At 38.1% G+C, this 66,099-nt stretch overlaps 1 protein-coding gene across 4 annotated transcripts; it reads right to left on the bottom strand.

Moving 5' to 3' along the window:
* Nucleotides 1–14,945: 14,945 nt before the first annotated feature.
* Nucleotides 14,946–60,034, bottom strand: CCDC14 (coiled-coil domain containing 14). Of its 4 annotated transcripts, none has more exons than XM_081235942.1 (14): nucleotides 59,904–60,034; nucleotides 53,034–53,089; nucleotides 52,638–52,710; nucleotides 52,320–52,389; nucleotides 52,105–52,230; nucleotides 43,931–44,167; nucleotides 43,723–43,817; nucleotides 42,117–42,618; nucleotides 39,355–39,496; nucleotides 38,432–38,524; nucleotides 25,824–25,906; nucleotides 22,959–23,177; nucleotides 22,752–22,884; nucleotides 14,946–16,623 (listed from the first exon to the last, which is right to left on the bottom strand). In XM_081235942.1, the coding sequence occupies exons 1-14, from the start codon at nucleotides 59,931–59,933 to the stop codon at nucleotides 15,693–15,695; spliced, it is 2,790 nt and encodes a 929-aa protein (XP_081092068.1). In that variant the 5' UTR covers nucleotides 59,934–60,034; the 3' UTR covers nucleotides 14,946–15,692. The 4 variants fall into 4 exon arrangements, with proteins under 4 accessions (XP_081092068.1, XP_081092069.1, XP_081092070.1 ...); XM_081235943.1 differs by having other exon boundaries at nucleotides 52,105–52,227; XM_081235944.1 differs by lacking the exon at nucleotides 38,432–38,524.
* Between the last annotated feature and the right edge of the window lie 6,065 nt (nucleotides 60,035–66,099).

Genomic DNA, 66,099 nt, shown 5'->3' with positions numbered 1-66,099 from the left:
CCTTTGTCGGATATATGATTTGCAAATATTTTCTCCCATTCTGTGGGTTGCCTTTTCACATCATTGTGTCCTTTGATGCCAAAAGTTTTAAATTTTGATGAGACTCAATTTATCTATTTTTTCTTTTGTTGCCTGTGATATTGATGCCATACTTAAACTATTGTCAAATCCAAGATCATGAAGATTTTCTGCTATGTAAGAATTTTATAGTTTTAGCTATTGCATTTAGGTCTTTAATCGATTTTGAATTAATTTTTGCAAATGGGGTAAGATAAGGGTCCAACTTCATTCTTTTGCATGTGGGTATCTAGTTTTCCCAGTGCCATTTGTTGAAAAGACTGTTTTTTCCCCATTGAATGGTCTTGGCAGTCTTGTCAAAAATCAATTGGCCATATATGCAAGGGTTTATTTCTGGACTGTCTATTGTATTCCATTGTTCTATATGTCTGTCCTTATGCCATCCCACACTGTTTTGATTATTGGAGTTTTGTATTACGTTTTAAAATCATGAAGTGTGAGACCACCAACTTTGTTCATCTTTTTGAGATTGTTTTGGTTATTTGGGGGTCCCTTGAGATGTCATATGAATTTTAGGACTTCCCCCCCCATATTTGCAAAAAACCATCGAGATTTTGAGAGAGATTGCATTGAATCTGTAGATTGCTTTGGATAGTATTGTCATCTTAATAATATTAAGCCTTCCAGTCCACAAACACAAGATGTCTTCTCATTTATTTTCTTTCTTTTCTTCTTTCATTTCTTTTCGCAATGTTTTATAGTTTTTGGTGTAAAAGTCTTTCACCTCCTTGGTTAAATTTATTTCTAACTACTTTATTCTTTTTTGATGCTATTGAAAATGGAATTGTCTTCTTAATTTACTTTTCTGATTGCTCATTCCTAGTATATAGAAATGCAACTGATTTTTGCTTATTGATTTTGTATCCTGCCCTATTATGACAATTTTATTCCACTTCCAAAAATTTATCCTAAATGTGAAGTCCTGTCCTGAAAGGGAATTCTTGCTGGTCAGTTTTAAGAGTTAATGGGGGCTGGACTGTACCAGTCCTTATAAACTATGTTTAATGACTAGAGATCAAGAGGGTTTGCATAAAGTTATAGGAAATATATCACTTAACCTGAAAAATACCATGGCCCAAACACACAAACCTAGTGCATGATGGCTGGTTTGTCAAGATTAAATGAATCAGCTTCAGAGAGAAATTTTTCTGTTTGTCCCCTTTGATGTCCTGAAATAATGCAGGTTAGCCCCATTGCCCCACAGCAAGACACTAGTTGTAGAAAATATTCCTTTGCTTGATGGGGGTGGGGTTTCCATTTATTTTTACTGCCTTCCTAGGAAGTTTAATCTGCAAGTCCTGGCCTCCATCTGTCTGTGCACATCCTCTGAACTTCCTTCCTGTCTTTGGATCCCTTCTCTGGCCTGGTCCTCTTCATTGCTGGGCCCTTATTAGGAAAGCCAAAGGAGAAAGAAAGGGAAGAAAGAGAAGGTAAAATATAATTTACTAATCTCTGACAAGTGTCAAATATTAAATAGCTCACCTTAGTTTATGAATTCATTAAATCCACCTAGATCAGTGGATTAAGGTTAAATCCTTAGTGGATTAAGGTTAAAGACTTGCTGGTTCTGAAGTCTGGCAGCAAGTTGGACTCACCTGTGGAGCTTTTTAAAAATACTTATGCTGGGGTGCCACCCACAGAAATTGAATCAGTTGGTCTGGAGTGGGGCTTGGGGGATGATTTTTTTTTTAATTCCCCAGTAATTCTGATGTGAGTTCAGAGCTGAGAACTATTATAGTTTAGGTAGAATTCACAGCAGAAAGAACAATTTGTAAATTAACCAACAGTGCTTTTGTTTGGCTAATGATTTCTAAAAAGACTAGTGCCTTGACCGGAGGCATTAACATATGAAAAAAATACACTGAACTCCATAATGCGTTTGTGGATTTATTTCTCTAAGTATTTACTGTAAATTGATTTTCTGTACTTTAAATCCTATTTTGTCATGCATTATCATTACATAGTTGAAAAGCTTATCTTTGAGGGAAAATATTTGACTACAAAGCCATTAAAGAAAATAAAATTCCAAATTACAGAAAAAAATGTTTAATTTTTTAACCATTAAAGTCACACATAATTGCAAAAAAAAAAAAAAAAAGGGAAGGAAGAAAAGAACACTATAGAAGGTAGAAAGTAAAAAGTAACTGTAATCTCCCCCATAGCTGTACCTTGCAATCCCACAAGTCTCCTCTTTTGAGAATTTCTTGGGCATCTTTTAGGAAAGGGCTATTTTATTAGATCACTTATTATAATAATAATTCTAAAATTTAGTTCAAAATGTTATTTTAAAGTTCCTATAGTTATTGTAATGTTAGAAACAAGTTTAAGTTCTAAATCAATGATTTCAAGCTGCAGAATCCCCAGATTCCAAGGAGGTGATGGGGGGAATGGAGTGGGAATTGGGGCCAGGTCCCCAGACCCCCACACTTTCCTTGTCCAGAGCAGCTCTGCTTTTCTCTATTTCATGTACTGAGCTTTTGTGTAAAACTTTGCAGAACACTTAAATCCACTGTTTTATGTAGTCTGAAAGAATAGCAACGACAGTTTAAATGGACAAATAAGAACTCAAGTGATCACATTCTGTCATCTCACATTCTATCATTCTTCCTCATATTCTACTGCTAATAACCTATAGGGTCTCTATTTGCTCCTCCTCCCCCACAGACACACTGTAGGGGTTTATCTTAGAAATCATAGAGGGAAGTGCTGTAAAAACCCAGTATAGCAAAGAGCACATTTAAGGACAAAATGAGCACATGAATATCATGGCTGAGAAATCTATGTATTGCAAAGCAAACTTGGGGGTGTTTGTATGTAAGACTGTTGATTTATAAATTCCGTAAACTCAGTTTTCTGCATAATGAGAATCTATGGCCAGATGATATCATCTATTAAAAATCCTTTGGGGCTTCCCTGGTGGCGCAGCGGTTGAGAGTCCACCTGCCGATGCAGGGGACACGGGTTCGTGCCCCGGTCCGGGAGGATCCCACATGCCGCGGAGCGGCTGGGCCCGTGAGCCATGGCCGCTGAGCCTGCGCGTCCGGAGCCTGTGCTCCGCAACGGGAGCGGCCACAACGGTGAGAGGCCCAAGTACCGCAAAAAAAAAAAAAAAAAAAAAAAAAAATCCTTTATTTTTCAGAAGTAGAAATGGAGGTTAGAGAGTAAGTCATACATTTCCACCTCAAATTTGTTGTGTGAAGGGAGTATAGTTTAGTGCTAAGATCTTCTGAGTCAGCCACTTGGTTTGCATGGAAGCTTTGTCATTAACTAGTTGTGTGACCTTGGACAAGTAAATTCTTCTGGGCCTTAATTTCCTAATTGTTAAAAAATGAGATACAAATGAAATAAACCCTGTCTACTTCATGGTGTTGTTTTGAAACTTGGATGAGAAGATGCACTGCAAAACATATTAACTCTGGCCTCCAGTGGGCTAAAATTCTTTCCATTATTTGTGAATACACAAAGTGAATGAAGGAGTACATTTATTGTAAGTATTTATCTGTGGAAATAAACAACGACAAAAAGGTATTCATTGCAAAACCAAAACAATCAAACTACATCATAACAGCAAAATGGCATTTCTAAGAGGAAAAAAACAAACAGAAGAAAACCTTCCTTGGGAAATTTTTGCCCTGGATTATCCCAGCATGTTTTATAATGGTCTCCTACATGTCCATGTACCCACTAGAAAAACTGGCTAATTAAGAGCCCTCACATGAGGGCTGACATTAGGATGTTGGCTAAAACAGCAACATTCCAGATTCCTCTTCTTTGTGGGTCTTCCAGGGCTCATCTGTTTCCCTCCCCCAACCTCTTAGCAAGACCTTACCTAAATGATCCTCCTGTTAATATGAGAAGGAGCTTTCAATTCAATTACAAGTTCCAGTGACTGGACAGTCTGTCTAAAAAGTTCTTTCTTATGCCTTTATAATCTTCATGCTGCTAATAAAAATCCATTCAAATCATGTTGGTGACAAAAATTCTAAATACTATAAATAAATTTAACAAGGTAGACTCAAGATCTATATTGAAACAAACTGAGGGAAAAAACTATTAAAAGACACAAAATAGGATTTCAATAAATTGAAAGTCATATCATGTTCCTAGAAGGAAAGACAATAAAAAACTGTTAATTCTACAAATTTTAATATATAAATTTAATGTAGTTCCAATTAGAATTCCAACAAGGTTTTTCTTGGAATTAGATAAAATGATTCTAAAATTCAATAGAAAAAGAATGCCAAAGAATAGTTAACACAACTATAAAAATGTAAGAAAAGACAGAGTAGGTATGTACAGGGGCTTACTAAGATATCAGTTGTACTATAAAGTTTATGTATTCAAATCAATATGGCATTTGTAATGGTGTATAAAAGTGTATTTGTGGAACAGAATAAGTAATTGATAATTATATTACAGTGGCTATTGTTTGTGTGCCAAACTGGTAGTTCAAGGGAAAAAGATGAATTCTTTTTTTTTTTTTAAAGTGCCGGCATAACGGGCTACCCATCTGAAAGAAAATAAACATGGACTACTATATTATACTAGATTCAAAAGTAAACTACAAATGGATTAAAGATTTTAATGTAAAAGAAAAATATTTTTAAACTTGAAAACTGTCTACGAGATTATATGTAAAATCTATGGTTTGGGGAGACTTTCCTTACCAAGAACTAAGAAACTATAAAATAAAAGGCAAGCATATTTGACCATATACAAATAATGTTTTTTTTTTTTTTGGTTTGGCAAAAGGTACTAAGACAGTTAGTTGCAATCAATATGTCTGGAAAAATGTTTGTGCTACTATATTCTCACAAAGGATTACTTTCTATACAAAGCACCCTTAAAAATTGATAAGACAAAACCAACAATGGGAATGGAAAATTGTGCAAAGGATACAAACAATTCACTAGTGAGTAAAGCCAAAAGGCCCAACAAACACATGAATACGGTCAAATTCATTCATATGGTAGAAATCAGGGAAATAAAAATGAAAGTAACATAAAATTGCTTGACACCCATCACACTGGCAAACACAAAAACAGCCATAGCAAAGCTTCCACTGATCAAATGTGAGACAATTTAAGTATTAATAAGAGTCATAACAACAGTGGATTAAAACACATCAAATAAATTTAATCCATGAATTCATAATGATACTAAAAAACAATTCACCACTGAAGGATACTAGGGAACCAATTCATTATTTTGAAAACTGGTAAGTAACTGGAAAGAATTAAGCATTTTTCTTATTTATGTAAGTGAACTGTTGGGTAACCAAATAGCAGATGGGAGGAAGTTTTTCTTTATAGATGTATTCTGTGTCACAAATGAAAAAGGATAGAGTTGGACGGTCATCATTTTGCAGCCCTAATGGATCTGGACATTGACAATCAGTGGTTGCTAACATCACAAAGGGAGAGACAACCAGACATTATGTGAGTCCCAGTGGAGGAACAGACACCATCTATGAATTATTCTTGTCATAAAGGTCAAACCTGAATCTGACCAAGCCTCTAGATTCCACTACCAATTCACAGGAAATAACTAGGATAACATTCCACTACAACATAGGGATGCAACCCACAAAATTCAGACTGCAAGAAACTTCACGGCACTGACAACCGAGTTCTTTTACCAAATAAATTGTAAGGAACAAAAAGATGGAGGGAGAGACTATAAATTAAACGACACATAAAACACTTTAATTCATTGCAATTTGTGGGCCTTATTTGAATCCTTATTCAAATAAAATGTAAACACTGGCTGAATATTTAATGAATAGTTATTGTTAATTTTTTAGATATTGTAATAATAGTGTGATTTTATCTTTTAGACATACATTTATACTTATATTTATAAATGAAATAATATGGCATCTGGAATTTGCTTTAAAATAATATAAAACAGGGGGAAGTAGGGACAGAATCAGCCATGGCAGATGGCAGTTGAGGCTGCCAGATAGGAACATGATAATTCATTATATTATCTGCCTACTTTGTACATGTTTGAAATTCTCCACAATAAAAAGCAAACACACACACACACACCAAGCCATCGTTTCTATTGCTGACTGCGTGGTATGCATGAAGGCAATTCTCACACATGGCTGGCAGAAATGTAAAGTGTTACAACCTTTTCAGAAGGCAATTTGGCAAGATCTATTTTTTAAAATACATATATCCTTTGTCCCAGAAATTCTACTCCCGGGACCCTATTCCTCAAGAATAGAAGTAGAAATCCACAAAGCCACATTACAGGTATGTTTACTGTGAAACTGTTCATAGGGGAACCCAATCTACAGCCATCTACAGTCTACAGCAGATTTGGTAGACTGGTCCACTCTCCCTCTAGTTAACCCTTTTCTTATGTGTCTTTCTATTTTGCAGAGACTGAAAAACTAAAGACATGGTTCCCAGACTGCCTTGAAGCTAGTATTCTAGATTGTGATTTAATTTCACCAGTCAGATGTACTAGTGTAGCTCTGACAGACACAGTATGGGTCTGGAGTCAAAAGTTCTGGCGGTAGCTTCCTAACCCCCCAGGTTGCAGGTAGGGTGGCATGATTCTGGAACCTGCAGCGACAGCAACTTCCTGACTGTATGGATGTCGTAGTTCCCTGGGGGGGGCAGGTTCTTTGGGACCGTTGTGGGAGTCATCCCTGGAGGCCCAGCCTAGAGCCCGCTATTCGGGTCCCTCTAATGATTTACTAAGTCCCAAATTTCCTACATTAAATCATTTTCTACCTAAAATAACTAGTTTCTGTTATATACAACTGATCCAAATTATTGAATAAATTGTAGTACTACATCTCCATATCATAGAATATTAAAAGAATGAATTAGATCCATATAAATGACATACTAGTCATCTAGAGGGATTTTCATAGGTACTTCTAAGTGTGAGAAAATAAAAATACAGAAAATGAGTATCTTATGACCCATTTTTGCAAAACAATGATCAACTCCCTGAAATTTCTATAAATACAAGGATCCATGTAGGATTTTATGAGCATGGAGAAAATACTGGTTATGAATATAGGTTACAGGTGTGTGGCTAGGGAATACAAAAAGGGCTAATATGGGGATAGGAGGTGTAGAATGAATGTTGATGAAAAAAAGCAAGCATGATATGATCTTACATATGTACATTATTTGGTCAAAATAAAAGTTAAGTGACACATAGGTTTGAAGTAGACGCTTAATAGGAATCAAAGCAGAGAGAAAAACAAATTACAAGGAAGTATTTGAAGAAATAATGACTGAGAATTTTCCAGAATTAGAAAAAGATGTAAGATCACTGATTCAAAGAGCTCATAGAGCACTAACAGGAGACATTAGAAACAAAAACAAAACACTGTCATATTCATTAGAGTGAACTTCAAGATCATCAAAGCCAGAGAAAATTTTAAAGGCTTCCAGAGAGAAAAATTATATTACCTTGAAAGCAACAAGGCTCTGGTCCATGACAATCTTCCTCATAGCCACTGGGAGCCAGAAGGCAACGGTGTAATGTGCAAAGTGCTGAAGGAAAACAAGTTTGAACCTAGGATTTTATATCAAAACCACTATGTTTTAAGTCTGATATTCCCTCATCCTACTGTCAATTTTGCCTTGGCTTCTGAGGTGGCTTGAGTTTTTCCTTCCATTTCTTTCCTAAACTCTGCCAGCTTCTGCTTCCTTTCCTCCTGCTGTCTCATCGCCTTGTCCCTAAGTTTTTGCTTCTCTGTTCAATGTTCTTGATTTGAATAAATATTCGTTAAAATCAGTTTTAAAAGTTCATGGCCAGAGACTTCCCTGGTGGTCCAGCAGTTATGACTCTGTGCTCCCAATGCAGGGGGCCCGGGTTCGATTCTTGGTCAGGGAACTAGATCCCGCATGCTGCAACTAAAGATCCTAAGACCCACACAGCCAGAAAAAATTTTTTAAGTTAAAAAATTTAAAAAAAAAAAGGTTCATGCCCAAATATTTAGTCAAAACTTTACTCTATGGCAACATTATTATTATTTTTTGTTGGCGGTACGCGGGCCTCTCACTGTTGTGGCCTCTCCCTTTGCAGAGCACAGGCTCCGGATGCGCAGGCTCAGCGGCCATGGCTCACGGGCCCAGCCGCTCCGCGGCATGCAGGATCCTCCCGGACCGGGGCACGAATCCGTGTCCCCTCCATCGGCAGGCGGACTCTCAACCACTGCGCCACCAGGGAAGCCCTATGGCAACATTTCTTTGATGTTTTTATTTATTTATAAATTTATTTTTGGCTGCATTTGGTCTTTGTTGCTGCACACGGGATTTCTCTAGTTGCGGCGAGCAGGGACTACTCTTCCTCGTGGTGCGCGGGCTTCTCATTGTGGTGGCTTTTCTTGTTGTGGAGCACGGGCTCTAGGCACGTGGGCTTCAGCAGTTGTGGCAGGCGGGCTCAGTAGTTGTGCTCGCGGGCTCTAGAACACAGGTTCAGTAGTTGTGGTGCACAGGCTTAGTTGCTCTGTGGCATGTGGGATCTTCCTGGACCAGGGATGGAACCCATGTTCCCTGCATTGGCAGATGGATTCTTAACCACTGTGCAACCAGGGACGTCCTTGACAAGGTTTATAATTTACAGTTTTTTTCTATTTCTTTTCTGTTTTTTTCCTCAAAATATTCTAGTATAGATCCTCTGCTGGTCCTTCTTGATGACTGATTTTTTTTTTGAAGCAAATAAGGAAGGTTTTCCTGGGTCAGCTATTTGCAGAATGCTTGTGTATAAGAAGGGTTGGAATTTTCCTCAATCTTCAGTTTTGTGCAGTGATTTGTTTAGCGTTACTTCTCTACATGGCAATAGGCATCTATATTTTTACCCCAACACAAAGCTTATGGAACTTCTTTGCATTGTCATAAACTAAGGATTTACGACGTTTCCCTCTGGGTGAGCTGTTCATCATTAAGAAGTGTACTCTGCTAGCTCTTTCTGCTACCTGGAACCCAGAGCATCCTCTCTCTGTTTCCTATCATATGTACCCTGCTTGATAACTACTGCTTTTGGCAGTTCTTCTAGCTCATCTGTGGCTTGCTTTTAAAGCTGCCTCCTAGTTTTCCTCACAAATGGCATTTGTACATCTCTTGTTTTTGATTTCTACAAAAGAAGGGGGGAAAGGACAACTTTACACTTCCATCTTCACATTGAAATCCAATGGAAATTATAGTTTAAATGTGAGGGTGACATAAAAATATTCAAGTCCTCAGAAAGTCACCACACAAAGATACGCTTTAAAAGTGATATCATCTAGAAGAAAAATAAATATGGAGGGCACCTAAGAGATGAGTATTAGAGGAAAAGAGAAGGAACAGCAATCCAAAGCTAAAATTCTATATGACACCAACATGGTGTGAGTGTCCATCAGCGGCGCTATGTGTCCAGTTCCTTTGGTGTTGCAAACCATCTCCTTGGAAGTTGTAGCATTTTGAGCTGGAGAGAGTCTTTGAGATCATATTTCCTCATTTGGCAGGTCCTCGGGCTCTAGGTCCCTCAGAGGCACACTTTGTCTTGTGTTTAAATACTCATTGTGGCACACACTAGAGAGCTAATAAATTATAAATGGTTGAAGGTCACAAAGACTATGAAGACAGACTCACTTGGTCACCTGACTCCCAATCCAGGGCTCATTCTCTTCTAATGCACCATTATTAAAATGAACTTTCCCATAGACTTAAATATCATTGCCTTTTCAAGTGTCTTACATTCATCAATGATCTATCATGACCTTTTCTCAAACTTTGGCCAGAGATACAAAATGACAATTTAAATTCTCATACTCTTTCTGGGTAAGTTAGGGGACAAGAGGAGCTGCCTTATGTGTTAGTCATCCATCATTACAGAAATCTGACCAGATGTATTTTTAGACCAGTTGAGATGGTGGGGAGGGAAGAGGTGATGACAAGTGGTCTGAGTCTCTGGTGAAAAAAATGATCATTAGCTTTGTGGCAGGGGAAGGGTGGAGTGGTGGCATATAGGTCACTGCTCTAAATGGTGAAGACCTACTTACTCAAATATTTATTGCCTTGTTCTAGTTTGTGTACCATCTTCCACCAATCTATCTCCCTATCCTAAGAGAGCAAGTCTGATAGTATTGACCTAAAAAAAAGAAAAAGAAAAAAGATTAATTTTCTCTCCATCTATTGAGGCTCTGGATTTAAAATTTTATTTTTCCTTTACTCCTTTCTTCTTGCCAAACCACAAAGTACTACCCTCCAGAAGGATCTGTTCTGCTTGTTTTGGAGCTGCTGACTTTTAAAATACTTGATTCTGGTCTCCAACCCCATTCTGGGGCTAGAGCTCACAGCCAAGTGCAGAATAATCTGGAAAGGATGGTGGGGTGAAAATATGTACCTTGGCTGTGTGCTCCCTACTGGGCAGTGGACCTCATTCCTTGTTTTAGATTTGAACAAATGTGTCAGTCTCCAGCTCCAAAGGGGACCACATTTTCCTGCTGGATAGTCTGTGATACTTCTGCATGTCTCCTTGAGATCTCCGTGGAAAATGAGCCCTCTTACTCTCCAGCTGAACAGAAGATATTGCTGGGGTCCTGGAAATGTCCGAACTCACTGTGAATGCCAGTGTTGATGGGAGAAAACTCGTAACTTTCTCCATCCACTTTAAAAGCAAGTTTAGATAATGACTTTTGATGGAAATGGCCAAGTGGGAAAATTGTTTTACTAGCATTATGCCACATGTTAAACAGAGAATTTAAGAACATTGTGTGTCTTTCATAAAGCAAAAATGAAACCATAAGTGTCTAGCATAGTACACGCACATATACATGTAGACCAACTATATATAATTAGTGATCGTTAACAACTATTTACCACTGACAGTTTGCAAAACATTTTTACTTATCTAATCCTCATGATAAATTACAGAAGGAATTCCTTTATTATTAGACCATGCTAGTAGAGAAAGAATGGCATACAGCTAGACTCTGGTGACAGATTTGGGGACCCAGGGGTTCAAGTGGTCATGAGAGTCACCTGATATCAAGGAGACAGCATAGTGAAGAAAGTAGACTGAGAATCACAATATCTGGTTCAAGGTGTTAGCTGTGGGGCCTTGAGCAAACGTCTTTAATATTTTTGTTTTCAATTTCCACATTTCTAAATTATCCTTGCACTGGTGACAGTTTAAGTTTCTGCCCTATCTCCCCTCCTGAAGATCTAAGAATCGGTGGCTTCTCCACAGCACAAGCAGTAGTGTGCAACTGTTTGCTAAACAAGTGAATTTTGCTTCAGAAGTTAATAATAGGTATAAAGAATAAAAGTTACAAGGAGACTAATGCTAGGAGCTTAGATGTATGTAATAAAGCTCTAACAAGCTGTTGCATGAACTTGCCCACACCAGGAGGAAATTAACTGAAGCCTCGATGACCATTTGTCAGGGATTTAGTTAAGTCCAGCAGTAGTTATTAACTGCTTACTATATAATAGGTACCTAGTGTCACGGGGTGTCAAAGATGAATAAAACCTGGTCCCTGCTCTTACGTACACAGGGTAGGAGAGGCTGAAATGTAAACTGATGCATCAGTAGAGGGATATGCAAGGTGCAGAAGTGGTACTGTGGGTTTGAAGAATGAGTAAGAATTTGTCAGGAGCCTGAGGAAAAGGGTGGTCCAGGCAAAAGGTATATTTGGGATATTACCAGTAGTTGGTATCACTGTAAAACAGATTCCCTCTTCGGGTATGAGAGTGAGAGAAGACTTTTATAGATAGAAGTGCTTTCAAAAACCAATTTTAAGCCCTTCAGAAGTCCCTAAGATCTTACCATCTCTGAAAATAATTCTCTGGGAGGTCATACTTGGGCCAACTGCTTTAAATAAAATACGCCCAGTTCTCTACACATGATATACTAGAACACCAATATATAAGTTATATAGTCATAGAACACATTTGTTTAAGCAACTTTAGGCAGAAGGAAAGCAAGAATTAACAGATTTGAAAAATGATTAAGGGAGTGTTAGCTCGTAAATCAAATTCAACTTTAGTGTAATGCTTAAATTCTAGTCTCCTAAAAACAATTTTTGAGAAGGGGACTCTTACTCTAATAATTAAAACTTTAACCAATTCTGTCATTCTTTGTGACCTTACCCCATTTTTTTCTTCACAGCACTTATCCTTTGCTTGTGTCACACTGTAACAGAAGCTCCTTGAGGGTAGAGAATACCTGTCTTGCTCACTGTTGTTTTCTCAGAACCCAGAATAGTACCTGGCATATATTAGAGCTTTCATTTATTCATTGAATGAATGAATGAATCTTTAGCTGAAGGGATTGCCCCACAATATGAGCACTAGATACACTTAAGTTGTGATTTGGCTGCATGCCCTTTCTACCTAACTAGGCTTTGCAATTCTGCCCTACTTTCCATGTGGTTGAAGGCCTTTATTTTTAAGGCATTTGACATAAATGCCAGCATTAGTAAAAAGTAGAGATTTCTGGACAATTCACTAAACTCCAAGGGTGGCAAGAATAAGAGAAAAATTTGCACCAAGTACTTCTTTGGCTTCTTTAGCCCTGATCCTAGGATCCCTATGCTTGGTCAAATAGAATCAGATTCTAATTTTCATCTTCAGTGGTATTCACAAATACTAAATCCATTATGAACAACCTGTACATTATCTCCACAGATCCAAGAAACCACCGTAGAATAGTGACAAGATGCTGGAGAATAGTTCCTTCCTATTCTACAGCCAGTACCTATCAGGAGACACTGAATTCATCCTTTCAGAGGTTAGGGGACAGTCCATATGCTTTTCACATTCTGGGATATCAGAAAAGGTTTTGTGAGAGCGCCGGGATTTGGGACTAGAATGACCCTACTGAGACGATGATGAGGCAGTAACAATGACTCCTAGTGTGAAGATCAGAACTACTGAGAATGGGCACTCTTCCTCTCCTTTTTAGCCCACTCTCCATTATCACTACCGTTATCAAGACTTACACTGGAATTTGTTAACTTTGAACTTAACCAAGAACTTGATTTTTCATTTTAGACAGTGCTTGCTCAGTGTGACTTGAACTGATCAAATTAAAAACCTTGGTGTCATCTTTGATTTCTCCTTCTCTTTCATTTCCTATTAAGTCACCAAGCCTATTGAAAACTTTTCCATTTGTCTCTTTCACTCTTACTGCTAAAGGCTTATCAATTTATGTCTGGACTACTGCAATGGCTTTCTAAGTAGTCTCTAGCCTCTCTCTCCTCTAATCCTTCTTATTTACCTTTACTCTATGCAGTTTTAAGAACATCCAGTTTCATCTGGTGATCCTCAATTAAAAAAAAACACCCCCAGGATACCCTTACACCCAATGATTTCATAATGTATAATGGTCACTCCTCAGCCTGGAGCTCAAGACGTTCTACAGTCTGACCCCAGCTCTTCTAAATTGTGTTACCATCATCTATTACTACCATTATCATAAAGGAATGTCAACCCTCTATATTAGTCAGGTTGCTGTACCTAACTCTCTGAATATACCACTCAACCTCCACATTCTGATGATGCTGACTTTATAGGGGGTTAACATTTTGAGGATATTTACAGAATTATTCAAATCCTATACATTCTTTAAGATCCAAATGAAGTTTCTTCTCTTCTAGGTCTTTCTCTACCATTTTGGGACTTCTTTCTACTCTAAACTTCTATGAAACTCACTGTCTATTCCATCTATTTTGCTAGGGTCATATTCCATCCTAAAATTTAACCAAATTCTTTCATGTTTCTATGCCATGTGTATGTCTTTAATCAAATAAACAGTAAGCTCCTGGTAAAGGTCCCCCAAGGATTTTTCTAGTCTCATTTGGTCTTCAAAGTATTAACCCATAGTTAACTGAACCCATAAACATTAAAAATGTTTCTTTGCATGTTAGGATGCCCATCCTATATTAAGGGGAAAAGAGGACAATCTCCTTGGATATCATATAATAATCTTAAGAATTTACTTCTGCATATGAATAACAACTGAATATTTAGGAATACACAGATGACAATTTTCTCCCTTGCTTTATTATTCTGTATTTCTGAACTGTACTTCTGAACTTATGTGTTCAAAGGTTGTGAACTGTTACCTCCACATAAAACAAGGAATTAATTTATGAATACTGGAAGTAAGAAATTAAAAATATTATTGGACAATTCTGTGAAAATAGCTTAGAATTCATTTAATATTTAGACCTAAGAAATCTCTTTCTATAAAATCTGAACATGTCAAAGAGACTATATCTGGGCCCTTTAGAATCTGTAGCCCCAACACTTAAAAACCAGCAGGAAGAGGTTCTGGGACCAGCAGAACACTCTTTAATGCTAAAGGCTGCCCAAGCACTAAATACAATGACAACAGGGAGGTGACTTGTATGACGTATCAGGGATAGCAAACTATGCAGTTTTCTAAGAGTTAAAATGTGCTGTTTACATGGAAGGAAATGATACCAAGTAGTTAGGGAGTGCAGTTTAGAGAAGCACAGACCAACCTAGTTCATATTATTTATAGAATAGAGAATGTTCTCAGCTAAAGTGCTGAAAAAAAGAAAAAATTGGTCCAGAAAGGCAGAATTACAACCAGTGCAAGATTTATAAAATCCATCATGTTCAGGGACTTCCCTGGTGATCCAGTGGGTAAGACTTTGTGCTCCCAATGCAGGGGGCCCAGGCTTGATCCTTGGTCAGGGAACTAGGTCCCGCATGCATGCCACAACTAAGAGTCTGCATGCCGCAACTAAAAAGAGTCCGCATGCTGCAACTAAAGGGTCTGCATGCTGCAACTAAAAGATCCCGCATGCCACAATAAAGATCCCATGTGCCTTGACTAAGACCCGGCGCAGCCAAAATAAATAAATAAATAAATAAATATTGTTTTTAAAAATCCATTATGTTCAAATATAATGACAAAAAACAAACACTTCTTTATCTAAAAAAACAAATTTCCAAAACTAAAACTTCTTTGTTAGCATTTCTTTATCAGTCTTTTACTTTTTAATGGCCTTAAATGCATTTGTGACAAAAATAAAGTGCCAAAGTTTTAAGAAACCATATGCTAACTTAGGATGTTATCTATATTTTCTTGGACCAATCAATGACTTTTTAAAATAGAGATATTGGCACTTTTTCTCTTAAAATAAATGTTTATATGTCTCACCAATAACACCAGCCTGTAGCACAGAGCATCCCACATAAAAACACAATGCCATTAAAAACCAAACAGGAATCCTGAAAGAGAAAAGAAACTCTAGTTTTAATATAGTAAATTGTACCCAGAGACACCCTTCCCATTATCCTTTAGAATAACCAGAGAGTCCTTCCAACCTGCACCCTTAGCCCAGCAGAGTAAGAATAAACTCTTAATTGATAAATACTAAATTAAATATTATTTACAATACTTACAATATTTTCCTAGTTACACACAACTTTCTTCTCTTAGCAAATGTCAATTTCTTAAGATGATTTGTTTTTAAAAGTTCCAGTGTCAATATATTCCAATAATAAATTTACTATTCATACAATTTATTATTTCACACATAATATAAAACCTTAAAGAAATTTAAAATATATATTCAATGTAGCCAAGTTCTATTCTTAAAAACAACTTTTCTTCTGAGTTTACTTCTCCAGAAGACCAGTCCTCAAGGACTTCTGGAGTCTAGCAATGTTGGCATCCAGTGCTGCAAGGCCATTTCGGAAGTCTTGTTCATCACGAGAAGTGAACGTAGAAAAAGAAGAAGTGCTCCAGTCAGAGGTTAAATCAGAATTTAAAAAGCTACCATCAGAGACTGCAGTACTTTTCACTTGAATGCTGCTGTTCTGACAAGTGGAGGGGCCATGATACGCAGCCAATTCCTCTGGCTCCTCAGCGGCAGGAGAGATCTTGCAAATGGTTTCCTTTATTTTCTTGAGGAGTTGCTTGTCCTCCATATCAGCTGTTCTGGAAAGGTTCTCAGGTGCAACTCCTCCCTCTTTGGAAGCGGAACAAACTCCAGGTGTACACAATTTATTTTCTTTTTCAGCAACAAGTCCACTGACCATCTGCAGTGGAGCAACACTGATCTGTGGCTGGGAGGATAATCTCTTAGATAGTGGTGATTTCTTTTTAGAAGTGCTTCTAGCAAACGGAATGTAAATTGTCTTATCCAAATTACACTCATCTTCTATTAAAGTTGTAATTTCACTCTCCTCATCAGAATCCTGTTTTGAAAAGGCAGAAATGATTCCAGGGGCTGATGCTTCCACCATGTTCCTAGCATTAGTATGTTGAGGGCCTTTAGAGGGCAGAACATTTTCATAGGGTCTATCTGGCACTGTGTTTTCCTCATTGTTAATTGTAGAAAGTGGCTCTGAACGTGTAATAATAGTGTGAACTGGTTCTAACTTATTTAGATAGCTCATTATGGAAGTGTGAGCAGGGATTGGGTCATGTTGAGGTTGTTTTTCATAAATGTTCAGAAGTGATTTCGTAAGATTATTCCCAGGCTTGCAGCGAGCAGTGTCCATACTAAGATCTGAGAGAAGCTTTGCCATACTGGTCTGTAAAGTTCTGTTAAGAAGAATTTAGTACACTAATTATTTCTTTGTACCCATTTCTTTCATTTATTTAAATATACCTCATCTTTAAAAGAAAGTATTTGAGGCAAGCACCTGGTTCTTAATACAGGAAAAAGCAACTAAAAGCACAAAATCACAGAATATGCTCTGGAAAGAGTAAATTAAAATAAGATGATAAAAGATCTTGGTCTGCATCAAATCGATTATTATTATATCTAAAAATAGAGGCTCAGAAAAATTTCTCTCTTAAGGTACAGAGATGCTTTATTTTTGAGCAACATTGCAAAATGGTAAATATATTACTCATTTGTTAGTGGATTCTGTTAGTAATTAAATTACTTTCCATTCAAAATATATATGCAAAGGACGCTGGAATAATGCTGGGTAAAGAAAAAGGGATAGAGATAATTATCTAGTATAATTAGGTAGCAACAGCTAGGCTCCAGGAAAACTGTGATATAAGGAAAACCACACAGGGTTTGAAGTCAGACAGAAATGGAATCATATCTTCACACTATCGCTAGCTGTGATCTTGGGCAAGTCACTCAACCTTCCTGAATCTCAAGTTCTTCAATTGCAAAATGAAGGTAACTACTTCAGAATTAGAGTGAACATTAAATAAGATAAAATAATAAAACATAAGGGTAAAGTGCCTAGCACAGTTTCAGGCTAAGTGGGTTTTTATTTCGTGGCAGCTTTTATTAGTAGTCCTATTAAAACCATTTTATACCAAGGCTTTAGTCTATTTGAATTGAATCATAATACACTCTTAAATACAGATAAGAAAAAGAAACACACCAATTTTAAAAAAAGAACATCAACAGGTAATTTTAAAAGACTACAATTAGCCAATAAGCATGTTTTAAAAGTTCAACTCTTATCAGAGAAATTCAGAATTTTTAAATGTGATATTTTTTGGCCTATCAAGCTAACATAGGAAAATAAGAATATCCATTGTTAGAGAAGCTTGGAGAAGCAGGTATTACTAGTGGGAGTGTACACTCTCTGAGCAGACCAGCAATATATCAGAAGCCTTAAAGATTTGTATATCCCACACCTTTTGACCCACCAAGTTGCACTTCTAGAACTTTATCCTACTGATATTCACTAAGAGGCTGTACCCAGAGATATATTTACAAAGATGTAATTTATAATAGAAAATAAATGGGGTTAATATCCTCAAATACTGGACTGATTTAGGTAAACTATGGTCTTACTGCATCACAGCCATCTATAGCCATGTTGTAAAGAATATTTATTGATAAGAAAATGTTCATTATACCAGGTTAAATTTAAAAGATCAGACCATAAGCAACACAATAACAATATTATTTTTGTAAAAACAGTTACACACATCCAAATAAAATACTAAAAGGAACCTTTATACCAAACCGTTAGCAGTGATTATATCTTTGGATATAGAATGAGTGATTCTTTTCCTACAAAAGGAAAAAAATAGTTTTTTTCCAACCTGACTTTCACTGTCATCTTAAATATGCTATGTTTTGAGTTCCGATTACCATTCAAATGGCAATGGCTCCAGCCACTTTTTCCTCATACCTCTTTCAAGAAGCTAATGAGCTACTATTAAAATTAAAAAATATGCTATAGAAATGTATATTTAAAGAAATGCTGTAATGAACAATGATCCACTAGTTAATTCAACAAGACTGCACACTGTGCTTTTTATTTATTTTTAGTAAAGAAATCCTTATGTTGAAGTTCCTTTCCAGACTTAAAAATGTTATCTCTGCTGTGCACAAAATCTGCAATACAGAAAGGAAGGAAGGGACAATGTAATAAGAGTTTAATCTCTGGAAACTAATAGCAATCACTAAGCTTCTCATGTGTAAACAAAATGTGACTCACCATTGTCTTTGAAATTAAATCTCTGTAAGTAAAGTAAAAACATGCCAAAATTTAAAAGGAAGCAATACAAGCACCTAGATAGCTACAAAGTAGTTATATTTGTGTTTCTATTATATGAGACTCAGCTAAACACACTGATTTTTTTTTTTTTTTTTGCTGTACACGGGCCTCTCGCTGTTGTGGCCTCTCCCGTTGCGGACGGAGCATAGGCTCCGACGCGCAGACTCAGCGGCCATGGCTCACAGGCCCAGCCGCTCCGTGGCATGTGGGATCTTCCCGGACCTGGGCACGAACCCACGTCCCCTGCATCGGCAAGCGGACTCTCAACCACTGCGCCACCAGGGAAGCCCAACACACTGATTTTTAATGCTTGGAAAACTGGCACATTTTCATAATAAGAAATGTAAAGTTCTTTCTTGGCTATTTATAAAAATATACTAATTTAAATAACTATCAGCACTTGTAAGAGTGCTCTCAGAAGCTATTAGAAGAATACTTACTACTTATTTACTGAAAAATACATTAATTTTCCTCACATTTTAATGGTTTTATAACATGTATTCTAGTAAAATCTTTAAAAAGTGATAAAGATGTATTTCAAAACTATTGAAGGGGGCTTCCCTGGTGGCGCAGTGGTTGAGAGTCCGCCTGCCGATGCAGGGGACACGGGTTCGTGCCCCGGTCCAGGAAGATCCCACATGCCGCGGAGTGGCTGGGCCCGTGAGCCATGGCTGTGGAGCCTGCGTGTCCAGAGCCTGAGCTCCGCAACAGGAGAGGCCACAACAGTCAGAGGCCTGCGTACCGCAAAAAACAACAACAACAACAACAAAAACTATTGAAGGTTGAAGAAAGAAATGGTTTAGGAAATCTGTTTAGAACTTGTATGTGAAACTTCTAGTTCTATTATCCCTCCCCAGTAGTCTGAGAAAGGCATTACAAAATTTTGTGAAATCTCTGAGACTATTTAACACACACACAAAAATATATATCTATCTGAGGTGTATGGCTATAGGGAAAAGACATGGGATAGATGAACATGAAGATTTATCTGTATTGTCAGATGTCATTGCTTTACTCTCTAATGTCAAAAGTAAAATTTAAATGGTCACAGTTAGCCCAGCTATAGTACTGGAGATGTTCCTAATTAATTGAATTACATAGGGTACCACCAAACATATCATAAATCACCAGTGTGGGTGAATTTTGACAACTGAGCTCCAAGAGCATTTTTTTGTTGTTTTGCTCTTTAATTTAAAAGGCAAAACAAAAATTGCCATCAGTGGGTATATATACTTAGCATTTTGAAGCTAGTACTGAATCTTCAGAAAATGCAGTGGTAGAACTATAAGACACTGTGCTAAGCCTGCCTACTATGTTTCTATAATCATTTAGAGTCTAGTTAGTCTGACTAACAGGTGAAAATAGTAGTCATGAGGCAGGATTTATGCTCAGCATAAAAAGAAAAGATCCTTAACAACAATGGAAAAAAACTGACAGGAAAGTTCTTGAGAGTCTTAAGAAAAGGAGAACAAAATGTCTATATCTAACATTTTAGATACAGTCTTTTCTAAAAGCAGATAATATATAAGAATTAATGACCTTTCTCAGTTTCTAGGTTAGGGTAAATGTTAAGAAAAGGCTCCAGTTGGCAAACGAATCCATTTTAGTTCCTAATAAACACTGGAAAAGGCACACTGTGTGTTATTTGGGAAAAAGGCAGAAGAATCTCTTAATAATGGGTCATCTCTCAGAAAGAAGCTGTCCTTTGCAAAACAGGAAGCAAGGCTAAAGAGGGAATCTGAAGTCTTGGCTGAAGTCCAGCTCACATCCCAACTAGGTGTGAAAGTCAGGTATGTGCCTTCATTTCTTTGGGCTTCCATTTATGCTAATTTCTAGAATAACTGTACTATTACTTACTCTGAAAACCATTCTTACATTTTTGCATCAATTTTCTTCACAAATGTACCACACGTTTATCCTTAAAAAAAGATGTTATTTCCCTTCATACATCATCAAAGAACTAGAATAGCTTTTTGCTTAACGATGTGGATATTTAGCAACTAAAATGATTAAATATTTTTGTGTGTGTTTCACATTCATATATTTGGACCACAGAATACAATAAATGTTTGTTGAATAAATGAATAAGCAAATGAACCCATCCATTTATCCATCCATCTCCCTGGGGAAAAAATGTTAAGGTTTACGTAGACTAGATTAGGCACAGAGTCATCACCAGGAATAAACTGTTTTAGTTAAGACCATGCCATGTATGAAGGTGAAAGAAAACCTGGCTAGGAATTATGAGATGTGAGTTCTAGTCCCAGCTCCGTTATTAACTCTCTATTAATATTTAACTTACATGGCCCCAGTTTCCCCAGCCATAAAAATGCAGATATTTAAATCTTCCCTCCATAGATGAGGGCAAATGAAATAAGAGAGGACTTTGAAAAAAATCCAAGGGCTTTATAAATAAAAGATAACATCAGCTTCTAATGTCACGCCCATAAAGGAGCTGGGTTTAGTAGTATGAAAAAGAAATTGAGGGAAGAAAACTCCCAGGAAGCTAGATCTTCTGCTTGGGGCCGACAACCATGCCCCTTAGAATGAGGAGATGCTGCCAGTGACACCTAAGCAACCACTCATGGAACTTGACCATGTTACCTTGCTGTCCTCTTTTTCTTTTCCAAACTGACTATATACCATATATACTTTAATACATATGTTAAAAAAATGTATTAAAAAGTTATTTTTTAACTTAAAAGTAGTTTACTGATATATAATTTATAAACTATAAAATATGGCATTTTAAAGTGTACAACGTGGTGGGTTTTTTGTATATTCATGGAGTTGTACAACCATAACCTCTACCTAGTTTCAGAACCCTCATAAGAAACTCTGTGCCCATTAGCAGTCACTGCCCATTCTTCCCCTCTTCTCCCAGCCCTTGGCAACTACTAATCTACCTTTTGTTTCCATGGGTTTGCCTATTCTGGACATTTCTTAGAAATAAAATCATATAATATGTGGCTTATTGTGATTGGCTTCTTTTACCATAAATATTTTAAAATAACAGAATTTTTATCCCAAATTACTCCTCAGAAAAAAGAAGACGCTTTTCTTTGGAGACCATATAAAGACTTTCATAAGAAGGGACACATTCTCCTAATTACTTCACTTTGAACAAGAGTGGTATAAACCAATTTTTAGAAACTCTGACTAGAACCTAATTAATTATACTACATGGATACAAGAAGTGTATTTTGTTTTTTTCACCGTTCAATAAAAGTTTGAGTGAAATTATTCTGTGAAAGATGAGTGAGAAAAAACCCCGATATTTCTGTATTAACAATAGCTTTTATAAAGTCACTTCAAATACGTTTACAAAACAAAATATTATATATATTATTATTTATATATATATTTCATCTATTTCCCTAAAAGTTTATAGTTCAAAATTTGGAAAAAAAGTTTGTAATTCAAAATGGGTCTTCTCATTTGAAGTATGAAGAAGATTGTTTTATATTCAGGATTGTTTTATGTTTAGAACTATGAATTTCCAGGATCATTCAAAGGCATGGTCAGATATGATGACATTCAGGCCTAAAATAACTGACTTCTCTAGGATTTTAAAAATTTGTTGAAAATCTAATTCTTGTGAACTATCTCAAGAGAAAACTGAACTTTATAAGTGCATATCATTTAAAAATTGAGTGAGGTGGTTTTATTTATGTAAGACATGTTAAGGAATAAAGGGATCTTAGAAGTTGCTGCCAACTCCCTCATTTTACTGATGAAATGAATGAGGCTCAAAGAAGCTAAATGACTTACCCAAGATCTTATGAATGAGGGCTTACTGTGCTAAGTGCTTTTCATGAATGATTTTAGTCCTCCTATCAACCCTAATCATGTCCCCACTTTACAGGTAAGGTTTAGAAAGGTTAACTATCTTGCTCAGAGTCATACAGCTAATACACAGAGCTAGGATTCCACTCAGGTTTCTCTGGCTTCAGAGAGCTCTTAACCATTTTGCCAAATAAGTCTTTAGCTCCTCATCAGAGGTCTTTTCACATGGTTTAAAAAAGCAGTTAGCCATGTTTGGAATTTATCTTAACTGGAACAGAAGAAAACATCATTAGAAATTAGCAAAAACATTGAGAAAAGGGTAGGGGTCAGAAAGCAGGTCCAAAATTATTTTGAAGTTTATAAATACATCTAAGAGGTATGTTATTCAAATGATGTCAATATTACCTGGTTAATTCTCTCAGTCGAGTCACCTCAGCATCACGCTGACGTAATGTTATTCCCAAAATCTGATTTTCCTTTTCTGCAGCTTCTAACTTAAACCGGGAGCTTTTCACATTGACTAAAGCTTCCTCCAATTCTAAAACAACAAAAAAGTTTTAGTTTCCCTATTACTTTTTAAAAAGTGACCATAACTGTAGTTCAAACACATACCAATTTTCATTCTTCTTGTCTCAATGTCAAATTGCTGTTTATTTTCAAGTAAAGTTTGATCTTTCTCTTTAAATATACCAGCAAATTTTTTGTTTTCATCTTTCTGACTTTCTATCACTTTTAAAAGCTCTTCATTTTTACTCTGTAGTAATTCTTGGCTCTTTATTGACTCCTGTAATTGATTTTGCAGTGACTTGTTCAATGATTGAAGAGAAAACACTGTAAGACAAAACAGATCAAATAATTATTACCCCAATTTAAAAACTACAAACCTGGAAAAGCTCTGCTTTTTTTAAAAGAAAAGGCTTGGAATTTATTGATTTTGCTTAACAATTATACGCTTGAGCAGTTCTATGTAAATACTAAAGGTATTTAAAAAAACTGATTGGCAGAAGTCATATCTTCTCCAATTGATATTTCAGGCATAATTTTTTTTACCTTTTTTTAACAAAAAAATAATATATATACAAAGCAAAAAAAATTCACTTACCTTTTTTAACAAAAAAGTAATATATATACAAAGTAAAAAAATTCAAACACCATGAAATACCAATGATACCAAATGATTCTCAATGAAAAGTCTCCCTTCCCACCCCACTTCCACTCTCCCCCAAGAAGCAAGCAATATTAACTTTGATATCCTTCTGGAAAATACTTTTGCATATAACATGTATTTAAGTATAAATGGATCATAATACACCCATAGTTTCTAACCTTCCCTTTCCCCCCTCCATAAGATTGTTATGTATCAGCACACAGATCTATCACATTCTTTCTAATGGCTATAAAATGGAACCTTTCATTTAACAGTTGCAGCCTTGAGTGAAGTGGAATCTGGGCATACAGTGGTGAACAACAGAGACATGGTTCCTGCTCTCACGGAGCTGATAGCAAACAAGTAATTATGAATAGTAATACCTGCTCTCAAGGCAACAAGAAGGGAAATGGTAGAGAATAAAAAGAGATAGGCTGCTTAGAATGGCAACCACTGATCTCCTCACTTTCCATCTTGGCCTCCTCTCTCCCACCAATCCCCATGGTTTATTCATAATGGAACCAGAGTGATCTTTTCCAAAATTACTCTGAAATTGAATGCGTTTATGAAGTGCGTGTTCTGTTGGGTGCTCATATTTTTAAAATTTCTTTGTAAGAGATATTTTTTTTTTTTTTTTTGCGTTATGCGGGCCTCTCACTGCTGTGGCCTCTCCCCCAGCAGAGCGCAGGCTCCGGACGCACAGGCTCAGCGGCCATGGCTCACGGGCCCAGCCGCTCCGCGGCATGTGGGATCCTCCCAGACCGGGGCACGAACCCGTGTCCCCTGCATCTGCAGGCGGACTCTCAACCACTGCGCCACCAGGGAAGCCCAAGAGATATTTTTATATATTAGGAAAATCAAGCCTTTGTCATCTCATACAAAAAAAATTTCCCCATTTTGTTGATGCTTTTTGAATGTATTTATAATTTTGTTGTACGTAAAATGAAAAAGATTTGAGACATGCTTTATCAATCTTTCCTTTGTAGCATGTGAGTTTTTGTTGGGCTTAGGAAAAGTTCCTAAGAATACAAAAAAAGTTCTTATCTTCTCCTCTAGTACTATTAGTTCTTTTTTTTTTTCTTTTCTTTTACTTTAAGCTCTATGATCCATAAGGACAACTTGGCAATATCTGTCAAAACTGCAACAGTATATACCCTTTGACTCAGAAATTCTATGGCTATAATCTACAAAAACAGTCACACATGTGCACAAAGACATATGTACAAGGATTTTCGTTGCAGGATTATTTGTTCTGGGAAAATGGGGAAAGTACCTAGATATCTATCGGCAGAGGACTTTAAATACATTATGACAGAACTACATAAACAGAATATCTACACAGTTCTTAAACAGAAAGAAACATATTTATGTATTTTGATAAGAGAAAAATGTCCACTACATATTAAGTGAATAAATACAAGCTGCAGGAGTATATACAGTGTAATCTCATTTTCACAAAAGAAGTACATATGTAGTTCTATTAGTGCCCATCTGTTAGTAGATACGCAGTATTTATGAAATAAATCAATTATATATGAACAGGAGATATGTGAAAGGAAATACAGTCTTTTTTTAAAAAAATAGAGGTATTGGGACTTCCCTGGTGGAGCACTGGGTAAGAATCCGCCTGCCAATGCAGGGGACACGGGTTCAAGCCCTGGTCTGGGAAGGTCCCACATGCCGCGGAGCAACTAAGCCCGCGAGCCACAACTACTGAGCCCTCATGCCACAACTACTGAAGCTTGCACTCCTAGAGCCCGTGCTCTGAAACAAGAGAAGCCACCACAATGAGAAGCCTGCGCACCACAACGAAGAGTAGCCTCTGCTTGCCACAACTAGAGAAAGCCTGTGAGCAGCAACGAAGACCCAATGCAGCCAAATATAAATTAATTAATTAATTTGAAAAAATAGGGGTATTATCGGGAAGTCATAGCACGAATCTTTTATTTTTGTGTTTCTGCACTATTTTAAATTTTGATGAGTATTATTCTTACTTTTTTAATGTTGATTCTTAACAGAAAGTCCACTTAATACAAAGTAATTAAGAAAGTTCAGGGCTTCCCTGGTGGCGCAGTGGTTGAGAGTCCGCCTGCCGATGCAGGGGACACAGGTTCGTGCCCTGGTCTGGGAAGATCCCACATGCCGCAGAGCGGCTAGGCCCGTGAGCCATGGCCGCTGAGCCTGCGTGTCCGGAGCCTGTGCTCCACAACGGGAGAGGCCACAACAGTGAGAGGCCCGTGTACCGCAAAAAAAAAAAAAAGTTCAATTCTTTATCAACATCTCCAGAGCCACAAAGAATTTACCATCAGTTCTTAAGTTCTTTTACCTACATTCAAGGTTGCATTCCAGAGAACCAGATGACTTTTGAGTTTCTTCTCGTTCTCTAAGTTGCTGGTTCAAAATTCTCAATTGCCTAAACGAAATAATGAAGAAACATGAATGCAAGAATCCCAAGCTCATTTAACAGTATACATTTGACAGCCTATTAAAATAGACAACACAAATAGTTGCTAGAACAGCAGAACTCCATCTTATCCCCCAAACATAAGACAAAAACCAAATAAACAAAGCAACAAAACCACACTACTGCTATTATTAGGAGGCCTGAGATAATTTTTAAAAGATTGTCTGGGATAGCATAAAACCACCCCTCACTAGAAAAAGGTTGATTTATTTTTCCCCTTCCCTTTTTTGTTCTCTTTTCAGTGATTTCATTGTTTGTTTCTATTTCTTTCATTTCTATCTCCTCTTGCTATTTTCTTCTTCTGTCGTCCTTCCCAGGAAGTATTTCCATTACGGTAGTAATTATCTACATTTTTTTTTTCAGGAAGAAGGGCAGTAAAATGTGACAAACGATAAGAATGGGCAATTCACACAAGAAATAGAAATGGCCAATAAGCATGTGAAAAATGCTCAGCCTCACTAATACGAAGAAATGCAAATTTAAAACAAGAGATATTTTATGGCCACAGGATTGACAAAAATGAAAGGAAATAACACTTTTTGTTGGTGATGGTATAGGGAAAGGAATTATCTCAATTGGTGGGAGTCTACTGGTGTAACCATTTTGGATGTCAATTTGGCATTATCCAACAAATGTAAAATGTTCACAATCTGTGACAAAATAATTCCAGCTCTAAGTTATTTAGCCTCAGAAGTAGTTCTATATGTGCAAAATCATCTATAATCTTGTAGATATATATAAGGATGTTCTCAATAGCAATATTTAATAGAAGTTGGAAACAAAATACTACATAAATTATGTTATATCCATACTACGAAATACTAATACACAGGTATTTAAAAAAAGAGACTGGCTTCCCTGGTGGCGCAGTGGTTAAGAATCCACCTGCCAATGTAGGGGACATGAGTTTGAGCCCTGGTCCGGGAAGATCCCACATGCTGCGGAGCAACTAAGCCCGTGCACCACAACTACTGAGCCTGTGCTCTAGAGCCTGCAAGCCACAACTACTGAGCCCGCATGCCACAACTACGGAAGCCCGCACACCTAGAGCCTGTACTCCGCAACAAGAGAAGCCACGGCAATGAGAAGCCTGCATACCGCAACGAAGAGTAGCCCCCGCTTGCCGCAACTAGAGAAAGCCTACACACAGCAACGAAGACCCAACGCAGCCAAAAATAAAAATAAATAAATTTATTAAAAATAAATAAATAAAGAGACTGTCATGGAAAGATTTCCAAGAGACATTATATAGTGAAAAAGACAAGCTACAGAACAATAGTATAATAAGATCTCATTTTTGTTTTAATAAAATTCAGCTTTTCTAAAAGGTTTCTCCTTTACAACAAAGAGGGCAGATTTAGAAAAGGCAGCATAGACTGGTAACCCATAACTCCAACTGGAATGCTGCTTCTGATATTTTCCAGAAAAACAGCAGGTCCTTGTACACACCAAGTGTGTGACAGAAGCTTTGCTTGACAATTCTGTATGTCCCTGGTCAGATTCTTCTCTCTTCTCTTTTACAAGTTCATGGGCCTGAGCTGAGAAGCATAATAAAACTACTCCCATATTTAGGAAAACATTCCCTCCAACCTAACTGTACCACTAGCTACTCTCTTCCCTCTCATTCCCAGTTTTTGGGGCCAGACCTTTAAAAAAATGATTGTTCTATAAAAATGATACATGATAATAAATAAAAGTCTTTTAAAAATGGATGTTACACATGCTATTTAAAAGTATTATGTATTATATTTAAGTTTACTTTCCATAATGGAAAAGAATATGAAAAAGAGTGTATATACATAACTGAATCACTTTGCTGTGCAGCAGAAACTGACAAAACATTGTAAATCAACTATACCTCAGTAAAATAAAATTTTAAAAATTATTCCTAAACAGGCTAAAATAAAGGAAATAGGATATGAAAAACACTGATTTTGGAATTTTTACTGTCAAGATTACTAACAGTCTATTCTGAGCCCATAATTCCAGTTGTTTTAGTTCTATGTATAGATTCAATGTTCATCTCTAATCTACTCCTTTACCTGAACTTACCTCTTGGTTGACTAGACTCTGCCATTCAAGAATCTTTGTTTCTAAAGGAGGCCAAGGGTGCTATATTTCCTAAGTTTTCCCACACTTTAGAATATGACTATTACCTTTACACTAAAAGGATCACTGGACCACATATTTTCTTTTCCCTTAGAACTTTGTAAATGATGTTCTATAATCTTCTGACAATTAATATTGCTGTGAAAAGGTTGAGGCCAATTTGATATTTTTCTCCTTATGAGTTGCTTTGTCTTTTGAGTGTCTGTAAAAGCTAAATTTTTTTGTCCTCAAGGTGTAGTAACTTCACCAGCATGTCTTGGTATTGATCGTTTTGCAGTTTTCCTGAGAACTTCTATAACCTATTGATCTGCTGACACAGATCTTTAGTAAGTTTCCCTTTATCTATCTTTTAATATTGTCTTTAATCTATTCGTTCTCTTCTCTTTTGCAGGAACACTATGCCAATTTTGCATCTCTTTTGTTTCTCTTCCATGTATATCATGTTCTTAATAATAATTTTTAGATCAATCTTTTTCTATTTTTTTTTGTATGATTTCTTGAAGTGTATCCACCACACATTCAGTCATTTAACAAGTACTTATTAGAGTGACTGCTAGGCACAATTCTCGGCACTAGAAATACAGCAGCAAACAAAAAAGACAAAAATTCAGCCTTCTCAAATTTATTGAGACAAAAAAGAGCATAGAGATTATCAGGGGCTGGGGGGAAGGGAGAAGGGGAGTTACTTTTAGTGGGCACAGGATTTATGCTGGGGATGAAAAAGTTTTAGGTACAAACAGTGGTCATGGGTACACAGTATTGTGAATGCATTTAATGCAACGTACACTTACAAGTAGTGAAAAAATAAATATTATGTCATATATTTTACCACAATAAAAATAAATTAATAAAAAATATTTAAGGGGTTTGTAAAGAGAAATAAGATAAGGCTTACAGGAGACAGTGAACTATGAATTTAGTAGCAACTGAAAGAGAAATATTTGGGGGGGAAAGCAAAACACAAAAACCAACAAAACAACAACAAAATTCAGCCTTCATATTGCTTAGCTTCTTTTTTTTTTCTTTATTTTTTTGGCTGCATTAGGTCTTAGTTGCAGCACATGGGGTCTTCATTGAGGCATGCAGATCTTTCGTTGCGGTATGTGGGGTCTTTGTTGTGGCGTGTGGGCTTCTCTCTAGTTGTGGCACGCAGGTTTTCTCTCTAGTTGGGGCGTGGAGGTTTTCTCTCTAGTTGTGGTGTGCAGGTTCCAGGGAGTGTGGACTCTGTAGACTGCGGCATGCGGGCTCTCTTGTTGAGATGTGCGAGCTCAGTAGCTGTGGCACAGGGGCTTAGCTGCCCCGCAGTGTGTGGGATCTTAGTTCCCCTACTGGATCGAACCCGCGTCCCCTGCACTGGAAGGCGGATTCGTTACCACTGAGCCACCAGGAAAGTCCCCTGTTTAGGTTCTAATGGAATGCAATATCCCTGACTTGATGTTTGTTTGGTGTTAATTTATTTGTTTCTAACAGGGCTTTCATTTCTGTAATTTTTAGCTTTTTTATTTTTCCAAGGTCATCTAATCCACTTTTCTTCTTCTCTGTCTTTTCTTCTTTAAGCACTCTCTCTTTTCAATCTCTGTCTTCCTGCTTCTAAGAGAGACTCTATTATATTTAATTTCCTTGAAACTATAGAATACTGTTTCAAGTTTTCCTGGGTTTTCCTTGGGTGATCTGTCTTGTCATGTTTATTCTTGACCTACCTTTGTCCCTTTTGTCAATTTGTTTATTTTGAATGTTATACAAACGTCTCTCCCCTTCCATAAATTCTTTCTTCCCATAGCTTTTGTGGTATCACTCTCTCCCAGTTTTCCTGATGCTTCTCTACTTGTTCCTTCTTGGGTTTCTTTCACAGGCTCCTCTTCCTGTGTTCTTTCCTTAAAGAGCTGTTGTTCCCCAGCAATTGCCCTTTGGCTTTGTTCACACTCTATACCTTCTTGAGGAATTTACCACTTACACGCTGATAACAAATCACTTGCTTTTAATTATTATTGTCTCCAGTGTCTACACAGTGCCAGACCTGTAGTAAATGCTCAATAAAAATGTGGTCAGTGAATAACTCCCAAGTCTGTTTCTATCCTGGATCATACCACACATGTCTCCAGATGGTCTAAATGATACATCCAGCATATCTAATTCTTAATTCACTGGCTCTCCCATTACATTTTCTAACTCAAAAATAAAGTGACAGATTGGTTCAAGACGGCGGAGTAGAACGATGTGCTCTCACTCCCTCTTGCGAGAGCACTGGATTCACAAATAACTGCTGAACAATCATCGACAGGAAGACACTGGAACTCACCGAAAAAGATACCCCACATCCAAAGACAAAGGAGAAGCCACAATAACACGGTAGGAGGGGTGCAATCACAATAAAATCAAATCCCATAACTGCTGGGTGGGTGACTTACAAACTGGAGAACACTTATACCACAGAAGTCCACCCACTGGAGTGAAGGTTCTGAGCCCCATGTCAGGATTCCCAACATCGGGATCCAGCAATGGGAGGAGGAACTCCTAGAGAATCAGACTTTGAAGGCTAGTGGAATTTCATTGCAGGACTTTGATAGGACTGGGGGAAACAGAGACTCCACTATTGGAGGGCATACAGAAAGTAGTGTGTGCATCAGGACCCAGGAGAAGGAGCAGTGACCCCAGAGGAGACTGAACCAGACCTACCTGCTACTGTTGGAGGGTCTCCTGAAGAGGCGGTGGGTGGCTGTGTCTCACCGTGAGGACAAGGACACTGGCAGCAAAAGTTCTGGGAAGCACTCCTTGGCATGAGCCCTCCCAGAGTCCACCATTAGCCCCACCAAAGAGCCCGGGTAGGAGCCAGTGTTGGGTCGCCTCAGGCCAAAAAACCAACAGAGAGGGGACCCAACCCCACCCATCAGCAGACAAGCGGATTAAAGTTTTACTGAGCTCTGCCTACCAGAGCAACAGCGAACTACCCACCACCAGTCCCTCCCATCAGGAAACTTGCACAAGCCTTTCAGATAGCCTCATCCACCAGAGGGCAGACAGCAGAAGCAAGAAGAACTACAGTCCTGCAGCCTGTGGAACAAAAACCACATTCATAGAAAGATAGACAAGATGAAAAGACAGAGGGTTATGTACCAGATGAAGGAACAAGATAAAACCCCAGAAAAACAACTAAATGAAGTGGAGATAGGCAACCTTCCAGAAAAAGAATTCAGAATAATGATAGTGAAGATGATCAGGACCTCGGAAAAAGAATGGAGGCAAAGATAGAGAAGATACAAAAAATGTTTAACAAAGACCTAGAAGAATTAAAGAACAAACAAACAGAGATGAGCAATACAATAACTGAAATGAAAACTACACTAGAAGGAATCAATAGCAGAATAACTGAGGCAAAAGAACGGATAAGTGACCTGGAAGACAGAATGGTGGAATTCACTGCCACAGAAGAGAATAAAGAAAAAAGAATGAAAATGAAGACGACCTAAGAGACCTCTGGCACATTAAACACAACAACATTCACATTATACGGGTCCCAAAAGGAGAAGAGAGAGAGAAAGGACCCGAGAAAATATTTGAAGGGATTATAGTTGAAAACTTCCCTAACATAGGAACGGAAATAGCCACCCAAGTCCAGGAAGCACAGAGAGTGCCATACAGGATAAACCCAAGGAGAAACAGGCCAAGACACATAGTAATCAAACTGACAAAAATTAAAGACAAAGAAAAATTACTGAAAACAACAAGGGAAAACCGACAAATAACATACAATGGAACTCTCATAAGGTTAACAGCTGATTTCTCAGCAGAAACTCTACAAGACAGAAGGGAGTGGCACGACATATTTAAAGTGATGAAAGAGAAGAACCTACAACCAAGATTACTGTACCGGGCAAGGATCTCATTCAGATTCGATGGAGAAATAAAAAGCTTTACAGACAAGCAAAAGCTAAGAGAATTCAGCACCACCAAACCAGCTCTACAATAAATGTTAAAGGAACTTCTCTCAGTTCACACAAGAGAAGAAAAGGACCTACAAAAACAAACCCAAAACAATTAAGAAAATGGTAACAGGAACATAAATATTGATAGTTACCTTAAACCTGAATGGATAAAATGCTACAACCAAAAGACGCAGACTCACTGAATGGATATAAAAACAAGACCCATCTATATAATGTCTACATGAGACCCACTTCAGATCAAGGGACACATACAGACTGAAAGTGACAGGATGGAAAAAATATTCCATGCAAATGGAAATCAAAAGAAAGCTGGAGTAGCAATACTCATATCAGATAAAATAGACTTTAAAATAAAGAATGTTACAAGAGACAAGGAAGGACACTACACTATGATCAAGGGATCAATCCAAGAAGAAGATATAACAATTATAAATATATATGCACCCAACATAGGAGCACCTCAATACATAAGGCAACTGCTAACAGCTATAAAAAAGGAAATCAACAGTAACACAATAATAATAGGGGACTTTAACACCTCACTTACACCAATGGACAGATCATCAAAACAGAAAATTAATAAGGAAACACAAGCTTTAAATGACACGAAAGACCAGATAGATTTAATTGATATTTATAGGACATTCCATCCAAAAACAGCATATTACACTTTCTTCTCAAGTGCGCACGGAACATTCTCCAGGATAAATCAAATCTTGGGTCACAAATCAAGCCACAGTAAATTTAAGAAAAGTGAAATCATATCAAGCCTCTTTTCTGACCACAACGCTATGAGATTAGAAATGAATTACAGGGAAAAAACGTAAAAAACACAAACACATGGAGGCTAAACAATACATCACTAAATAACCAAGAGATCACTGAAGAAATCAGAGGAAATCAAAAAATACCTAGAGACAACTGACAATGAAAACATGACGAGCCAAAACCTATGCGATGTAGCAAAAGCAGTTCCAAGAGGGAGGTTTATAGCAATACAATACTACAAGAAACAACAAACATCTCAAATAAACAATCTAACCTTACACCTAAAGAAACTAGAGAAAGAAGAACAAAGCCCATAGTTAGTAGAAGGAAAGACATCATAAAGATCAGAGCAGAAATAAATGAAATAGAAACAAAGAATACAATAGCAAAGATCAATAAAACTAAAAGCTGGTTCTTTGAGAAGATAAACAAAATTGATAAACCACTAGCCAGATTCATCAAGAAAACAAGGGAGAGGACTCAAATCAATAAAATTAGGAATGAAAAAGGAGAAGTTACAACAGACACTGCAGAAATACAAAGCATGCTAAGAGACTACTACAAGCAACTCTATGCCAATAAAAAGGACAACCTGGAAGAAATGGACAAATTCTTAGAAAGGTATAACCTTCCAAGACTGAACCAGAAAGAAATAGAAAATATGAACAGACCAATCACAAGTAATGAAATTGAAACTGTGATTAAAAATCTTCCAACAAACAAAAGTCCAGGACCAGATGGCTTCACAGGTGAATTCTATCAAACATTTAGAGGAAAGCTAACACCCATCCTTCACAAACTCTTCCAAAAAACTGCAGAGGAAGGAACACCCCCAAACTCATTCTATGAGGCCACCATCACCCTGATACCAAAACCAGACACAGATACTACAAAAAAAGAAAATACAGACCAATATCACTGATGAATATAGATGCAAAAATCCTCAACAAACTACTAGCAAATAGAATCCAACAGCACATTAAAAGGATCATACACCATGATCAAGTGGAATTTATTCCAGGGATGCAAGGATTCTTCAATATACACAAATCAATCAATGTGATACACCATATTAACAAATTGAAGAATAAAAACCATATGATCATCTCAACAGATGCAGAAAAAGCTTTTGACAAAATTCGACACCCATTTATGATAAAAACTCTCCAGAAAGTCGGCATAGAGGGAACCTACCTCAACATAATAAAGGCCATACAGGACAAACCCACAGCAGACATCATTCTCAATGGTGAAAAACTGAAACCATTTCCTCTAAGATCAGGAACAAGACAAGGATGTCCACTCTCATCACTATCATTCAACATAGCTTTGGAAGTCCTAGTCATGGCAATTAGAGAAGAAAAAGAAATAAAGGAATACAAACTGGAAAAGAAGAAGTCAAACTGTCACTGTTTGCAGATGACATGATACTATACATAGAGAATCCTAAAGATGCCACCAGAAAACTACTATAGCTGATCAATGAATTTGGTAAAGTTGCAGGATACAAAACTGATGCACAGAAATCTCTTGCATTCCTATAAACTAACAACGAAAGATCAGAAAGAGAAATTAAGGAAACAATCCCATTCACCATTGCAACAAAAAGAATAAAATACCTAGGAATAAACCTACCTAAGGTGGTAAAAGACCTATACTCAGAAAACTGTGAGACACTGATGAAAGAAATCAAAGATGACACAGATGAAGATATATACTATGTTCTTGGATTGGAAGAATCAATATTGTGAAAATGACTATACTACCCAAGGCAATCTACAGATTCAATGCAATCCCTATCAAATTACCTGTGGCATTTTTTACAGAACTAGAACAAAAAATCTTAAAATTTGTATGTAGACACAGAAGACCCCAAATAGCAAAAGCAGTCTTGAGGAAAAAAAAGGGAGCTGGAGCACTCAGACTCCCTGACTTCAGACTACACTACAAAGCTACAATAATCAAGATAATATAGTACTGGCACCAAAACAGAAATATAGAACAATGGAATAGGATAGAAAGCCCAGAGATAAACCCACGCCCCTATGGTCAACTAATCTATGAGAAAGGAGGCAAGGATATACAATGGAGAAAAGACAGTCTCTTCAATAAGTGGTGCTGGGAAAACTGGACAGCTACACGTAAAAGAATGAAATTAGAACACTCCCTAACACCATACACAAAAATAAACTCAAAATGGATTAGACACCTAAATGTAATACCGGATACTATAAAATTCTCAGAGAAAAACATAGGAAGAACACTCTTTGACATAAATCACAGCAAGATCTTTTTTGATCCACCTCCTAGAGTAATGGAAATAAAAACAAAAATAAACAAATGGGACCTAATGAAACTTAAAAGCTTTTGAAAAGCAAAGGAAACTACAAACAAGATGAAAAGACAACCCTCAGAATGGGAGAAAATATTTGCAAACGAATCAATGGACAAAGTATTAATCTCCAAAATATATAAACAGCTCATGCAGCTCAATATTAAAGAAACAAACAACCCAATCCAAAAATGGGCAGAAGACCTTAATAGACATTTCTCCAAAGAAGACATACAGATGGCCAAGAAGCACATGAAAAGCTGCTCAACATCACCAATTATTAGAGAAATGCGAATCAAAACTACAATGAGGTATCACTTCAGACCCGTTAGAATGGGCATCATCAGAAAATCTACAAACAAATGCTGGAGAGGGTGTGGAGAAAAGGGAACCCTCTTGCACTGTTGGCGGGAATGTAAATTGATACAGCCACTACGGAGAATGGTATGGAGTTTCCTTAAAAAACTAAAAATAGGGCTTTCCTGGTGGCGCAGTGGTTGAGAGTCTGCCTGCTGATGCAGGGGACACGGGTTCGTGCCCCGGTCTGGGAAGATCCCACATGCTGCGGAGCAGCTAGGCCTGTAAGCCATGGCCGCTGAGCCTGCGCATCCAGAGCCTGTGCTCCGCAATGGGAGAGGCCACAACAGTGAGAGGCCCGTGTACCGCAAAAACAAACAAACAAACAAACAAAGTAAAAACAGAATTACCATATGAGCCAGCAATCCCACTACTGGTCATATACCCAGAGAAAACCAGAAATCAAACAGAGACATACACCCCAATGTTCCTTGCAGCACTATTTACAATAGCCAGGACATGGAAGCAACCTAAATGCCTACTGACAGACAAATGGATACAGAAGATGTGGTACATATATACAATGGAATATTACTCAGCCATAAAAAGGAACGAAATTGGGTCATGTGTAGAGACATGGATGGATCTAGAGATAGTCATACAGAGTGAAGTAAGTCAGAAAGAGAAAAACAAATATCGTATATTAACACATATATGTGGAACCTAGAAAAATGGTACAGATGAACTGGTTTGCAAGGCAGAAAAAGAGACACAGATGTAGAGCACAAACGTATGGACACCAAGGGGGGAAAGTGGCAGGGGGTGGTGGTGGTGGTGTGATGAATTGGGAGATTGGAATTGACATATATACACTAATATGTATAAAGTAGATAACTAATAAGAACCTGCTGTATAAAAAAATAAATAAAATAAAATTCAAAAATTCAAAAACTAAATAAAAAGCTAAAAAATAAACTGAAATAAAAGCAAACAATCTATTCTTCCTCCAGTAACTTCCACCTGGAAGAATTATGTTACCATACGTCAAATTATCAGGCCAAAAGACTGAAGGCCACACTCCAGCTCCTCCCATTGATATCCACTTCAGCTTTTGTTCTGTGTGGGTACACAACAGTCTCATATTTGAGTCTAATATCAGGAAATGGTCATGAATTCTAAGTTGCCCTTTGAATATTAAAGTCCCTCTCTAGCTGAACTGGAACCCCCACAGCCCTCATCCAGGAAAGTTGGGAACATGCCAGGCCTTTTGGTGGTCACAGTGAATAGGGCACTACAGACATTTTATGGGTAGGGATCAGGAAGGCTAAATGTTGAGCACTGTGTCAGGAGTCTCACATAAAAACTGCCCGGACCCAAATGCCAAAGAAATAATGCACCTAGCTATTTTTTTTTAAGCCACAAGATGGCAATAAACACCAAGAAAGTCATGAAAGATTAGTTTTCTGGCCATAAAGGAACAGGAAGGTTCAAAATGCCCAAAAAAGAAAGAAAAAAAATTTTTTGATTGAAAAAGTTGAAAAACACTTTTGAATAAGCTTATGCATTCCAACTTTCATTTGTAATGGAGATTATGGATGTTTCTTTCCAAAAAAAGATTACCAAAGAGGCAAAAAAATTCCTATACTTGTGCTGGAAATCTCATTCTGCTAAAAAGAGTATCTGACAAATTCCTCATTTTTCAATAATTTCAATTTTAGAAGGTCAGGTAAACAATGGCAGTAGCATGCTATTTAATCTTTGTCCTCTAAGGAAACAGCCAAAAAGCTTTGATGCCAAGTCTGAAGAATTAGGTGAGACATTAAACTAATACCTTTTAAAAAAGTTAACAACAAGCAGTGACCAATAAAGTATTAAGTCTCATTTTCTTAAGTGGCTTATAAATTAGCTCCTAAAGCAATTTTAAAATGTTCTAAGGAATATAAATAAATAACAACTACTGATATTTCCCATGGTCACAATGTTAAAATAGATAATATCTGGAGACAAAGTTTTAGTATGCTTGTTTAAGAAACTAATTATTTGATAGTCATACCTTAAAAAACATGTGTTTATTTAAAATGGATTACAGTATGTTCTTTTGTTTCACGAAATACACATAAATACTGAAGCATAATTAAGTTAGTCTCTACTTCCTAGCAGAAGCAATGCAGAAGCGTAGAAATTAAGATCAATGCACTCTAAAATCAAACTGCCCAGGTTTGAGTCTTGTCTCTGTTACATCTTAGGTATGTGACCTTGGGTTAAATTACATAACCTCTCTGTGCCTTGGTTTCCTCATCTGAATAAGAATAACATAATAGGGCTTCCCTGGTGGTGCAGTGGTTGAGAGTCAGCCCGCCGATGTAGGGGACACGGGTTCGTGCCCCGGTCCAGGAGGATCCCACATGCCGTGGAGCGGCTGGGCCCGTGAGCCATGGCCGCTGAGCCTGCGCGTCCGGAGCCTGTGCTCCACAACGGGAGAGGCCACAACAGTGAGAGGCCCGCGTACCGCAAAAAAAAAAAAAAAAGAATAACATAATACCTACCTCATAGAGCTGCTGTAAGAATTTAAAGAGATGACATATAAAGGATAATAGATGGCACATATTATATTATGTCTTATGGCCTGGCACATAAGAAACATTCAATAAATGTTAGTAGTAGTATTGGCTATTACCATTATTATTACTTATACTTGGTCTTGCTTTTGAAAAACTAATGCTATTATAGGGATCCCTTAGGTCAGGACTAAAGACAGTATTATTAGAATTTAAACCAGCAACCCCACCATATACCACAGTATCTACAGACTAATGACCTTTAGAGAAATAATCCTAAACGAGTAAATCTCACTAGGTGTCATGCCTTTGCAGGATCCAGATCCATGAATTTAAGCTATCCTCCAACTAGGAATCCTATTTTGTTGCTTTCCAATTTTTTAAAATTATGCAGGTCCTTGCAGTTCCCATCTGGTACAATGTCTATAGCTCAGACAACTGTAACGCCCTCTCGGGGCACACTCACACACTGCAGTGCTGCAGAAGCACCTGAAAGTGTCCTCCCATCCTCTGCAAAGTGTACTGATAGACACTGGAGCAGGGGCCTTGGTGATCACCACTGAAATGTTCAAAGTTAAGATATTATTGATAACGTGTAAGTGATTTCTGTATTTCAAGATTAGATACCTGGTTTATATCTTTTCTAAACAAATTAAGGCCATAATATCAACATAAGTTAAGATAGCCAAAAGAAAAATTACCTAAGAATTTAAATGAGTTTTTTCCTATGTCTGAATGTAGTGGGGCGACTGGTGCGCACCCATATTAGGTTCTCCTTTCCTTTGGAGTATATGGAAGTATAAGAAAATTTCATGTCCCAGATGTTTATATTAGGCAGGGCCATATTCCTCATTTTAGCCTATAAAATACAAGTAGAAGTGAGACTATCATACTTCTGGGCCAGGGCATGTAAGAGTTGGTTTGCCATATCCATATTCTCTTTTTCCTGAAAAACATATACGGAGACAGTAGATCCTAAGACGGAGGGAACCTACATCCTACGTCACAGTATAGCCTCAGGTGACCCATGCTGGTCTTGGCGTGAGGGAGAAATAAACTTCTGCTGTGTTACGCCATTGAGATTTTGGAGTTTGTTACTATATGGCCTAGGCTGGCCTGATAAATACCCTGAGGTAGTTCATTTTCCTCCCCATTCACTACCAACCAAGTGATAACAGATGTAAAAAAATATGTACTAGTAGGCAGAAGTAACGGAAGAGTTAGAGAATGCCAGCAATATTTGGAAAATAGGGAAGAAAAAGTAGAAACATAGTAAGACAGTATATATCTATTTTCCTTATGAAGCCCTAGACATCTCATTAGGCACTTTTGTTCTGGCCACGGGACATCTTTGCATGGAGACAAAAAAATTCAAAGAGCAATTTTTACCTGCGTAAATGAGCATTTTCACTTCTTAGTGGTTGCATGGCCAGTGCTATTTCAACCTGAATATTTGTGTTTCCATTTACTGTTGGAAGCAGAGATACATACAACTCCAGTTCTGTAATCAACCTCTGAATATCTGAATCTTCTATAAAAGGCAGAAGAAATAAGTAAAGACAATATTATAAATTATTTTTGGATAAGATTATTCATATGTATTACTAAAAAAGAAAATATTTCAGAAATATACATACATGCTATAAACAAACTCAACTCAGTTATTTATGAATTTATTATACAAATCCCATTTTCCTCTTTCCTGCCACCTGCATTTCCTTACTGAAAAGAATTCTAAAGACATCAAGTTCAGTAAACTAAAGATTAATCTTAAGTCACAGAATTATTATATCAGTGATTTTTTTCAGTTAAAATGTCTAGTAGGAAGATGGTTTATATATATCTCCTAGTTCGCATTTACCAAAAGACTATATTAGACTCCTTTAATTGCTAAAGGGTTTCCTATAATTAATTACAGTATTAACATTTATAATACAACCTTTGATCCTGCATAAACAAATAACTCACTTTAGGTGATTCAAGTTGGCAACACACTGAGGAAAGGTCTACTAAGATAAGATTTTATTATTTAATTTTATAAAGTAGGTTAACACAATCAGCTACACTTCATTTGATGTAGCATCAAAAGCAGTTATCATTTTTGTTATTAATTGTGGGGAGTGGATGGTTTGGGAGATGGCAAACAGCCACAGGTAGAAGGTAGATTTTAGATCTTTTGTCCTTTTATTTTTTTATTTTTTATTTTTTTTTGCGGTACGCGGGCCTCTCACTGCTGTGGCCTCTCTCGCTGCGGAGCACAGGCTCCGGACGCGCAGGCCCAGCGGCCGTGGCTCAGGGGCCCAGCCGCTCCGCGGCATGTGGGATCGTCCCGGACTGGGGCACGAACCCGCGTCCCCTGCATCAGCAGGTGGACTCTCAACCACTGCGCCACCAGGGAAGCCCCTGTCCTTTTATTTTTGTCCCCTCATTTCTATCCAAATTTTCTGTGAACTGAAAACATTTGATAAATATAATATTAACTGTCTGATATCCAAAAGAGGTAAGGTGTATTCTAGTTACAAAAATTTACTCAACTCCATGAGTATTTTAACACCCTGATGGAATGTTTACATGCACACAGTAAACAACTGTGCCCAATTACAGAGCAGACTTCTACCAATCCTCCATAGAGGGGTTTTACTTGTAAGCATTGGAGGCCGAGACCTGGGCTCCACCATTTTCTAGCAATGTGCCTTAGTCAAATTACTTAACTCCTGAAGCCTAGGTTTCTTCATAGTTAAATGGAGATAACAACAGTACCTCATGGGGTTGCTGAGAGGATTAAATGAAATACTGTTCTGCAAGCCTCAGTTTCCTCATCTGTAAAATGGGGACAATAACAGTACCTCACAGGGTTGCTGTGAGGATTAAATGAGATAATGCATATAAAACACTTAGCACAGTGCTGGGCACATGGTAAGCGCTCAGTAAATGATATTGTTACTATTATTATTGTTACCAATGATTAAGTATTTGGTTAAGAAAATAGTAATTAACTTAAAGTCTAAAAACACAAGAGATTTTAATATATTAAACCACTGGATCAACAGTGCTACAATCCTTTAGATAAATTTTAACATTTGGTACTTTTTTTGTCAGCCTGCAAATATTAGGTATTCAATCAGTGCTTCCACAATTAATTACTGTGTTTTCTAGATGACAAATCTGTAACTCACTCCAAATGAAAGCCATTATTTAGAATATATACCCATAATGAAAACATATGAATATGACCCAGCTCAAATGTATCTTAACTCCACCCAAGACATTTTTCTTGATTTAATTTAAAAATCCCAAGAGTGAATTTAAAAGGGCATAAAAAGTTTTAGGTTCCTTCTCAAAGTGAGATTTGTTAAACATTATAACAGTTGGTTATTAAAGAAATGATGAGAGGAAATTTTCTGCACCTTTTTAAAATAGGAAAAAATTATCATTCTATTCTAGGGAGTTAATCATGTTTAGGGTCCTCTAACCCCTTAAAGTTTATCTCTATAACTGGTTGAATCTTTTCAAGGTCCTTTGAATCAAGCAGAATGAATACACACTTTCAAGTAAAAGACTGTTTGATATTCCCTAGCACATTTCAAATCCACAGGAAACAAGAGGGAGCAAAACCTAAAAAATAAGAATAAAACAGACAAAATTCATTTCCTCATTAGCACAAGACATATTTCTATGGAAAATATCACAAACTCCATGTCAGTTATTCTGAATTTAAATGACATGCCACAGGGACTTCCCTGGTGGTGCAGTGGTTAAGAATCTGCCTGCCAATGCAGGGGACATGGTTTGATCCCTGGTTCAGGAAGATTCCACATGCCGTGGAGCAACTAAGCCCATGTGCCACAACTACCGAGCCTGCACTCTACGGCCTGTGCCACAACTACTGAGAATGCGCACCACAACTACTGAAGCCCGTGTGCCTAGAGCCCATGCTCCACAACGAGAAGCCACCGCAGTGAGAAGCCCACGTGCTGCAACAAAGAGTAGCCCCTGCTCGCAGCAACTAGAGGAAGCCCGTGCACAGCAACGAAAGACCCAATGCAGCCATAAAAAATAATAAATAAAAAAAATTAATTAATTAATGCTAAAATTATAAAAAAAAAATAAATGACGTACCACAGAAAATTATAAAGAAAGTCTTTATCTACCTTGTTCTGCTACCAGGGCCTTGAGCTCTCCCAACAAATACTTGATAGTTCTAACTTTTTCAGCACTCTGGTTCACATTTTTCGCATTCTGCACATCCTTTATTCTTGTATCTTGCACAGGTATGTTTAAATCCTTTCTTTCACTTCTGACCTCTCCAGTTTGTTCTTTAACATATTTTTCTTCATTAATAGCCAAGAAATCTGGCTGTAATAGGGTGGGGCTGCAGCAAGTCTGACTGTCTGGATGAGAACTCAACAGTTTCATGTATGTTTGGAAACACTTTAGTAGGTCCGGTTCCTTAGGAACTCTTTGTTGTGGCAGAATTCCATTAGCAAGACCCAGCTGCTGAAATGTTGGAGTAGCTGGTTTGTCAGTTTGGGGCAGGCTCCATGGAACTCCAAGACTAGTACTGAAGGAATTCCTCAGAACATCATCAGTACAATTCACAGGAATTGTTCTACTTTGTGATGCAAACTGGTTGTCACCGTCAGTCTGAACTTCCTAAAGAAAGAAAAAAACAAGTTAAGCCTTCAAAAATGTGAGCACTGACTTGTAGGCATTAACTATAATAAACTCAAACGAAAAATGTTAGAAGATGACATTTGCAGGATGGAGTTATAGATTACCAGTAAATAAACTGAATTTCCCCTCAGCACAATATTCTAGCTTTTTAAAGCCTCTGCAATATGGGAACATTATAAAGCCATGACTAAAATAGATCATTTACAAATATCACACATGGTTTAAAGGCATCAAAAATTGGTCTACTTTGGGGCTTCCCTGGTGGCGCAGTGGTTGAGAGTCCACCTGCCGATGCAGGGGACACGGGTTCGTGCCCTGGTCTGGGAAGATCCCACGTGCCGCGGAGCGGCTGGGCCCATGAGCCATGGCCGCTGAGCCTGCGTGTCCGGAGCCTGTGCTCCGCAACAGGAGAGGCCACAACAGTGAGAGGCCCGCATACCGAAAAAAAAAAAAAAAAAAAAAATTGGTCTACTTTGGGACTAAACAAAATTCCACTTTGGGAAATTACAATGTAAGAAAATAAGGTGAAAAAGCTTTTGCACAAATATATTTAGAGAAATGTTATAGTGGTAAAAACTTCCTTAAATGTCTAACCATAGGTGAGTAGTTACACAGACCATGGTATATCCACTACATAGAGTATTAACAACTTATTAAAAATTTAAAAAAGGTAAATTACAATAAAATGTTAAGTGAAAAAAAGCAGTATATAAAACGCTATAAAATTTAATTATGATGATATTTTTAAAAGAAAACTAACTTAACAAATTAAAACCAGAAAACAAAACCTACACAGAGAATTAAATAACTGGAACATGCTCTATCAACGTGTTAACAGCAATTATGCCTGGGTGGTAGGTATGGGTGATTTCTTTTTTCTAGTAATTTCTTTCCCTTTCCCCCTTCACCCTTTCCCCCTCCCCCAATTAATAGGTAAAACTTTTCTAATACAAAATAACTTGAAAAAATAATTGGTCTTCACATCCTAGGGCATTAAGATACAATCAGCAAATTCAATTTTCTCTCAAGATGACAATTTCTAAAAGCAAATTACTACTTATATAGTATATGAACTGTACTCACAGAATGAACCACTGGAGGGCAGGGTGGTTGCTGAGGTAACTGGACTGGAGCAGAGGTGGATAAGCTATAATTAGAATATGGAGATGCCTCAGATTCTAAAAGGGAAAAGGGAAAAAAAAGTCATTCACATCTCAGACTGCTTATACAATTACCAGGCAACTTAATTAGAGCTTATAATCATGCTTTTTAAAACGTCATTCATACTAACCAGAACCAGACACAGTGTGGCAAGGTGCAGTAGGAATTCCTTTAGGGTTGTTCTTTGAAGCCAAGTTATTCATCAGTGACATCTGAGTCTGCACATGCTCACAGAGGGCTTGGTATATTATGGGTGAATACATTCTATAATGATCTTGTAGTGACCAATTTTGTGGTATATTTGATGAGTCTCTTTCACTTCCAGCAGAAGCATCATTAGGAATCTGTTTCTTATTATCTGAAGATACTAATGTGGAAGAAGGGAAAAAAGTTCTTGAAATACGATTCTTCAAAAACCTTTACCATAAGATATTAGGGAAAAAAGGACTCTCAGAAGTAGCTCAATTTATCACATACTTTACAGAACAGCTTTACCGCTATCACTCCTAAAGAAAATCACCTCAGATGATTTTTTTAAAGTAATGAATTAGGTTCTCCAGTCAAAAATCGTCTACACTATGTCTTTAAAATCTTTATTAAACACTACTAATAAAATCTCTCTAATTATAAAGACCTCTCTTAGGGGGGTTACTTCTCTCTAAAATCCAGTAAAACTCTTTCACCTTGCTCCTTTTCCAGTTCATGCTCTTGAGAAGGGGAATGCAAAAGAAAAGGCAGATACCTTGTACAATTCTGATGCTTTGACAATAATAATAATAATAATAATCATAATCATAATAATAATAATAAATAAATCAGAGCTTTTAGAGTGAGAATAAAAGTGGATTTAATCTACATGTTGGGCTCTCAGACAAGACCTTAACCTGACATTTAAAGTCTCCAAAGCTTAACCACGACATACTTTTCCAACCATCTTCCCATCACCCTCAACTAAGAAATTTTTCATTCCAGTCAGGCCATTTTAGACACCTAAAACAAGCTTTTCTCACTTTCCCAAAACATTACTCATGATGAACCATTCTTTCCAATTCAATTCTACCTACTCACCGAAGCTCATCTGAAGGCTTCTCTCTCCCACGAAGCCTTTTCCAGTCATTCTAGTCTAGTGACTGCTCTTCACCATCCCAGAGCACATATTGTCTATACAAATCATATATCACTTGCATATTGTATTATATTGCTTATCTTTCATTCTCTTGTCTACTGACTAAACTATAAGCTTCTTTAGGCAGGACTGTATTTATACTTCATTACTTTCTCCCACAGAGTCTTGTATTAATCTATGTACAAAGCAGTACAAAGTAGAAACCTGGTATTAATAAACTAATACATGAAAAACAAGTTTTCTACATAGCACTACTCTATAGATCACTATCAAAATCTATTTCTTTGTCTAATAAGATCCCCTTCCCAAATGTTTTTTTAAAGACTATTAATAGAAATGAGAGTGTTCTTGGTAGATCATAGGTTATCAGAGTACAAAGTAAGTTTAGAAAAATATACAGCTTTTGGCAAAAGCTTACCAAAGCTAAATATATATTCTATGACATAGCAATTATACTTCTGGGTATATACCTAACAGAAATGAGTGTTTATGTCTACTAAAACAGTGGTCCCCACCCTTTTTGGCACCAGGGACCGGTTTCGTGGAAGACAATTTTTCCACAGACCAGGGGTGGGGGGATGGTTCAGGCTGTAATGCAAGCGGTGGGGAGCAGTGGGGAGCCATGGGGAGCCATGGGGAGCCATGGAGAGCGGCAGAGGAAGCTTTGCTGGCTCACCTGCGGCTCACCTCCTGCTGTGCGTCCCGGTTCCTAACAGGCCGTGGGCAGAGGAATTGGGGACCCCTGTACTAAAAGATGTGTACGAGAATGTTCACAACAGCTTTATTTGCAGTAGCCAAAAACTAAAAACACCCAAATAGCCACGAATAGTAGAAATGGATGAATTGTGGTATAGTCATCTGAAACTATACAGCAATGGAAAAGAACAACCTACTGATATACTCAAACTACCTATATGAAATTAACAGATATGATGTTGTGTGAGAGTCAGACACAAGACTACATAGTGTACAACTGCATTTACATGAAGTTCAAAGATAACAGAACTACCCAATGGAGATAGAAGTCAGAAAAGTGGTTACTCAAGGATGAGGAGATAGGTGGTAGTGAGAATACTGAGGGGTAGGAGCCTGGTAGGGTACTGAAAATGTTCTATATTTTCATCTGGGTGGTGACTATATGGGTGTACCCAATATGCAAAAATTTATTGAAATTTATGCACTTGCTTTATGAGAGTTACTCCTTAATTATTTAAAAAGTGAAAAGTTAAATTTTTTTAAATGGTATGGAATTCCCCAAATACATATACAATTTATTGAAAATAAAAACATTGCTAAAAGCATAAAACTTACAAGTAAAAGCAAAAAGTTAAAGGCAGATGAAATATTATAACCAATAAAGATAGAAAAATACTATTTAATTAATATTTGACTATGAAAATGGTTGGAGATATTGGATGCTTCCATTTTGACTTGGGCTATACTCTTCCTTTTGAGATAATCTATTGCTGTCAACATACTTCCTTGGCCTGAATATGAGCTCTAACAGTTACTAGCTGAATAACTTCTGGCAAATTATTCAACCTCTCTTGGCCTCCTCTTCCTCATCAGAAAAATGATGATAAGAGCATTCATTACCTATTTCATAAGATTGTTGTGAAAAGTAAATAGCACATGTAAAGTATCAATGTCTAGCACATAGTGAGAACTCAATAAATGTTATATCTATTACCAAATGGCTACAAAGTCTTAATACGGACAAATAAATATTTCATATTCACAAATCTTCCCAACTGCTATCAATAAAATATCTCTAACCATGTCCCCTCTGAGGTGACATGCAGTAACAATTATTCTTCACTCTCTAAATATATGAGCTACAACAAATTGGTTAATAAACACTTCTGTAAAAAAAAATTATTTCTTAGTGGAAAGACAATTTTATAATAAATCAAATGGAAAAGCATCGTCCTAAAATAGTTTAACTTTGAAATCTAAAATGATGAAGGGTGAGATCACAGGCAGCCCACGGCCATCCAGCACATTGCTCTTCCTTTCCTCCTGATTCCTAGGTCTCTCTTCTGCTCCTGGGTTTCTTTTGGTCCCATAAGATAAGAATTGTCTGGTTTGAGGAATTCTCAGATTTTACACTCATAGTTCCCAAGCACTGGCACTCATTCACTTTTCAAGGGATCGTTTTCACAATCTCTGATGAAGCTGAACTACAATATTATGCCTTTGCCAGCAGATGGCATCATCCAACATAAATTAATAAACCTCAAACACTTCTTAAAATTCAAAGCTTTAGAAATTAACATGACTTACTTTGCTCCTTTATTAACTCACTCTATGTGAAACTCTACTGAGAATGTTGTATATCTGTATTTAAGAGACAAAATCTTAAAGCAATTTATCTAAGACAAGTTAAAAACCATAAATGGATACACAATTTTAGAATTAAAAAAAAAAAAAAACACCACCAACAACAAAATAAGCCTGTTACTACACAAGTACAAATGAAGTATATTTCTTGCTCTTGTTCACTATAACAAAGCACCCTACATAAACATTTTACCAAACAGCTTAGGACAGCAATGCCTAATTGGTGTCAGTTGATAACTATTTATTCAGTCCACAAAACTTTTTCTGTCCTTGAATTTTAGCTGCTGTACAGCACTGTTGCTTGGATGTACAAGCATTGTCTGATAGGTAAAATAGTTCCTGCCACCCAAATACAGAACAGACATCTACTGTGGATAAGAGCTGCTGGATGCCTATTATAATGTGAAATACGTAAAAGAACACCTGGCCTTGATACGGGCAATCAAAGCTCAAAATATTCTGCCAGTAGCAGTTTATTTCCCCAAGGTGAGGGCAGAAATGTATACATGATACTGAAAGTAGGTCACATGCCCACAGCATTCAACAGTTATCAAAATGTAAAAAGTTGCTTATTAAAAAAATGTTTTTTTTCTTTGAGTGTCAGGAGCACTCTCAAGCAAGCTCTCAACGCATTTCTGGAACTGCCTTTCTGCCTCCTTCCTCCCAGTATGCAACGGGGTGGGTGAGTGTGACTCCACAGACGCTCAGTGATCAGGCAGGTACCAGACAGAAAGTAAGTAAGGAGCCCAAGCCCCAGAAGACAGTTAACACCAAATAGTAAGATAATGTATGCTAAAGTTAAAATGATACATAGATGCCAGTTAACATGCTGTAGTAGAGTCCTGAAGTTCTAGTTATGATTATCTCACTTATGGAGAGATGGAAAAGAAAGCAAGTGCTGAGTTTGGTTTTTGTGTATTTTGAGCACTGTGCCAACAGAGCAAAAACCTTGTACTGGTTAACAGCTGCTAACCACAAAAAAGAAAAAAAAGATGATCCTTTCTAGACAGTGCTACAGTTTGGTAAACTAAAAAAGAGTAATTTAAGCAAAGGGAAAGAGGCTTCTGTTTCTGAAGAGTCAACCTTAGGAGTAAGTCAATGAGAACCACTTCTAATACTGCAACCCTAAAGGAGACTGTCCTATGGGATATAGGTCCTTCCTTCTGAGGATGAAAGTGTAGGGGAAATGACAATAAGAATATTATATCCTGATCACGGGCCAGAACTGCTGATCTGACTCTAATCTGAAGAAGAATTTAACGCCAGGGACCCAGAATGCTAGATCTCTCTCATTTGCTTCCCCAAACCCGTCTTCTACCCGTCTCCGCCCTGCTCTGCTCTCTCTGGGATGCTAATCTGTATGGATTACATTGTTAAGAGACATTCCTTCATGGGTCTCTTCTGCTCCTACATGTCTTGCTGGGTCTACCAAAAAAGTAAGGCCTTGACCTAAGTTCTTTACCTGGGCCACTTCTCAGGGTTGTGTTTGAACTGAGCAACTTTGAGGGATAAGGTGATGTTTCCCCCGAGACAAGTATAGGCTTGCTTACTGCTTACTACAAAATCAGTGGATTCCCCAAGCTCAGCAGTTGTCAGCTGAAGCTTAAACCTACAGCATGTGCAGCATCCACCTGGGTCCATCCCATCATCCCAGTGGGAAATGGCAGCGAGGGAGAACCAACACAAATATGCTGATGTGCATGAGTAATAAAGTCCTTTGTCTCTGACCCGGAGTCTCGTGTCTCCTGTCAACATGCATGACACAGTAAGGCTAAATTATTAGTTGTAAGAATGAAAATCAAATCCCAGACCAGATATACAACAGGGTTCCAGGTGGGTCCAATCCAATGGGAGTCTCAGCATTATCAAGGAAAGGAAGAAGCATGAATTCAAAGTATTTATTCCCAACTCCCTCTCTATGAGGCTACCTTGGGCTGGCTTTGTCACTGCTCTTCTCAGGCAGCCTACTCAACACAACAGTATCTCTTGAGTCCCGGTACCCTCTTCCTCACCTCATTCCTTAAGGCCTAAGGACAATAAAAGCTCTGTTCCTGCTGCTAGCACTGGGCTAGCACAATCCCTTGTGGTTTCCGTATACTCTAGTCACACCTTTGTAATGAGTTTCTTTGTAAATAAACCATCTTAGAATTATCTTAATTTGAGTGTAGCCATCTATTTTCTGTTGGAACTCTGATAACAAACAGTTAAGCTGGAATCCAACAAGTTGCTACCACGGCACCACTGCCAGCCATGCACATTCTAAATGAGAGTTCCCTGAGGAAGGGTGCCCTGGACAAAAAATAATCTGCCTTGAGAAAAAAAAAGTAAGAGACTGGAGGAATAGGTAGATGGCGCTACCACTCCTTTCTTTGTCCACTGGGCCCCCAAAATAGGATTCTACTTTAAGAATTAGACCAGGGGTTAGCACACTTTTTCTTAAAAGGCCAGAGAATAAACATATTATGCTTAGCAGGGCCGACTGTCTCTGTCACAACTACTCAACTCTGCCACTGCAGCACAAAAGTAGCCATAGAAAATACATAAATGAGGGACTTCCCTGGTGGTCCATGGTAAAGAATCCGCCTTCCAATGCAGGCGACGCGGGTTCGATCCCTGGTGGGGGAACTAAGATCCCACATGCCGCCGGACAACTGAACCTGCACACCACAACTGCTGAGCTTGAGCACCTCAAGGAGAGAGCCCACGTACTGCAAACTACAGAGCCCACGCACCCTGGAGCCCATGCGCCACAAGTAGCGAGAGAAAATCTGCACACCACAACCAGAGAGAAGCCTGCGCACCACAATGAAGAACACGCGGGTCACAACAAAAGATCCCACGTGTCTCAACGAAGATCCAGTGTGCCACAACTAAGATGCAATGCAGCCAAAAAATAATAATAAATAAATACTTTAAAAAAAAAGAAGAAAATACATAAATGAATTAGTATGGCTGTGCTCTGATAAAACTTTATTTACAAAATAAATGACTAAACATTATTTATAAAGCAAAACTGGCTGTAGTATGCTGACCCTGGTTTAGACCAATGTTGTCCAATAGAAATATAGTGTAAACCATATATGCAATTTTAAATTTTCCAGTAGCAATATTAAAAAAATTAAAAATGGGTAAAATTAATTTTCATGTTTTATTCAAATCAATATAGCCAAAATATTAACATTTCAATATGTAATTAACATTAAACATTAAGATATTTTATTTTTTGCATTAAATATTCTAAGCACACTGTGTATTTTACTATTAAGCACATCTCAATCTGGATGGTAAATTTGCATCAGAAATCCTTGATCTGTATTAGATTTAATAAAATTTACAGCTGAAAAAAGTAGATTCATGTACCCAAGTTATTCCAAACATACTTAAAAGTTTTCTAATAACTGGATCAAGTACCAGTTTTCAAATTAAAATTAAATTTAAGTAAAATTAAATACCATTTACAATTCAGCTCCTTGGTTGTACTAGCCATACTTGGAATGTTCAGTGGCCACCTTTGGCTACAGACTGTCATCTTGAGCAGAGCAGGTCAAGACAGTATAAGGCTAAATGCGACTGGCCTCCAAGATAGGTTAGTAAGTTGTTTCCTCTGCCTTAGTTCTCTGACTCAGGACCACCTGCAACATCAACCTCTAGTGCTATGAATGTTCTGCCCTCGTTTTCTCAGCCTCTTTGCCTGGATCCTGATCTCTTAATACCCAGGGCTATTGCTGTAGATAATTTTCTAGACTTCACTCCTTGCCTAAGCTGAATCTAAGCATGCACTGCTGTGTTAACATTTTTGGCCCACCTGTACTGTGGAACTAGCTGGTTCCATTCTTGACCATCTGAATTCCCATTGTGGACTTTTATTTTTTCTTTTTAAATACATTTATTTATTTTATTTATTTATTTTTGGCTGTGTTGGGTTTTCGTTGCTGCATGTGGGCTTTCTCTAGTTGCAATTAGTGAGGGCTACTCTTAGTTGCGGTGCGCGGGCTTCTCGTTGTGGTGGCTTCTCTTGTTTCGGAGCATGGGCTCTAGGCGCACGGGCTTCAGTAGTTGTGGCTCGCAGGCTCTAGAGCACAGGCTCAGTAGTTGTGGCGCACAGGCTTAGTTGCTCCATGGCACGTGGGATCTTCCTGGACCAGGGATCGAACCCTTAACCACTGTGCCACCATGGAAGCCCCATTATGGACTTTTTCATTTCCATTTTGGGCTATCTTGTTCTATAGGCCTCTATGGAACAACATAATCAAAACCTGATTATTCTAAACTGTTTGCTGAATTATTATACTTAATTAAGTCAGCAAGATTAACTGTGAGGGTATAAAACATCCTTGGCCACAGTCACCATCAATCAGTGGCAGGCCTTCTTTCCTTACATATCTTATCCAACTTGGAATTTTACCTTCCTATTACCATGTCTTCTAACTGTGCAGCACAAAAATTGAGCTATTGAACCTACTTAAAATATATATATATATATATATACATAAAGTATTTTAAAAACAATAAATATACACATGAAACACAACCAATTTGTGAATATCTATGAAAACAAGGGGCAGGGAGAACAAAGATAACTCTATATACCTCCCAAATGTCAAAGTGAGTTTGAACCTTTCCTCCTACAAACCTAGTCACTTTTTTTTCTACTTTTCTTCTTGGGAAAGTAGCTACTCAGTGGTTAGAAGCTGAATAGAGGGGAAAAAAAGCACAAGCGCACACACACACCTGAATAACCAATGTTATTAAAATGAATCCAACTGCATAATCCCAATAATTTATCAAAACCCCCGGAATTAAGTATATTTAAATAAATAAGAGAAAAAAATACTTACAAATTTCCTTCCAGACTACAGAAGGTACAGTATGTTTTTCATGTCCTTTCTTTTTAGATCCATATCGTTTGCTTTCTACAGGTCTGGGGTAATATCTATTTTCTGAATATGCTATTTCTGAACCTACTAATAATTAAAACAAAAATTCATTAGCATTAAGAGACCTACTTAATTGAGAAAAGGTGATCAGCAAAGAAGCCTTTAAAAAATAAAACCTGAATCTTCATTTCTCAAAATGTCCCGCAGCAAAGAAGCACAACCATCAAGCCCTTGTATAGGTTCAGTCTGCAAGGAGAAAGTCATTTAGAAATTTGTACACAAAATTTTAATGCAGGAAAAAAAAACTGTAATTTAAAAATTTTCTTATTTAGAAGCAATTTATTATTGGTAGAAGATTTGTTTTAAAGCAAAAAGTCTTCATTCTTCATTAGAGCAATTAATACTTTACCTTTGAATTTTTATTCCCACTTCTTAGCTTTTACCTGAAAACTAATTAAAATAGCATATATTGTATCTATTCAGTTTAATCTTACCTGACTTTCTGAATCAGAATGAGTGGGATAGCCAGAATCTGCATTAAAACGGGATATCTTTCTCAAATGGGCCCTAGAAAACAAGTTTGTTAATATCTTTACATATGACACAAAAAGTTGTTTTCCCAAAATATATTATAAATAGACATTCTCTTTCCAGCGAAGGTTGGATAAGAAAGTTTGTCCAACCATGTAAAAGATGGATTTATGCAGGACTTTATGAAGACTGTAAAGACTAAAATGATCAACATGGGTAAGATATGAAAAGTTCCTCCCCAGACTTTTGTGAAGGTAGAGACCCATCTAGTTCTCTGGGGTAGGAAAAATTTAGTCTAGCCCAAACACTTGAAAATCTCTTGAGATTTCCTGAAGTTGTAAACTTCTTTATGTACTTACCCTTTCTTTCCATTTGTTAATTTAGCAGGTCCAGTGTGCTTTCCTGAAGATAATACCTATGACATAATGCATTATATTGTAGTATATATACAAATATTTTTTCTATTACATTCTCAGTATGCTGTTTGGACAAAACCTGAAATGTTATTCATTGTTTCCGTTCCCTTTTTTACTGTGGTAAAACATACATAAAATAAAATGTACCATTTTAGCCATTTTAAAGTATACAGTTCTGTGGCATTAAATACATTCACGTTGCTGAGCAACCATCACCACCATCCATCTCCAGAACTTTTTCATCTTCCCAAACTGAAATTCTGTACCCATTAATCATTAACGTCTCATCCCCTCCTCCCCTAAGCTCCTGGTAACCACCCTTCTACTTTCTGTTGCTATTAATTGGCTATTCTGGGAAGTTCATATAAATGTAATCATACACTACTTGTCCTTTTGTGACTGGCTTATTTTGCTTAGCACAATCTTCATGTTGTAACATGTACAAAATTTCCTTCCTTATTAAGGCTGAATAATAATCCTTTTTTTTTTTTTTTTTTGTGGTACGGAGGCCTCTCACTGTTGTGGCCTCTCCCGTTGTGGAGCACAGGCTCCGGACGCGCAGGCTCCGGACGCGCAGGCTCAGTGGCCATGGCTCACGGGCCTAGCCGCTCCGCCGCATGCGGGATCCTCCCAGACCGGGGCACGAACCCGCGTCCCCTGCACCGGCAGGCGGACTCTCAACCACTGCGCCACCAGGGAAGCCCCAATACTCCATTTTATATATGTACCATGCTATTAATTTTTAATAAAACCCACAATTACAATTGAACTCTTATAAATAAATTATTTGTTCTATATAGAATGTCAAGCAAGCAACACATACATTTGTGTCAAGTCTATTTAAGCTGAAAATGAAGTTGAGATATTATTTTAATCAGCAGTATCTACTATAGTAAGTTTGGACTATACTCAACCGTTGAACATGTTCTACATTCCCCAGTTCTTCAAAACATACAAGTTAATTCAAGATACAGGGCAGAGTCCATAACTCTGATTCTATTTATCCACGTTCTTTAGAATGCCTGACAAGACTAGCACATGAAAACTCTACCATTCCTCTTTATCTATATCTCATTCTCTCAATCTTTCTTTTTAAACTCATATGTTGTTTTTTTAATTTTTGATTTAAAAAATACCTTAGGTGGGCTACCTCTTGTGTAGAATAAAGAAAAAAATTTGCTTCTACATGCATCCAATACCTTGAGAGTTACAAAAGAAATAGTTAATTGTAGTTGCCTCCAGGAAGGGAAACAGAATCTGGGAGACAAAGCAAGAAGGGAAACTTTCCATGGTATACCTTTTTATATCTTAAAAACTTTATACCATATAAATATAATCTCTATTCAAAATATAACTTTTAAAAGACACAATTATATTCCCTACTCACTCCCTCAGTTTAGCCTTCAGGTGTAGTCACTGTTGGCAGTTACACTTAGGATTTTTCTTGACATGTTTACATATTTCATCCCAAGACAGCTTTGAGCATTAACTATTAAACTTTCTGGAGTTTTACAATATTCTATTATTTGCTTGAATATGTTCTAAGAATGCTACTGAGAATACATTTTTTTAAATTGGGTTGATAAAAAGTTTTCCTTCTCCTTAAGATAACTTAGAATATGATGGAGTCATAAAGCCAGCAGTGAGAACCAACACTGGCGGAAGTAAGATCCCATGTAACATAGCTCCACTGGCCCCTGCATGACCCCCTCAGGGTCTTTCCTTTCACAATATCTATGTCGGTGTCCTGGCCAGGACCACAATAAAAAGCCAAACCATTGTGCTGCTAGGTCTAAAAACAACTACCACAATAATTATCTTTCAAAATTAAAATTAGTATACTATCTGAGATAAATAATGGCATAATTGTAAGATTACATACAGCACTTCTCCAAAAAACACACACATTAGGTTATATTACAGAAAACCAGGTAAAGAAAATTAACCAAAATAAAGCACCCTGTAACAGTATCATACTGGCACATTTCCTTCAAATTTATTTTGTATTCTTTATTTTGAAATAATAGTACAAATAATTGTATACATGTCACCAAGATTCCCCAACTGTTGACATTTTACTACATCTGCCATGTTCTCTCTCAAAAAAAATGTATATAATTACTTTTTGTCTGAACCATTTCAGATTAAGTTACAGACACGATACCACTTTATATTTAAATATTTATTCCTGGGACTTCCCTGGTGGAGGAGTGGTTGGGAAGCCACCTGCCAATGCAGGGGACACGGGTTCGATCCCTGGTCTGGGAGGATCCCACATGCCGGGGAGCAACTAAGCCCTTGTGCCACAACTACTGAAGCCCACGTGCCTAGAGCCCGTGCTTCACGAGAGAAGCCACCACAATAAGAAGCCTGTGCGCTGCAATGAAGAGTAGCTCCTGCTCGCTGCAACTAGAGAAAGCCCGTGCGCAGCAACGAAGACCCAACACAGCCAAACATAAGTAAATAAATTTATAAAAAAATAATATTTATTCCTAAATATTTCCTAAGGACAAGGTCAGTCTCTCATATAACCAAAGTATAATTATCAAAATCAGGGAATTAACACTGAAACCATACTATAATCTAATCTACAGATCTTATTCACATTTTGCCAATTATCCCAACACTGTACTTTATAGAAAAAAAATTCTGGCCTCCATCCAATCGAGGATCATACGTTGCATTTTAAGTTGTCCTATCTCTTTAGCCTCCTTTAATCTGTAACAGATCCTCCGGTTGTCATTCATTGTCTTTTACAGCCTTGACATATTTAAAGAGTATGAGCAGTTACTTTGGTAGAATGTCCCTCTGGACATTTGGACTTGTCTGCTTTCCCATGACTAGTTTCAGGTTGTGCTTTTTTGGCAGGAATACAACAAAAGGAATGTTGTATCCTTCTCAATACAAGATGAGCAGGCATATGATGTCAGTTTGTCCCATTACTGGTGATGTTAAGTTTGATTAAAGATGGTGCCTATCAGAGTTTTCACTACAAGCTTACTATTTTCACCTTTGTAAATATTAAGCATTTTGTGGGGAGATACTTTGAAATTACACAAACATCCTATTAATCAAACTTTCATCCAGTAGCATCCATTGAGGATTCTTGCCTTAATCATTTGTCAAATGGTGATTTTTCTAACTTACATCATTCCTTCTACATTTATTAGTTGGCATTCAACCTTAGTGAAGTACTTCTTCATTTGTTAGTATGGACTTACTGATTCCTGTTTTACTTAACGGGTTATGATGCATTATTATCATTATTTATACTAACGCTCAGATTGCCCCAGATTCTCTCAGTAGGAGTGTTTTCAAACAGGCTCCTGTATCTTTTTAACATGTCCCCATTATTTTTTGAGCTATTGCTTACAATAACCAGGTTTTTTTTTCATTGTGGTAACATGAAATCTACCCTCTTACCAAACTTTTAAGTGCACAACATAGTATTGTTAACTATAGTATGATGATTATAGCAGATCTCTAGAACTTACTCATCGTGCATAATTAAAAGTTTATACTCATTGAATAGCAACTCTCCATTTCCTCCTCCCTCCAGCCCCTGGCAACTACCATTCTACTCTCTGCTTCTATGAGTTTGACTATTTCTAGATACCTTATATAAGTGGAATGATGCAATATTTGCCCTGTGACTGGCTTATTTCACTTAGCATAGTATCCTCAAGGTTCATTCATGTTGCATATAGCAGGATTTCCTTTCTTTTTTTAAGGCTGAATAACATGCCATTGTGTATCCACTAATCCATCAATGGACATTTAGGTTGTTACCACATCTTGGCTATTGTGAATAATGTTACATGAACACAGGAGTGCAAATATCTCTTCAAGATCCTGTTTTTAATTCTTTTGGATAAATATCCAAAGGGGGACTACTGTATCACATGATAGTTCTAATTTTTGAGGAAACTTCACATTGTTTTTCATAGCGGCTGCACCCTTTTACGTTCCCATCAACAAGTGTACAAAGATTCAAATTTCTCCACATCCTCACCAACACTTGTTATTTTCTGGATTGTTTTTTGCTGTTGTTGTTTTGTGCTTTTTTTAATAATAGTTATCCTAACAGGTGTGAGGTGATATCTCATTGTGGTTTTGATTTGCATTTCCTTGATTAGTGATGTTGACCATCTTTTCATATACCTGTTGGCCATTTGTACATCTTCTTTGGAGAAATGCCTGTTCAAGTCCTTTGCCCATTTTTCAATCAGGTTATTTGGTTTTTTGCTGTTGAGTTGTAGGAGTTCCTTATATATTTTGTTTATGAACCTTTTATCAGACATATGGTTTACAAATTCTTCTCCCATTCCATAAGTTGCCTTTTCACTCTGTTGTTTCCATTTTATTTTTATATATCTAGGTCTCAGCCCTAGAGTTGACCATTTCTCCCAAAAGTCATGGTTCCTTTTAGTAGAAAACAGTATTTAAAAACCAAGATCTAGGCAATAGCTGTGCTATTTGCTACTGGGGCTTCATATGGATTATTTATTTAGTCATCATGACTAGATAGTTGCAATTTTGAGTCTTGTGTTTTTATTTTTAAGTCTTTTTCCATATTAACATAGTCTTCAAATTTTTTAATGGTTGTATAGTATTTCCTTGAGTGGAAGTAATATAATGTGCCCTTGGTTTGCTTCATATTTTTCACAGTCAAAAAACAAACCTGAAATAAATGTTTTCATATACTGAAAATAGCCTTTCACATTCAAGATTAAAAGCTTAATTATTTGATAACAGGTTATTAGTTGTTTAAAGGACCTAGATACAAACTGCAAAACCACTTTCCAAAACAAGTGCCCCAAATGGCAATGCATGACAGAATCAGTTTGCTTTATCTCATATTTACTCCCACTAAGTATTATCATTAAACTTTCTATTTTGCTATTTGAGAAAATCATAAATATTTCTTAGGAGTCATATCTCCTACCAACAAGTGCAAGATAAAATTATATTTGTGGAATAATTAAGCCTTTCATTTCCACTTAATCCACACCCTGTGAGTTGTTATTACTTCTGTGAGATGGGAACCTAATTTTCAGAAAGGTGGCTTGTTCAAAGTCATATATCTAAGAGATGTTTAAAAGAGTAATGTTTAAAAGAATGGACTCTGGCACCAGCTATGTGGGTATCAATCCTGTCTCCACTGCTAACCAGTTGTGTAACTGTAGGGAAGTTATCTGAAGTCTCCATCCCTCAATTTCCTCATCAATAAAATGAGGAGTGTTATCTACCTCCTAAGACTATTGTGAAGATTAAATGAGAAATTATATGTAATATCTGTAGTAGTGCTACCCAAACGTTAGCTGCTATTATTATCATTGAGATGGTAATAAACTGTTTTTAAGGGGGCTAAATTGTGTTGCACAATTTATGCCAAGTGTGAAACAGATGTTTTATCAGGTTCTCTCATTTAACCTCCCCAATTCTTCCTATCTATGTTATAGATAAGGAAAAGGAGGCTCGGAGCAATAAAAAGTACTTTGCTTACTATCACTATGACAGTAGTGGCAGAATTGTAATTTGAATCCGGAGGTGACTGTGACTACAAAAACCATGTTTTCCCCCCTTGCTGACTGCACGTATTCTGCGTTCATTCAATATAAAAGAAAGATCTATAAGGGTGGGGCTGCTCTGGAAGTACTCATGAAGAAAATCTGGAACCAGGTTTTCAAAAAAATGTAAAATTCACGTTAATGGGGAAGATAGCATTAAAAGTGAGTTGATAAATGAAGGAAGACCAAACAAAGGGATGCGTGTGTGGCTATACTTAAGGAGGAGTAAGAGCACTCTAAGTAGAGGGTCTAAGTGAGGACTTACTGATTCCTATTGGTTGACTGATTACCTGAAAATACAGAGATAAACTGTTTAGTAGCGGAGGAAGCCGAGCAATGCTCTAGGCTGAAAAATGGCTTGATAAGGGTTAGCAAGGGCACAAAAGGGGCGCTGAGGGGCACCCAAACGATGGAAATGTGAGAGTGTTGGACAAGACTTCTGTAAGTGGTCCTTGAGCTGAGGGACAAGAGACGGAAAGCGGAGATTTCAGGCAGAGAAGGGCATTCTAGGCAGAATAAAGAGCAAAGGCACAGAGGCCTGAGAGAACACGGGCGCCCAGGGCACTGGAGAACACACAGGTTAAGAGCTCTGGGTATTACTGGAATGGGGGTGGAGGCTGGTAAGGAATGCACGGGCCCGATCGAAAGATGGCTGTGTGGACAGGCCAAAGAACTGAGATTTTATCTTGGAAAAAAAAACAGAAAGAAGTGTTCCAGAGCTGGATTTTAAGCAGAAAAGAGAATCGATGAGGGGCGTGCATTTGAGGAGGGGTAAGACTAAATGCAGGGACACTAACTGGGAGAGTTGTGGTTTCTTTTTTTTAACTGGTAGTAAAATACCAGCAACTGTGACGGAAGATCCAGCTAGTAGCGGCACTTGTTGGAAAAGCCGAGAACCTGTAGTTGATGCAACAACGTCCTGAGACTCCGAGAGGTCAAGTCACCCACCCAGCGGCGGAGGCTGGACACGAACCCGGGGCCCACACCAAAGCCAGCGCTCAGGTGGACCCCAACGATTACAACAGAATATACATCTAAGGGCAGAGCGGCTGTGTTAGGGTGTTACGATTAGGCCCCCACCCCACCCCCGCCTCATCTCCTCTCCCAGCATTTACTTTTAGTGCGGCAGCACTGTCTCGGTTTCTACTTTTTGCCCCAGGGAGCTCTGCACGTCTCCCGGCCCGAGGACTCCCTCCGTCCCTCTCCACCCTCACAGTGGACTCCTCAGGTCCGCAGACCTCACCTGGCCCGGTCGAGATCCGGACCTGACCATCTCTCGCAGCTTCAGAAAAGCCCAAAAGGAGTGAAGCAGAGGCGCACCGTAAACGGAATTAACCGCCGCGAACTCCCGGCCCCCCTTGGCCCGCCCCCTGAGCTTCCGCTTCCGGGAAGGAGCCCGCCGAACGCCGCGCCTCATTGTCTCTGGCGCGCAGACAAACCTTCTCTCCTACGCGCAGCCCAGCGCCCTTCGCTTGCGCAATAGGTCCCTCCCGGCCCCGGCTCGTCACACTGCGGCGGAGGGCGAGAGACGCACAGGACGCCGGCGAGCTCTCCGTGGCCAGGGGCGGGGCGGGGCCGGGCGGGGCCTGGAGGGGCGGGAGGGGCAGGGGCGGGAGGGGCAGGGGCGGGAGGGGCGGGGGCGGGGGCGGGGCGGGGGCGGGGGCGGGGCGGGGCAAGGCCTCTCCAGGAAGGGCCGGGCGAGCAGCTGGAGCGCTGGGCTGAGCGGGTTTTCGGATCACCTGGGAGACCTGAGTTCTCTGTCCTGCGTCCCTGCAGCGAGAGTTTCCATGGAGGAGCGCTGCCCTGCAACAGCTGGGAGAAGTGGCGAAGGGGACCCGCCGGGACCAGAGGAAGGGACTGCGGTAGAGGGCGAACAGGTTTCTGAACAGATTTCCTCTGGCTCTGGGTTTTGACTGTATTTTTAGCTGGTGTTTAGTATACCATTTTGAATGTATTTGTTCTTGATAATCAATAAAAATCAATCCTCGGTCTCGTTATCTCTGCGTAATTATGATGGCAGTTTCAAATTTTTCATTTTGTGGCCCTCGATCTCAGAACGGCGCTCATTAGTTGCGATTTTGGTTTTACTTCCAAGCATAGTTGTTTACTCTTCAGTGGAGGTAATCACTGTTAATAAAGAATAACAATACTCTTACCATTGGCATGCTGCACGAATTTTAATGTGAATGTCTGTTTTTTTAAGGCATTTAGTTTGGGGTTAATGTTTTAAATCAAGTTGGGGAGAAATTAAAAACCTAATTGATTTCATTGTTTTAAAAGGAAAAAAATCTACCTTTTGAAAGTCTTAATTAGAATTAAAATAACCCAGAAACTGAAATCTGTCCACCAATATATTGCACACTCATACTGAGTGATTTGGGGAAACTAGGTATTTAATAAATTTAGCTTTGAATTAGATTAAATTGTGAAAACCTCTCCCTTCTTCATCCCTCTCCTATAAGTGTTTAACGTATTCACCTGAGATTTCAGATGTTTTTCTTAGTTGACTAGACTTGTCAAAACTTATTCTGGGGCTTCCCTGGTGGCGCAGTGGTTGAGAGTCTGCCTGCCGAAACAGGGGACATGGGTTCGTGCCCCGGTCCGGGAAGATTCCACATGCCGCGGAGCGGCTAGGCCCGTGAGCCATGGCCGCTGAGCCTGTGCTCCGCAACGGGAGAGGCCACAACAGTGAGAGGCCCGCGTACCGCAAAAAACAAACAACTTATTCTGATTTTTCTTAATTAATACCTCTTAATTAATACATGCTTATAGATAAGAAATAAAAATCACCCATGATCCCACTACCCAGGGAACACCACTCTTAACATTGGTACATTACCTTCTAGACTTTTTCCAACTGTGTACAGACAGTCCACACTTATGATGGTCCGACTAAGGATTTTTTGACTTTATGATGATATAAAAGCAATATGCATTCAGTAGAAACTGTACTTTGAATTCTGGATTTTGATCTTTTCCCAGGCTAGCAATATGAGGTAAAATACTCTCTCATGATGCTGGGCAGTGCAGGGAGCCTCAGCTCCCGGTCAGCCACGCAATGAGGAGGGTAAACGATGGATACTCTTTAAATATACTCTATACTGGAGTATAATTGCTTCACAATACTGTGTTAGTTTCTGTTGTACAACAAAGTGAATCAGCCATATGCATACATGTATCCCCATATCCCCTCCCTCTTGAGCCTCCCGCCCACCCTCCCTATCCCTCCCCTCCAGGTCCTCTCAAAGCACCGAGCTGATCTCCCTGTGCTTTGCTGCTGCTTCCCACTAGCTATAACTATTTCACATTTGGTGGTGTATATATGTCCATGCCACTCTCACTTCGCCCCAGCCTCACCCCCCGGCGCCCCACCGCCCCCCGTGTCCTCAAGTCCATTCTCTATGTCTACGTCTTTATTCCTGCCCTGCCACTAGGATCATCAGTGCCATTTTATTTTTTTTTAGAGTCCATATATATGCGTTAGCATACAGTATTTGCTTTTCTCTTTCTGATTTACTTCACAACAGTGCACAAGGGTTCCAATTTCTCCACATCCTCACCAACACTTATTTTGTTTTTTGTTTATTTTTTTGTTTTTTAAATTTATTTATTTATTTTTGTCTGCGTTGGGTCTTTGTTGCTGTGCGCGGGCTTTCTCTAGTTGCGGCGAGTGGGGGCTACTCTTCCTTGCGGTGCACGGGCTTCTCATGGCAGTGGCTTCTCTTGTTGCGGAGCACGGGCTCTAGGCACGTGGGCTTCAGTAGTTGTGGCACGCAGGCTCAGTAGTTGTGGCACGCGGGCTCTAGAGCACAGGCTCAGTAGTTGTGGTGCACGGGCTTAGTTGCTCCGCGGCATGTGGGATCCTCCTGGACCAGGGCTCGAACCCGTGTCCCCTGCATTGGCAGGTGGATTCTTAACCACAGCACCACCAGGGAAGCCCTATTTTTTTGTTTCTTTAATAGTAGCCATCCTAACTGGTGTGAGGTGGTATCTCGTTGTAATTTTGATTTGCATTTCCCTAATGATTAGTGATGTTGAGCATCTTTTCATGTCCTTATTGGCCATTTCCATATCTTCTTTGGAGAAATGTCTATTCAAATCCTTTGCCCTTTTAAAAATTGGGTTGTTTGTATTTTTGTTGTTGATTTTCAGGTGTTCTCTGCATATCTGGGTATTAATCTGTTGCCATATATATGATTTGTAAATACTTTCTCCCATTCTGTGAGTTGCCCTTTTACTCTGTTGATATTGTCTTTTGAAAAATGAAGTTTTTTTATTTTCATGAAGTTTCCAATTTGTCCCTTTTTTTCTTTTGTTACCTGTGTCTTTGGTGTCACATCCAAGAAATTATTGGCATATCTAATGTCATGAAGATTTGCCCTATGTTTTCTTCTAAGATTTCTATACTTCTAAGTCTTACATTTAGATCTTTGATCCATTTTTAGTTAATTCTCATATATGATGTTAGGTAAGGGTCCAACTTCATTCTTTTGCATGTGGATATCCAGTTTTCCCAGCATCATTTGTTGAAAAGACTGTCCTTTCCCCATTGAATGGTCCTGGCACCCTTCAAAAATTATTTGGCCAACTACGTAAGGGTTTCTTTCTGGGCTCTCTATCTATTCCATAGGTTTATTTATCTGCCTTTATGCCAGTACCAAACTGATTTTATTATGGTAGCCTTGTGGTAAGTTTCAAATCAGGAAATGTAACTCCTCCAGCTTTGCTCTTCTCTTTCAAGATTGTTTTGGCTATTCAGGGTACCTTGAGATTCCATATGAATTTCAAGATGAGTTTTCCCATCTCTGGCACTGGGGTTGTGATAGGGATTGGAACTGTGAATTACTTTGGGTAATAGTGACATCTTAAAATATTTTTCAATCCATGAACATGGGATGTGCTGCATTTATTTATGTCAATTTCTTTCATCATTGTTTTGAAGTTTTCATTGTACAAGTCTTTCGCTTCCTTGGTTAAGTTAATTCCTAAGTATTTTATTCTTTTTAAGGCTATTATACATGGAATTATAATATGTATAATATTATACATAGTGGAAATTTCCATATTGTACATACATGGAAATTTCTTAATTTTCTTTTCAGATTGTTCATTGTTAGTTGTACAGTAATGTTACTAATTTTTGTGTGTTGACTTTGTATCCTGCTACTTTGTTGAATTCACTTATTAGTTCTAATAGTTTTTGTGTGTATGTTGAATCTTTAAGATTTTCCCTGGGCATGCATGGTCATGTTCTAATTTTCCCTGTATAGCAACAATAGTTGCTTTTGAATATCCCAGTTTTTAATATCTGACTCTCAAAAGAGGAAAAAGAGAAAAATGAAAGGAGGAAGAAAGGGTGCCAGCCCTTTAAATCTCATGAGTCACTTCATCCAGAGGGGGAGGGGCTTACAACAATGGAGGGATGTGCAACAACAGTGGCCACCCACCTCTTTGTCTGCACCCCTGTGATCAGGAACATCAATCAGCAATCAGAGCACAGATATGCAGTATTTGGAGAATGGGGAGATTTTTGCCCACCCTGGCTCCCACAAGCTGTGTGCAAGGATGGCATCACTCAGAATTGCGTGTCAGCTTTAGGTTTTGTTTAGTCAATAGGAGTCACCTGGCAGAAGATAGGAGGGAAAGAGGAGAGAGATCGGATTCCTCCCCTCTTGGAATTCCTCCCCTCTTAGCACCATTCTGGCTGATGCCTTGGCTCTCTGAGACTACAACTCAGAGAAGCCACTGGGCTCCAGTTCTCTCCAGGCTCCAATAAAACATTTGCTCCCCTTGTCCCTTCAGGGTGATAATGTTTTGCTACTCTCTGGGTGTCTGAACACTCCTTGTTGGCTTCCTCATCCACAACTCTGTCATTAGAAGTCTATCTGAGAGTGTTTTCTGTTTCCTACCATGATCAGAGTCATAGAAAGCCACCATATTGTCCAGAGGAAATACGTTAGTAGCTAGAATGGAGGGTGGTGTGTGGGAAGATGTGAGAGGACAGATGTGAGAGAAGCATAGGAGGTAAAATGAACAGGACTTAGTGATAAATTTGGGAAGTAAGGCAAAGGGGAGGTATTTACATTGGCCTTGGTTTCTAGGTTTTGCATCTGGATGGGTAGTGGGAGAGATGATATTTAGGAGGGAAGTTTATGAACTCATTTCCCCCCAACACTTTATTATGAAAAAAAATTACAAACTAGGAACTCTCATTTTGGGGCATGTAGATTAGAAGTGCCTTGGAGTCATACAAGTAATATCAAGTAGGCTACTGGTTATTTGAGTCTGGAGCTTGGTGGAGAGATATGGGCTACAGAAACACATTTTTCAGTCATCTGTGGTAACTGAAGCCATAGGCTTCTGAGTTTGCTCTCTGGTTACTTTCTCAAGAAAGCCTTTCCTTCCACCCCACTCCTGCAACCTAGTTCGTGTGCCCCTATACTATGCTGTTACAGCATCACTTTTCACTTACGTGATTAGTTAGTTAATGTCTGTCTTCCCAAGTAGAATTTAATATCTATGAAAGCAGGAAACTTATTCAGTGTAGCATCCCTACTACCTAGCACAATGCCTTGCACAGAGTAGGAATTTTTTTTTTTTTTTTTTTTTTTTTTTTTTTTTGCTGTACGCGGGCCTCTCACTGTTGTGGCCTCTCCCGTTGCGGAGCACAGGCGGCTCCAGACGCGCAGGCTCAGCAGCCGTGGCTCACGGGCCCAGCCGCTCCGCGGCATGTGGGATCCTCCCGGACTGGCGCACGAACCCATGTCCCCTGCATCGGCAGGCAGACTCTCAACCACTGCACCACCAGGGAAGGGAAGCCCTGATAGCGAAGTTTTGTATCATGGTTAACAACTCAGCTTGGTCTAGGCAGTATTTTATAATTTAGTACGTTGGACCAGTGGCTTTATCCAGTCAGCTCGCCTCTAAAGTGTGAAAACCTTTGTTCATGTTTAACCATGTTCCAGTTTATAGGAAAACACCAAAGTTGCAAAGTATATAAAAATCTAAACTAAAAACACACGTTAAGATCTGTAGCTAGGAGACAAGATTCACAAAAGCTGTGGACTGAATAATAAATTAAATGTTAGGAACACGAACTCAGTTCTGCTTGGAAAGATCTGAGACTGCCCTACTGCTTTTCCTCAAGCCATCTGGTGACATCTGGAATTAATTCTAACACAAGGGGTTCTTAATCTTTTGAAATCCTATACAATTTTGAGAATTTGCTAAAAGTTTTATAGTTTTTCCTCAGAAAAATGCTTATGTGCACATTTATGAAACATACTGATGTATACAATTTTATCAGAGGCATTCAGGAGCCTCTCCAAGAATTTCAGGTTAAGAATTCTATTCTTACATAATTCAAAACCAGCTTTCCACACTTGAGTGTCCAGTGCCTTCTGCTGCAGGGCCCTGGTGGTCTTGGAAGCTGTTGGTTA

Source organism: Mesoplodon bidens (assembly GCF_964165515.1).
Source record: "Mesoplodon bidens genome assembly, chromosome: 5".
NCBI lineage: Eukaryota > Metazoa > Chordata > Mammalia > Artiodactyla > Ziphiidae > Mesoplodon > Mesoplodon bidens.
This window is presented reverse-complemented; position numbering and strand designations above follow the sequence as displayed.

Excerpts from the sequence above, each read along its gene's own strand:
- CCDC14 (XM_081235942.1), bottom strand. The coding sequence starts at position 59,933 with ATGGTCAGGTCCGGATCTCGACCGGGCCAG. Across the intron at positions 25,907-38,431 it reads CTTCTGCAGCACTGCAGTGT|GCAATTGAGAATTTTGAACC; the intron begins GTGAGTGTGCCC and ends TATTTCGTTTAG. Across the intron at positions 16,624-22,751 it reads CGACTGAGAGAATTAACCAG|AACTTTACAGACCAGTATGG; the intron begins GTAATATTGACA and ends TCTTCTTAACAG.